The following is a 71,353-nucleotide window of genomic DNA, read 5'->3' as shown; positions in this document are numbered from 1 at the left end:
TGGGGATGCTGCATCCCACAGTTCCGACTGTACAGGTAATAAACTCCAGAAATACCTGTTTCCTCTTCTTTCCAGTTCTGTTTGGTTCTTCCCACCAAAAGCCTAGGTCCAGTCTGGCATGTTTTCAAATTAACGCCAATTATGCAAAAGAGTAGCTTATTCCATAGAATTATAAACAAAGCAAGACAGGCACCAAAGAATTTGATGTGGCTTTTAGTAATGGGTGGAGGAGACTCAACCACTTTAGGTAGGTTACAGTCTGCCCCGGGTTCTCCCAAGACCTCATAAGAAAATCACCTCTGATAAGAAAAATAAAAGGGGAAGGAAGAGCGGGAGTTGGAGAATAGAAGAATCATTTTTCTTTTTGCTTCGGGAGCTGAAAGGGCCCAAATTGTCGCATCCGACCTGCAACCGCAGGCCTTCCACACCCGGGGAGCCACTGGAAGGGAGGGGCCCTTTGGGACTGCTCCTAATGCCTTATCTTCAGTTCTGCCACCTGGGCCTTAAACTCTCCACTCAGACTCCTCACACTCTGTCAAAACAGTAACTGGAAGATTAGATCTCCCTTCTCTGGGAATTAAAGTGCTTCGAGAAAGGGGATGAACACAGCCTTGCCTGTCTCTGACCACAGCCCCCTCCCCACCTACTCTCACCTTCCTCTGCCACTTAAGTACCCCAGGTTGTTCCTGGCTGGATTCTAGCAATCCTAACTAGAATCACAGGACCTGAGAGCCACTATTCTTTATGTCCATCCAATTCTTGGGAAGAGAGCTGGCAGCCTGTGAAAGTTCCACCTAAAATGATTGGTGTTCTTCATTCCGAAACTCCATCAGTACTGGACACGTGCTATCCAGGGCTCCACTCACATTACAAGCGTGCAGGTGCTGTCCCTGAGAGCTGGTGTTGGCCCTAGTGGTGACCAGCTACTCGTGCAGTGACGGGCTCTTTCACCTCCTACTCATGGAAGTCAGTCCAGCTTCTCCCGTGCCCTGCACACGCCGTGCCGCCAGGTCTCATTTCTGTCTGGTCAAACCTGATCTCAATACAAACCCTGGGTGCATCGGGGACTTTTCTGAGTCCAAGGAATTCTTTAACCCACAAACAGATCTTTTCCTGCCTCTTGTAAAGAAAAGTCTAGAGCGGGGTTTCTCAGCAGCAGCGCTACTGCCGCTTGGGGCTGGAATCTGTGGTAGGGGCCGTGCTGTGCATTGCACGATGTTAGCGGCTTCCCTGGCTTCTACACACGAGATGCCAGTGGGAGGTACTCCCTCTCCCAGTGTGGCAACAATCAAAACTATCTCGACAGGGCCACATATCCCAAGGGAAAAACTGCCCCAGTTGAGAACCACTGGGCTAGGGAAAAGACAATGGGAAGTGGTGCCTGTGTGACTGTAAATCCAGACAGTGGTGTCTAGAGCTTAAGGATGTCGGATCTGGGCTCTTCTTGGCTGTCAGTCCTGATTCTGGCACCTCTGCAGACCACTGTGAGAGGTGAGAGGGTGAGGGGGCTGCCTGTGTAGAGGGACCAACGTGGAGCCGGGGAGTCCCAGAAAGGCAGCACCCAGTGCCGACAACCACAACAAATCCACCTCCTGATGTCACACCTGATTAAAAGTCCTCTCCAACCAAGGCCACCACACTGAAGAAAGAAAAAGAGGCCCTATCAGGACAGGAATGTGCTTTAAAATACACACTGGGCAAAGATATATGCTTATTGCAGCCTTAGGTGTAGTAGCACTCTGAAAACCACCTGCCTATAAAAAAGCACTGGTTCAAATAAATCACACACATGCAGCCACGTCCTACTGCCATTTTAAAATACAGCAGACCCGTTTATGCTGATATGAAACGGGCCCCAAGACCTACTTATTCAGAGAAGAGCAAGACACTGTAGTGTTTATGGTATGCCTGTTTCTATGAAATTAAAATGTGGATTAAAGTGCATGAATGTACAGAGAGTTTTTCTGATTTTTAGTCGTTATACTAATTTGAATCCTTCTGCACAAAGAAGTGTGCCTACAAAACAGGAAACCAACACAGACCTTCTTTAAAAAGAAAATGCTGCAAGGTGACCTAAGAAAAGGCAATTTTGCTAAAAGTAGTTGGCAACCAAGCTCAGTTGGCACAGCCCTGAGGTCTCAAGCCTTTAAATTTAATGCACTCTTTAAGTCCTTGGTGCATGCTAATTCTCGATAAACAAAGTTGAAACAGTTGGTAGGTTTTTATGTGACTATTATATTATCATGAATGCTTATTGAGGATTAATCCACAATGACACAATAAACCAGGAAATACCCTCAGACTGAAGGAGTGATTTCTACCAACATCACCCACACCATGAACTTGGTCTTTGCTGGAAGTGGGTCTAACAGACACAGGCAGGATGAGATGAGCAGACCACACAATCAATACACCAAAAGTTACAACTGTCAAGTATTTATTTGTTTTTAGTTCAGGGAGTAACATAATTTCATAACTAGCAGCAATGTTGTCTGATTCGATCTCAATTTCTTCCAAAGTATTGAAATGGAAATCTCTTTGTATATCAACAAAGTCCTAACTACTACCTAAACACTACCCCTCAAGCTGGTGGGACAGTGACAGATCAGGAGCCAGGAAGATACAAATGAATTAACAATGAATGAAATGAAAGGAAGGGCCGGGCGCAATGGCTCACACTTTGGGAGGCTGGGGTGGGCGGATCACTTGAGGTCAGGAGTTCGAGACCCACCTGGCCAACATGGCAAAACCCCATCTCTACTAAAAATTAGCCAAGCATGTTGGCATGCACCTGTAATCCCAGCTACTCGAGAGGCTGAGGCAGGAGAATCGCTTGAACCTGGGGGGCAGAGGTTGCAGGCAGCTGAAATCATGCTACTGCACTCCAGCCTGGGTAACAGAGCAAGACTCTCAAAAAAAAAAAAGAAAAGAAAAAAGAAAGGAAGAACATGTAAGTATACATCTAAAGTGATAAAACAATAGGATTTCTCACATTCTTGGGTAAGTTTTCAAATGTAGTTAAAATTAGAAAAAGTCACCAATTTTGTCAAAAGGATCAACTTTTTCAACATAAAGTGTGCTTAAAAGTTTTCATAACAGAAAATTATTTATTTTGAAAAAGAGGAGGATCCTGCTTTGGAGTTTCATGTTAATTTTGGTCTGTGTTCTTCAACCACTGAATCATATGCGACTCCGTTGTCTGCCTTTGATGCTATCTTCTTCAAGGAAGGCCAGGCTCTTCGCAGTGAAACAGATTGGCCGATTAGCAGAAAACGTGCCAGTAAAACTCCTGTGCGTGGTCACTTAATGTCATGACCTTTTTGCCACCACACAGTTTTAAAAGAGCTATCCTATGCACGCCTATAAGCTCAGAAATACCAGAAAGCAAGAATGTAATTGATCAAGCACCTGCTATAGGCTGGGCATATCAACAATTCTTTCGCCAATCTTTCAAATAGGGCACCATTATCATTGTTTTTCAGATGAGGAAACTGAAGCTCCAATGGTGTGCCCAGATCACACAAGGTGGTGAGGCAGGGTCTCCACAGGGACCCTGGAGGTGCAAATGCACTCTCCTAACCACATCCCACGAGAGCCACACCAAGTCTGGGCATCAGCGCTGCCACTGAGCATGACATGCTCCCACTGGAGAGACAGCTGGGGTGTCCCCTCTTGCTCCCTCCTGGCAGCTCTGGGGCTAAGGAACCCGGAGACCGCTTTCCTCCCAGAGCCCCATGTTCACCAACTTGCCAGTGAGTCTTACTCCTTCCTTGCTTGCCTTTCCTGGCAGTATTTGTTTTGCCAAGAACAGAAGAAAGCCAAGGCAGGTAGGAAAATCAAGCTTCGGATGTCCTTGGCCTGGCCTTCTGCCTTTCAGCAATGCCCGTGGCATAGGCAGGGTGGGCTGGCCTGGCCTGAGGCCTAGGGTGAGAAGACGCTCATCCTGACCGACTGCCCGTGGGCTGCCAGAGGACCCCACATTTTCTACCAACAGTTCAGCTTGCAGCATAAGCAGGGGTGGTCCTGACTGTCCCCTAGGCACTGCCACCACGGGGAGAACTGGACTCCAAATGCCGTGCAGAAGGGCCGCCAGTCATTTTCCTCCGGTTACACTGTGGCCTCTTTCCCCACGTCAGGAAAAATGAGGCCATTTTAAAAGCCAGTTGAATAAACTGATGAGCCCATTGGGCTGGAACCACAAAACAGATCGCAAGTTGCTGTAAGACAGCCCCAGAGGAAAAAGGAGGAGGAAGTATGTTGGGCAGGTACTATCTTGGTTTGGTCTGGGAAGAAAACTCTCCTACGAAAAGAGAACAAGGAACCTAGCTCAGGCCTCATTCTTTACATTTCCTGCTAGCTAGCACCCATCATGGCAGGCCCCATCAATTCAATTCTGGGATGTCTGGAACCCAGCCAAGAGCCGCTGGGCCTCCACACACTCAGCAGAGCACAAAGCAGTGACTGCAGCGCCTGGCAGGCACGGCGGGTAAATCATGGCCGCTCTCTCTGCAGCCCAATTTCTCCAGTTTATTACTTGATTTTGAAACATCTCCTCCCTGCAAGTGCTTCCCGATCTTGGTCTTCCAGGAGTCTCTGGGTCCCACTGCCCACCCTGAAGACCTGTTTTCCTTGGTTTGCTGTGCTCTCACCTGGCCAGAGTTGCAATTATCATATCTATCACCCTCAGGCTGTCAGAACAAGAAGTCAAACATGTTAGTCACCCTCCTTCCTGGGCCCGTGTTTCTCTCGACCCTCTCGGCCTCTCAGCCTCTCCTTCGCCCACAGTGGAGGAGACGCAGTGGCAGAGAGAAAGCAGTCGATTCTCCCAGGGCCATCACCCCTGGGTGGACATGATGTGGCCTGAAGTCCCCCCAACCCCTGCCATTCTGAGTCTTCCTCTCTCTTCACATGCACACATTCAAAAGTGTAAGCACACACATGCACACACACATGCATACACACGTGTACACACATGCAAGCACACACATGCATACACACGTGTACACACATGTCCACGCACACATTTTTTGGCTCCCTATTCTGAATCAGGCCTGGTAAGTGTGCACTCTGTGTGCAACCTGAAATTGATGCCCCTGGCTGGCGACCTTGTCCAGATGGACCCTGCAGAAGGGTCCCTCGGTTGTGAAAAGTCCAGTTTTTACGGCCCAGTGAACATCAAGCATGAATGGGCCTTTCTCCACTCCTTGAATTTTTTTCCCATGAAGTTTAAAACGTGTTGAATAAATGAATTGAACTAGTTACACACACTTTGACAAGTCAGTGAACCTCTCTGTACTTCATTTCTCCATCTGTAAATGAGCAGAGATACATCCAACTCATGGGGCTGTTGTGTGGCTCAGGGGACGGGGTTGGCAGGCACTCACACATACTTGTAGCTGCAGCTGAACTCGTGGGTATCCACTGAGGTCTCACTATTGATAAGATCTTTATTTACAAATGCTATGGGATACAAAAGAAACTAAGGCCCGGGGTCCAGGCACTGTCACCTAAGAAGTGAAATGTATGTCACCATGTGCAGCAAGCAGACATTTCCTCAGGAGCACAGAGACCTGCCTTCCTGCCATCCTCACTCTCCATTTGGAGGCTTTATGTGTGATTTTGATTTTGATTTTTTAGGGATGCTGACAAGCAGCAGAAAGAATCCGTGTAGCAGGTGGGGAGAAATAAGGGACAGAGGGTGGGCAGCTCCGACTGCGCCCATAAACTCTGGAAGAAGACCCCATCCCCTCCAGGCAGGGGCACTCTCAGCATGTGCACTCCCTTTCCAGGCCCCGGGGGGCGGTGCCACTCCTCTTCCTATGCGTGCTGCCCACACCCACGCTGGGGTGACTCCGTCTCTCCTTCAAGGCTGCAAGCCTAAGAGGATATGGAATTGAGAAAGCAAGAAAACACAGATCTAACACTAGAGATGCCACCTGGCCCAACCCCCAAAGACATTCTAAGCTGGGACACTTCCAAATTTGGTGGGGTTTCAATCTCACATACTTGCACAACCCTCTTTTAGAAAAAGGCCACAAAATAAATGCAAAATTCAGCACGGATATGAACAGTTATTTGGAAGAGGCTTTGGACTTCATGTTCCTTTCCTCTGAGACATCTTTAGCCGACTGGCCACTCAGGTTCACGCAGACACTGTGATTGTGAACTGGCTTTCCTCCTCACCTAGATCCCCCTACAGACACCAGCACCAGCCACGCGTGCAGGGGCACACACAGGTGCCTCTTCAGTGTCTTTGTGGTCAATCCACCTGTGCGTTCATTCGGGGCTAAAATGCATGCTGCTCTGCCTATGTTTTTACAGAATGATGACAACTATGTCAAGAGCTGAAATCCTTGGATGGTTTTGAGTGTCCAACGGCAGGCTTGAGGGGAGAAAATGAAGTTAAAACTCATCTGAGTCATTTTCATTAAGTGAACTAGATCATCTAAATAACCCCACAAGAGCCTTTCCAAATTCTGAAGGGCAAGGGAATTGCTGCATTCTAGTTTAATGGTTATTCCAGTCGGCATATTGGTTTTCAGTGGCCTGCTCCTGATGCAGTAGAGTGGACCCGTGGGCTAATCCCACTCCCAACCCCATTCTGCCTTTTGCGCAAGCTCTTTCACCCTCTGACACCTCCCTCTCTCCTCTGGGTCCCTAGTCCACGCTTCAAGGCCCACTCCCCTTTCCTCCACGTCTCCATCCGCCAGCACTCAGGATCTGTTTAGCTCCATTTGGTCGACAGGAAGCTTGCCCATGCTTGTCACTGCAGAGTGTTTCAGAAACTTCCACCATAGATCCCTGTTCCATTTCCCCAAGACTACAGGGCGGTAGGCGAAAATGCCCCCAGCCATCATCCCGGAAGCCCCACTGGCCACATTTCCCAGGACAGAGCCTCACCTCTGTCCCACCTCTACCAGGCAGTCTTATTCCCACACAGGTGGGTCTTTAAGGCCCACCTGTCTGTGCAGATCACCCAGCCACCTGAGCTGGGGGTGGGTGTCACTCCTTTTCTGAAGTTTTGTGGCAGTTACACTACTGCACAGTGATTTTTATCAGAGTCACATGTGTGCCTAACTTCAGTATCCTCACTAGACTGCAATCTTTCCAAAGGCAAGCTTCCCGGCATGTCTATCCCCCTACGCCCAGAACTTTGGAGAGTGAATGAATGATCCATGAACTAAACATGCTTTTTATACAAAAGACTTCAGGCTACTTTTTTATTGAAAACTACATTATTTTGAAAATTATTGATTAAAAATGTTAAGAACAACATTGGGCATAGAGAGGCGTCCGTGTGCCCTTGGGCAATTCATTTACCCTTTTGGTGCCTCCATTCCCTCCGCGGTAAACCGAGGACAACAATGGCCTCTCCAGCTCATCAGGAGTGTAGGTGGATTTGTGAGTTCAACTGCTACACAGTAAGCACGCAGAAAATATATGCTGGCCTAGATGACAGGGAAGAAATTCTACTTGCCCCTATAGCCACAGAGTTACAGCTACCTTTGGGAATAAGGCTGTCTGGAAGGTACAGTTCTTGGGTAGTTGGGCCGTGTCAGCACCATTGCTAGCAGCTTCTGCCTGGAGAGCAGCGTTATAGCTTCCTGGCTGCAGAGGGCCCATGTTCGCACACAGCCCCTATGACCTGCAAATGTCCCCGTGCAGATCTGTCTAAATGAGTCACCTTCATCTGTGTCTCCACGGCAGTCGAACCTGAGCCTCCAGGGAAGCGCCACCCACCCCAATGTGGTTCTCCACCCCCAGAGGTTCAGGCCTGCCCTCGGCTGGATGCTCCCAACACTCTTCTGAACAAATGAACTTGACTGTGTAATGACTACACCATATCTAGTCTGTCTGTATTTCTCTCCAGTTTGTTTCTGCAAACTGCAAAGTGACCACCCTGATGATTTGGTAAAACTGGGTGTATTTTTAAGGGTAAAATTAGAGAGAGTTGGCCTACAAGGCCCAGGACAATAACTCACTCATCTTAAAATGACACAGAAATATCCTGCAATAGCTTAGCACTCCCCTGCCATACGCACAGCGTGTGAACAGCACTCTGCATAATAATTGCCACTGTCAGACGTCATGTCCTTGTCGGACCCAGCTAACTAACCTCCCAACTGGTCTCCCTGTCCCCATCTCACAACCTCTCCTACCCACCCATGCTTTCCATAGTCAGCCACCCGTGACTTTTAAAAACTCTTAACTAAGGGTTTTTGGGGGAAAAATAATAAAAGAGAGCTGAACTTCAATACCAAAAGCCTTACAGCTGAGAATAACTACCACATCATTAACTACCAGTTCATGAGTTTAAGATCTGATTTTCTAAAATGATTTAAAACCCCAACTAGACAATTCTATTAAAAAAATACATTGATAAAATGGATGACAAATTTGGAGCAAGCAAAGGAAATCTTTGGTATTTGGCATTTTGATAATCATATGCCATCAGTGACCTCTACATGTATCCAATAATAATAACAATCATGCCAAGTGGCATGTGAAAATGAAAAAAGACCACAATGACCACACCTCATAGCTGAGAATAGTATTCAGCGTCTCTGTGCCTCTGTTGGTTTCAAAGTTTCTAGGTCATGTGTTTGAAACTGAAGTGCATTTATCAGTTTTAGGGATGTGACTGTTAGCTCTGGGAATATTTTGTTTTGTGTCTTCATTTTGAAAATCTTTTAAAAACAATGTATTGTCTCTGTGCTGTTTCAAAGCTTATGTTTATGTCTGTGCTTCTAAGCCCAATGATCATCTATATCTATTGCGCCTTTAATATGCTGCTATGCACTTCTGTCCGCCTTGAGAGCACCATGTCCTCAAGACAAAGCCCTACAATCATCCAGTATCTATTGTTATTCATTCATGTTGTTTTCTTTTGCTTTTTAAATGTTTTTTAAACAACGCTTGTTTTGAAATAATTCTCAACTGAGAAGTCTTTCCAAAAAGTTTGATTTCTCAAATTATTTTGTAGAGTTCATGGAATAATGTAAAATATTTCAGAGAGAAAGCATAGGATGGTGGTTAACAGTACAACTCTGGAGCTACAGTGGCTGGGTTCAAATCCTGGTGCTGTCACATATTTGTTGTAGAACCCTGGCTAAGTTAATTAACCTTTCTGTGCCTTAGTTTTCTTAACTGTAAAATGGGTATAGCCTACTTGGGGAAAACATTACTCTTCAGTAAAATTTCTAGTTCTCCTCTATTTTCAGGTACATGTCCCCCTTGAAGTTAGGTGTGGCCATATGAAATGCTTTGGCCAACAAAGTATCACTGGTAGTGATGTGAGTTACTCTCGGGGATAAATACTTAAAAGCTGGTAAACAATTCTCCAGGTTTCTTCCTGAAGAGAAATAATCTTGAAAGCTGAAGTTCATTTTGAGGTGACATAAGATGGAAACAGCCTAGAAAGCTAAGCCTCCACTTAGTCTTGGACAGTCTCTGAGACCCACGAATGACTTCACACACACAAGAAATAAACATTTGTTGAGTTAAGCCACTGAAATTTGGGTGTTGTTTCCACAACAAAAGCTAGCCTGTTCTGGCTGACACATTTCCTCACAGAGTGTTGTGAGGATTAAATGAATTCGTGTACATAAACACTCTAAAAATGCTAACACATAAAAACTATACAAATATTTGCGAAAATTCTCTATTGCATTCATTCTAACATGCATTTTTTTTTCACATTTTCACATCTTTAATTGAGAGTGTTTCATATTTTAACCGGCACCAGTGTCTCTTTCCTAATGGTCCACAAAATCACAAGGCATCTTACTTAGATCCAATGAGATAACATATTAGTATTCTTATTATTTTAGAGGCTAGTGAGTAAAGAAAAGAGGGCTTGAGAAAAAAGTACTGCATTCCCACCTATGGTACAAACAAAGGTTTTGCAATAGTTTGAGTAGAGGAACGTGAGGGAGAACAGTCATTGCTCGAAACACAGCAGTAACACATGCCAAACTCAGCATTAGTCCGTATTTATTTTGGGCGCAGATGTATTATTTGGATTCTCTCTTTGTACACACCAAGTGGTGACGGTTCATTAGTAGTGAATACAGCAGTCAATATTCAAGGAAGGACTTTTGGTAAGTGCTTTTAAAAAAACCATTCAGTATTATACCTTAGAGTGCACTAGTAAATTAATTCACATGTCAAAATAATAATTGGCAGTTACAAACAAATTCATTAGGTCTTTTTCTCAGCAAGACATCAGTCATCACAATCAATTAATACTAATCTGAATATTATTTGTTGTTATAATTTTCTCCACATTAAATTTGGAAATTTGTTTTAGTGATTTAGTTACATGTATAAGAACTAACTATAAAGTTTTTTTCCCAGTTTTCTATTTGTACACATTAATGTAACGGAATAATAAACATAATTAAATCAAAAAAGGATGTCCTTTAAAGGGGGTGCATACATTATTAAACTTTGAGAAACACCGGCTCAAACTACACAAACATGCAGTGGTCTTAGTCTTCCCGACGACACTCCTAAAATATTCTCTGTAAGACAGGAAATCTTCCCAAATGTGCAAACCAGGGAGAACCCGCTGTTGGACAGTCAGCCTGCAAGCTGAGGCTGGAGAGGCCTGTCTGAATCCTCCACTCTCAGTCTCCAGCCTCACCAAAGGCTAGGCTTCCCCTCTTCACAGCTGCTCCTGCGGCTTCCTTGCCAGAGCCAACCTTTCCAGCCAAGGAAGGTGGCTGGACTAGCGGGAACGAGAGAACAAGCTTGACAGGAGGTCCTGGGAAACCCAAGGAGGGAATGAGCCTTTTCACACATGCCTCCCCTGAGCGGTGGAGGCCCAGTGTGGGAACACAGCCTCCATCTGCTACTGTTGCTGCCCGGGAACCACAGTCATCGTGGGCTTGTGAACGAACAAGCTCCTGTCGGGGCTGCCTGTGCTGCCAGGGCCCGATCGTCGCAGCCACCGAACATCTGGGCCCCAGACCCACAGCATCTGTGTTGCTTTCTCACTGACACCAGCATCTCCCTTGACCAAACCACGCCACACACAAACCAGATTCCACTTACGAACGCTGTGCTTGGCTGCTTTTATAACTAAGAGCAAGAAAACACTTGTTCTTTCTGCATCTTGATTGGCATTTGGACCTCGACTGAATTATTTAATGAATTAATTAATGATTTGGAAACCCTGATTAGCAGCAGAGTCATGCTGGCTTCTTGGGGAAAATATATTATTCAAGGTGAAGAACTGAAAAATCATTCACATTTGATTATCTGGCTCCATGAACCAACACATAAGCTAAAAACAAACACACACAAACACCACCACCCCTAGACAAAGAGATTTTGGGAATTGTCTCATCTTTTCCAAAACTTACAAATATGTTGATGTTACGGTGCTGGACTTGACCTTAGAGTCTTCTGGTTCTATCCCCTAGTTTTACAGATGAAGGAACTGAAACCCAGGGTGAAAGAATAACTTTTCCAATGCAACATAGTTAACAAGCAGCAAAACTAGGCTAAAACCAGCTCTCCTGACTGCAGACCAGGGATCTTTCCTAACTTAAAGAAAATATAACAGACCATTTCTTCTAGTTCCCCTCTCACCATCCAGCGGCTCTCAAGCATGGCACCTGCATATGATAAATAAGCCACCACATGTAGCCCCAGATTTGGGTCATTCGACTCAACTGAGCAAACCCACTGTTTGGCAGCATCAGTCAGATGGAGCTGAACTGAGTAGCCAGGGGCCCAGGAAACAAGGGCACAACTCGAGGCACTGGTCAGGCCCCTCGACAAAGAACAATAGTGGGCTTGTTGCAACATGACTTGTGAAGATGCAGGGATGGGGTCAGTTGCCATGGTCTGAATTATGTCCCCTGAAAGTCATCTAGAAGACTCCACCCGTAGCACCCATGAATGTGACCTTACTTGAAAACAGGGTCTTTGCAGATACAACCCCATTAAGATGAGATGACTAGGGTGGGCCGTAATCTAATATGATTGGCGTCCTTCTACAAAGAGGAAGACAGACATGGGGACAGATGTACTCAGAGGGGAGACGTGAAGACACACAGGGAAAAGCCGGGTGAGGACAGGGGCAGAGACGGAATGATGCACCCACAAGCTGAGAAGCTCCAAGCTGGAAACCACCAGAAGCTGGAAGAGACAATGAAGGATCCTCCTGACAGGTTTCAGAGGGAGCACTGCCCCACCCACAACTTGAGCTTGGACTTCTGGCCTCCACAGCTTCTGTTGTTTTAAGCCACTCATTTTTTGGTACTTTGTTATGGCAACTCTAGGAAATGAATACAGGTGGTCAACAGTTTTACTAAAACAGTACAAGGCTCACTTGTTGAGTGGTGATTTTAGACTTTTAAACTCTTGAAGGGCACCACCAAAAATTTCTGGAATCTGAAAGTATCCTGCAAACATGAAATAAGAGAGAACAGCTACCCAGACGCTCTCATTTCCCCTGCACGCCTACATTCCTTCTAATCACTATTTACACCCTCTCCAGATCCCACCCCTGCTTCTCTGCCTCCACCGCAAAACAGAAGCCTCTCCCAGCCATCACCCACAGGAGGCAGGGCTGAAGGCAGGGGATGGTAATGCTGACTGTGACCTGGCCCCATGGCCTCTTCATGTTACAACCACACACAGGCCTCTCAGTCAGATATTCATTCAGCAAGTAAGTACTGAGCACCTACCACGTGGTGGACATGGCTCCAGCCTGGGGACACTGTGGGGGGCAACAGACCAGACGGCTGTCCCAGGGAGCGTCCATCAGAGATTAAACAGATAGATGACTGATTGACAGATGCGCAGATAGGTGACAGATGGTATAACAGACAGATGATAGGTGACAGAGAAAAATGACAGATGACATGTGACAGATGATTGACAGATAAATGATAGACATGTACAGAGATGATAAATAGATGATACATAGACAACAGATGATTGACAGATAAATGATAGGCAAAAAAAGAAGATTTCAGGTAGTAATCAATGTCAGACAGAAAGAATAGAGTGAGGTGATGGTGGCCAATCACGGGGTTATTTCGTGGTGTCTGGTCAGGGCAGTCACAGAGGAGGGGACCCTCTACCTGGCCTCCGGATGAAACACCAGTTCCTGCATCCTGACAGAGGGTGTGACCAGAACCAGGACCCTCAGGAGTGAGAGCATATCTGGTGACAGAGACACCCCCAGCAGGTCCCAGCCCGCCCACTTCCATCACAGGGTTGTCTGCACTGCCTCTTGGAAGCCAGACGTGGCCACGTGACTCACTCTAAGCAATGAACCCTAATGGTGCCCACTTCCCCTTCCGCCTTCTGCCAAGGGCCCAAGGCCCAGGTGCAGCCAAAGCCTGGGCAGCCCCAGCAGGGCCTGTCATGGGCACAGCCTCTGGACCGCCCACACTGCACCTGGAGTTAGGAGACCTGTGCTCTGGTCCCAGCAAAAATACATTTTTGTTTTAAACTGTGAAGGTTTGGAGGTTATTTGTCAGCACAGCACAGCCTGACCCTCCATCTCCAAAGGTAGGTTTGGGGCAGGAGGGTGGGGAGCCTGGACGGGGCTGCCCAGGGCTAGGGTGTGGGGGCAGGGGCTAAGGGAAGGGGCTTCTCTTAAGTCTATGTGAAGCCAGTGGGAGGTTTCCACAGGGAACTGGTCCACAATGGAGAGGAGGCAACAAGCAGGAGGGCAGGCCTCACACAGCAGGGGTCTAAGAGCAGGACCCCCAGGACCATGACCTCTAGGATGCACCATTCACCAGCTCTGTGACCTGGAGCAGGTCACTTCTGTGCCAGGTTTCATTCACCCTTTTTTTTTTTTTTTGAGACGGAGTCTCTCTGTGTCGCCCAGCCTGGAGTGCAATGGCGCAATCTCAGCTCACTGCAACCTCTACCTCCCGAGCTCAAGTGATCTTCCTGTCTCAGCCTCCCAAGTAGCTGGGATTACAGGTGTGCACCACCACACCCGGCTAATTTTTATATTTTTCTAGTAGAGACAGGTTTTTTAGTATTTTTTTTTAGTAGAGACAGTTTCACCATGTTGGCCAGGCTGGTCTCGGACTCCTGACCTTAAGTGATCCACCCACCTTGGCCTCCCACAATGCTGGGATTACAAGCGTGAGCCACTGCGCCTGGCCTCATTCACCTTTATAAACAAGGATAACAAAATGACCACTGGCACGGTGCTACGTGAGGATGAGAGGCGCCAGTTCACATGAAGGGCCTGGAAGAGCACCAAGCACCTGGTCAGCACTCAAGAGGAGCTGAGGAATCACTGCCATTCCTGCTGCTAGAGACCAGTGACCCATTCCCCAACAAATGCCAGAGCTGGCTCTTAGGGGCCCCTCGCTCATTCCTGCAGCCTAAGTCTGAGCTCCGCTTCAGCACCTTCCAGGGCAGCAGCAGAAAAGGGGACTCCACCTTTTCTAAAAGTCAGAAGTCAATTTAGGAGAGTCCTGGAAGCCACTGGAGCTGCTGACTAGGTGCCCAATTCTGAGCACATGTGGGTGACCATGCTTGAAGGGACAGGTGGGGGGTCGGGAGACAGAGGCACCACGTTAGTAAACAGCTGGAAGATCTTTGTGCTTTTTGGAGACACACACTCAGTGGCAGGAGCCTTGGTTTCCTTCTTCATTTATCAGTTTTGCCCTGAGGGAGAGACAAGGCAGAGACTAGGAGGTGAGAACAATGAATGACAAATGCAAATTTACAATGGATAAAATATAATTAGAGTTAATTCAATCTTTCACTAAAGAGATCAAAAACTGAAGGAATGGTGCCTGAAAGTGCTTCCGACGTCAAGCTATCCTGAAGCACCAAATTCTCAACTGTTGCCGTATCTTTCTGTCCCAGCAAAGACCTTAACTCCAAAAAAGGCTCAAGTCTACCAAGAAGGCACCCAAACCTTCTGCACTCGATAAATGCAGAAGGTTTGGGTGAGGGCAGCAAAAACAGTGATTGCCTAATAACAAAGTGACCAAGGGTCCCTCACGCCAATATTGTAGCACTCTTTTTTTTTTTCTGTAATTGTGAATCTTCTTGGTAAAGTAAACATATACTAAATTGAAGACCACTGTGCACTGGCTTTTAATCTGTTTTAACTTTCACAGCATCATTAGAAATCACTTTGACGCAGTTCAGGATGCCCATAAGATCACAGCCACCGCTGGGCCTGTCCACATGGCAAGCTTAGTAACCAAGGAAAAGTTTGCAAAGCAAAACCTATAAAGTGACAACAAACACCATGTTGACTTTCAGCAAACGCTAACTCCACACATAGATGCTCCCTATAAACGCATAGTTTTATGGACCTTAAATGTCTCTGATGGTTCTGTAAATGCTACGCTTAGCGAGTGACAGAATTCATGAAGGAAGAGGGGGCTGGCCTTGCTGGGTGTCCACCATGCCCTCTCCTGAGTCTCCTGGGGCCCCAGAGTCACTGCGGCCCAGGGGCATGTTCAGGTAAGTTAGAGAGAGGGGTGCCCTGGCAGGTGGGGAGGGAGAGGCTGTAATCCAGGGCTCCTGGCTTCATTGGTTTGGGCAGCTCTAACAGAACACCTTAGACCCGGCGGCTTATTCCTCACACTCTGGAGGCTGGGAAGTCCAAGATCAAGGTGCCAGGCGATCCTGTGTCTGGGGAGGGCTCCCTGATTCACAGCCTGTGCCTTCCGGTTATGTCCTCATGTGGTGGAAGGAGCGAGGGAGCTCTCCGGGCCTCCATTTCGAGGGCAGGAATCCCATTCACAAGGGCTTCACATTATGACGTCATCGCCTCCCAAGGGCCCCACCTCCTAAGACCATCCCCTTGGGACTTTTGAGTGACACAAACATTCGAACCATTTGGCCCCTGATGAAATTCCTAACCTCCCCTTGTTAGAGTCAGTCTCCTCCCGGCTCTCCACTGCCACTGTCTCTGGCTGCCACCTTGGTCCTAAAGCAGCCTGGCCCTACTGGCTCGCTGCTCTCATTCTCTGGAGCCAGACTTCTGATTCCCATGCATTTGACCTCTGGCCTCCTCAGCCCACACCACCTCAACTCTTGAGCATGGAGCCCAGGAGGAGGTCCCTCCGGGGACAAGGTCACCACCCCTCTGCGCCTCCCTCTAAGGTGCCCCCAACTGTCTCTGCCTCCATGGTCGCTGCTCCCTCCCACCCATCCACATCATCCTGAGAGGCTGTAATCAACCTCCCCTCCCCGCTGTCCCCCCGACATTCCCCTCTGCCCTCCCATCCCCACATCAGTGTCTTAATTCCTTTCCCCGTACTCCTCCATTATACCCTAAATATGGGCTTCTCTATCTGAGAAGTGGGGTCAGCCCGAGGCCAAGCTGAGAACCTGCCCCAGCCTCCCTGCAGGCCTGGCCTGGGACCCTCCTGTGGAGGAGCTGGGTGCCCAGGGAGACCCTCGCAGGCAGCCAGACAGCCTGAAGAGAACAGGGTGAGGGGCAGCGTGGAGGGAGAAGAAGGGAGGGAAGTGGGAGGTAAGGGGGACTAAGAGATGGGAAAGGAGGGGAAAGGAAAGGGGAGCAATGTGGAAAGACAGGGAGCACCTTCTTTAACATTCAGGTCACTCTGGGATAACCTAAGTCACTCTACAGCCTCACCAAAGAGATGGGGGTGAGTGGAGAATGAGGAGGAGAGGGTTGGGGGCGAGGAGAGGGTGGGTGAGGGAGAGGAGAAGGTGGGGGTAGGGAGGAGAGGGTGGGGGGCAGGAGAAGAGGGTGGGGTGGGGAGGAGAGGGTAGGGAATGGGAAGGAGTGGGGGGAGGGGAGGAGTTGGGGGGAGGAGGGGAGACGGTAGGGGGACTGAAAATGGACATGTCCACTTTCCAGGCACCCTCTCCTGCGTGGGAGGAGCCCACAGAAACCTGAGGCTGGAGGGATTCCCTGGTGGGAAAGGCACGCAGGGCTTCGGGGAGACTTGCTGAAGTCTCCAGGGGAAGCCCTGAGCCAGAGCTGGGGTCAGGACTCGCTGGAGCCAGCACCAGGTGACCATGGCCCTGGACAGTGTGTGGAGGGGAGGAACAGAGAGGTGGAGCTTGCGCTTGACTGTGCCTGGCTCCCTGCAGGCCCCCAGGTTCCCCTTTCCAACCCCAGCCATGCCACCGTGGCCAAGATGGAGCAGCCAGAGCCGGGCAGACCAGGAAAACACTGGCATTTTTATCTGTCCAAAATTCAGTTTTTAACACCAAATAGCTGTAGGCCCTGCAAGAAAGAGATGAGGAAGGGGGTCGGGGGGCCTATAAGCTGAAAAATACCGAACAAGCCTCTCCTGCTATTTGTCCTCCTGAATAAAAAAGCAAAAAAGTGGCTTTTCCTCTCCTGGTCCACACCCAGCATGCATTGCTCTGCCTGTGCCTCTCACGCTCACGCTGTCCCAGTTCTGCGTTTATCCTCATGCTGGTGGGTGTCCTCCACCAGAGGGTAGGCTCCTGCAGGCAAAGGGTCTGATTCATTGCTTCCTGCACAATATTTCAGCTCCGTGTACAGTAAGAGCTCAGAGAGCAACTGAATTTGGGTGGCTGGAAAACCGAGTGGTCAGGCCACTGCCAGCCTCATTTTCCCCCAGAAGCAGACCCCGGGAGGCTTTCACCCACAGCCACCCTCAGAGCAGCCAGCCCACTCCCGGAAGAGCTGGACGCTGGATCAGCACGCTCCCCTCCAACACTCCCTGGGGAACAGAGGCCAACACATGGGCTGGAGCACCGTGCTGTGATGCCACAATTCAAGGGCCTATCTTTGTACGCAGCTGAAAAGAGGAAATTCAGCGCCAGCGTAGCTTCTCAGCGGCAGCTCACCCCAAGCTGCCAAGGAGGATGTGGGCAGGCAGTGGGCAGCTGTGTTTCGGGAGGCCTGCAACGCTCCACTTCCCTAGCGCGCTCACATGGGATCCCTGGGTTTCCAGACTCATAATGTGCACGGAGGGACGGCTGGCTGAGAAGTTTTGAAATCCATCCCTCGTCGATGGGGTCTTATGCCAGTTCTACTTAATACTTTGTTTTTCTAATTCTAAGCATCAGTTCTCTGCCAGAAAATGAGTTGCGTTTGCTTCAAAAACACTACAAAACGCAGAACTGGCAAGTATAAATGGCTCTAAATTTAATAAATATTGATCACCCAACCAATGTGCAATATTTTTCTTCCCACCCTTTCAAACCCTTCCTTGAGCTTGAAGTCAAAGTTTAGCTGGAGGACCAGCCTCCCACGCCTGTTCTGGCCTTCGTTCCCAAGTTCAGCCTGGACAGTTAATTGACAACAGGTGCGCCACCCATGGTCCTGGCAGGGCTGACCCGGGCTAGAAGCCTCCAGTGCCCCCAGTGGCAGCCCTTCTGCAGGATTTGTGTCCCAACCCAGTTTATTTGGCAAACAACAGTCTTGATGTGGGTGGAGATGGGAAAAACATCTGCCTTCCTCATCTGGCTTTCAAAATACAGCGTTGCCTAAAAGACTGGAAGGGAGGACAGAGAGTTCTAACTGGCTGGAAACTCCTGCCCAAACAGATGACTTGGAAAGCTGATTTCATTCTGGGGGATGGGTGTGGAGTGTTCTAGACCCGCCCAGCAGGTTACAACCTTTTTCTTCATTCCTTCCTTTCCAGAATTGGTTATGGCTATTTTTTCTTTTTTACCCTGAGCATCCACACCGTATCAAACACCATCCAAGTACACATATTTTGTGTGCAGTAGGTTGATAGTTTCTAAAAGAACACACAAAAGCATCTGAGCCAGACTTAAGTATCGCCAAGAAGGAAAAGGCAAAAGGGACCCTATACTTCTGTGACCTGTCAGTGAAGACTTTAAGAACTGAAAAGGACCTTGTTTCCTCCATCACGTGCTGCCCCCTTGCAAACAAGACTGGTGGCATATTTTGTTCATCAGACCATTCTCGATTCTGGACCTCCCCACAGATGCTCCGTTGCTCTGCAGTATCACCCAGTATCCAACATCGGGTGGCCACAAGCACAGCAGAGAGCTGGTATCATGAAGGGCTCTGATCTCTATAAGTTTTCATTTTTAGAAACAGGCACTTACATTCTACAAGAAGTAATGAAATGTTGGCAAGTAGCAATTGTAGGCATGGATGCAGGGGTTAAATAAAACTTTCCCTTAACCGACTGCTGGAATGGATTAGAGAAATCCTTCAAGACATAAACTGTGTGAAAGAGAAGACAGATTGCCTTTCTTCGGCTGACTGAAACTTAAATATTAAAAATTAGGCTTCTATGAAAGCAGGAAATGGAATAGGAAGTCCAAAAAGTAACCAGGAGTGGAGAGATGAGGAAGTAAGTAAAAATCATGAAGCACCTCCTTGGCTACACCCAGGACCCCGGGGCTTCACTGCAATCTCCTCTCTTTCCAGAGGTTTCTAATCTCCAGTGCTCCTCCATATCGATGCAGAGCAGGACGCCTGTGAGTGACACGAGGTGCTTGTCAAACACACAAGCTCTTGGGCTGAGAGTCTGCAGCTACAGGCCTGAGTGCAGCCAAGGATTTTGCCTGTTGATTTCCAGATGACCCAGATCCACACTTGGGTTTAGACTAGTCTCCAAAACCTAGTCTTGCTGACTTTCTTCCCATATCTATGAGCACGAATGTTGGGCCGTTACATAAGCAGCATTGGAAAATCATTACAAAATTCAAGAAAAAAAATCTGAGCTATTTAAGTACAAGGTTTACTATGAGCATTATTTTGGCTTCATTTTACGTGCCATGCTAGTTTATGAACATTCTATAAGATTTTAGGAAGACATTTTATATTCATAATCAAATATTGAAAGGAGAGGGCCCTTATAGCTAATCTGGCTCAAAATCAGCTTTCTGAGAGGATAAGGATGCTCAGGAACCACTGATTTAGGCTGGTCTACAAAATGCTGCTAAGTGTCAACAGCCTGTTGAAAGTGGCATCGCCCTTCCCTAACCTCTAGTGTCTGTTTGTGGGTGTGCTGAGGAGCTAGGAAGTGCCCATAGCCTTCAGGGAGTATCTAGTGTGGTGGCGAATGGGCAGCCCTTTAAAGCCTGTGCTTCGTGCCCAGCAAAGAGCATTCCCATCAACTCTGTTATTTCAACAGGACTGGGTCCTGGGACCTGGCAAGGAGAACCAGTGGCCCTGGACTCTAGGTTCTGCCCTGGGCTGCCCAGATCCAGCCAGGAAGAGCCCAGGGTTGGCAGGGGATGAGACGTGGGGGCTCCATTGACTGAGCTGCCTAAGTACACGCTGCTGCCTTCCATCCTGCACCCCTTCCCTGCTTGGCCACAGTCAGAGCCAAACTGGAATGAACTGCACTGAAGAGAGAAGTGGCTGCCTCCCCTCCCTCCCTGGGCCACAGCCCTGGCTTCCTCTCCTACAGGAAGGGAGGTAAAGCCGCTCCTTATGAAGGATGTGGACTCAGGAGGGGCCACACACAAAGGGGAGCCTGTCACATGGGGGGAGCAAGTCAGGATGTTACTAACAATCAAAAGCTTCCTTCAAAGGTTCCTGTTTAATTAAAAATTTCAAAGCGTAGGACTTCCAACCTGCTGGTCTCCCCAGGACACCCTGAGGGTCTCAGGGGAGGGTGCACTCAGACAGATGGTGCCTCCCCACCCTATCAGCCACCCCGGCCTCTCTCCTCAGTATCTCCAATATAGGGTTACCTCTTAGGTGGTCCTAGAGAACATTTTATTCTAGTGGTCACCTGGCTGAATGCACAGACGTCCCCTGGGACATCTTGCTGGCGCAGAGAGGGGGGCCTGAGGATACCATCACGGGCAGGCACCGTTCCCAGGACAGGGAGAGAGGAAGCAGATTCGTGCCCTTTCTTCATGGTGGGCTCATCACTGAACAGAAAGGAAATCACTGTCAGTCACTCCAGCTGCCAACCTGGGTCTCCCTTCTGCTGCTGCTGGGTAGCAGGCAGTTTTGGTGACCCCAGGTCATGCACCCAGGGGGATTTATTGCCAAGGTTCCTGGAGGACATCTGCCCCCACTGTTCCCTTTGGAGCGTCTCAGTAAGAGAACCCGTAATGTCTAAAAATAGTGCATGTCAAACTTCATAAGGTTCTAGAAAGAGGCCTAAGTATAGTTATCCACTAATAAATTAAGCCGATTTTGAGAAAGATTAGCTATAGGGGGCCTTCTCAAGATTTGATTACGAAGATAAAGTGCTGTATTAAAATATTACAGACTATTTGTAAAGCAGTATGGCACATAAAATGAATCTCAAAATAATAGTAAACATTTAAATAGCATGGATCTTTTTGCCTTGTATTTTATAATCATTTTTCAATCCTTATTATACTAAAAGCCCAGGATTCTCATTTTGTGGATATGGGGAAAAAAAAAAAAAAGCAAGTCTAAGCAAATAACAAGAAATCTGGTTTCACAACTCCTAGCCCAGTTAAGTTCTCGGGACAGAATGAGGTCCAACGTGGTCAACAAACATGACATCATGCCACCCACGAGCTGGACACGCGACACCTGGGGCTCCAGCTGGCCATGCAAAAGGGTGAGGTCTCCATCCCTCCTTCCGTGACAAAAGTAAGCTCTCCTTTCTGAAGAGCCCTCAAGCCAGAGACTGAACCCCCAAATAAAAATACAACAGAGGTCAGCTCTGAGAAACCAAAATGACTCATCACCTCACCTCCTGTCCTAAGTCCCTGGCTTCTCACACTCTCCCCTCTTGACTGTGTTTCGAGGCAAGGAAAATACCTATCATTGCCAATTATGGAACCTGTTACCAATGAAGGCCACCTTGGCTGCAAACTTATCTTTGATATGGGACATTCTCCATTGCTTGTGGTGGAGAGAACAGACCCTTTTCCCTTCTATGGTAATATGCCCCAATGGAGGTTTTCCACCACGTGAATAATCTAGACGACAGGTTTTCTGTGTAGCATCTTATGCCAATCTACGTCCCTCGTGCACAGCTTTGGAGAAGGGTCCATAGCTCTGTCTAGAGGCCCGTCCACCCTGAGCCCAGAACATCTCCATCCCTCAGGCGGCCGCCTGCAGCAGTGCAGCTGGAGGAAGTAAGTATTTTAGAGCATGTTTTCATACCTTGCTACTAGAGAAGTGGCAAAGCACTCTTGTTTTTGAGAAGTGATAACCTCTTAGAGATGAAAAAGGAAAAAGCTAAGGGGAAGCACTGAGCTGGGGAAACTCTTACAAATCAAGAATCTTATAGCAGAAGAGTTTTGCTTCTTTTGGAAACTGAATCAGTGTCACTAGTGGAATTACACCCCCGTGGGGGATGGGGGGGCACTGTTGTCTGGCAAACAGTGCAAGTCATTTGTCACACCTAAACACGACTAGGTTACCCTCAGCTACACCGTGTCTCCCACCGTGTGACCTGTGATTTCTTCCTGCTCTCCTTTCCATCTGTGTCCATAAAGACTTGGAGTGAGATCCGGTTTGCTTTTCTGCCTCCTCTGTCCTATTTGCCAGAGAAAACATTCTGGAATTCCTCCCAGGAACCTTCCCCCAGTGGTTTCTGTCCAGCCATCCGCATTCTGTCCTTTGGGGAAATATTTCTCCTACCATTCTGCACCAGCAGGTGTGCTAACGTAAGCCTGTGCACGAGCACCACTTTGCCTGAAGATCACATCTGTCACAGGAGTGTCTGTTCTGTGGACAACACTGAGGAACGCCTCTCTTTCCTCATGCCAAGCCACTAGCCCTCCACAGACACTTTCTAAAAACTGCCACCCACATCACAAATGGCTGCTTTTACTTCTCTCTCTACTCTCCCAGCTCGTTTTAAATGCTCCAGCTTAAATTTATCACATGTCCTCACTGGAGTTTACGGATAGCTTCTAATGTACCCTAATTCTAGAGTTATGGGAGAGAGGAGCAAATAAAGTACAGGATGTGGCTAAACCAATTTGTAAAAGGAAAGGAAAAAAATGCAACCCAGGCAGAAAACAACGGCATTCTTTTCCTATTAAATGTAAAGCAAATATTAAACTCCTGCAAGGATTTTAGAATTTATATCCATACCCATGCATTTATATCCTAATTGCTCATCACTATGGGAACCAGGTATTTTTGACTGATACTTTAAATATAATAAAGACACAAAAGAAAAAAATAGATCCAGCTTTCTGGGTGTAGACATTTTTCTAGGTGGTGCTTAATGAATTTAAGCTTCTGAGAGATGGTTTGTATTCATTGGATCCCCTATCCTGATACCAGACCCTAGTTCCTTGGTCTTAAACTGCAAGGATCAGACTCGCCTGGAGGCTTGTGAACATCCAGACTGGTGTGGGGCACCGCCAGAGTGTCTGACTCACTGGGTCTGGGAGGGGCCCAAGAGCCTGCAGTTCTAACAGGTGCTATAGATGCTGCTAGCTTAGGGCCCACTTTGAGAACTGGCTGCTTAGCTCAGTGTTTTGAGAATTAATAAGAGAAGGACACGTGGGAGATGAGACTCTGACATTAAGGATCACACCAAAATACCTCTACGCCCTTCGCCGAAGTCCTCACTTGGTGTCTTCATGTGCATATTCAAAACTCTGGAATTCAAGTTAATAATAAGAGCATGGAGGCCTATGCTCTATGAAATGTCCTGACAACATCCCTAACTTATCTCAAAGAGACTTACTACACATTGAATTTAGGTTTCACAGGGAAGTTTTTGCATGTTAATTAAATGCCAATTGATTACTAAAGGCAAATCCACTGAGGATTAACTAATGTCACTGACATGGACTTCTGACATAACTGCAAAATCCAGTGCTTAACAGATAGTAACAAGCTGTCTCATTAGAAATCAAATGACTATGGAAGAAATCATGTTTAAATGTGGGTATTTTTCATCGTGAGATTTGCTGACACATGGCAGCAAACAGACTTGATTTGGGATAACATTTTCTAACTATTGTCCTTAGCCTGCCGTGTTTCTGAAGCTGCTCCTGCCACAGCAGAATGCCTCTAATGGATGACCCCCCACTTAGGACAGCACTGACTCACCCACGCAAATCCAAAGTGTGGTGCATGCAAATTTTAGCCTCGAGTTCTAGTCTCAGAGCACAAAATAGTAACAACTACAACAAAAATAACAGCACCACGCACTGAGTCTACTGTGCTTCATGTACTACATGAAAGAGGAACCGCAACACCAATATTCCAGTCAACGGAAACGGGGCTCAAAGGGACTAAAGAGTGGACTGACCAAGGTGACACGTGCAAGTCAGTGGTGGAGCTAAGATCAAAGCTCTTCGCTTAATCACTACAGATATATTAAATATTAAACATTTACAGTCTACACAGTCTCTATTTTGTTGAAGATTTTTATGTGGTACATAATAGAATCATTTTACATGATACATAATGGAATATTTATTACGTTTTACAAATAAAACTGAGGCCGAGTGAGATTGGGAGAGTTACACAAATTCACAGAGGAAGTCCATAAAATGCCATGATTCTAACTAGACTACAAAGCCCCCTCTAAGCTCTGTCATTGCTCTTGGAGAATCCATTCGTGTGCTTCACTTGGTAAGTTCAGAGGTACTTACAAAATGCCTTCTATGTGCTAAACACTGGCAAAATGAACTTGCTGATAATTTTTATGACTGATCAACTTGAATGATGAGCTCCTATAGATTAAAGATGGCCACGTGTTCTTTGATGCGCTTCCCTATTAAGGGGAAACTATTTCCCCTCCCACAGGAATTCTGGGCTAGTCTGAGGCCCAGTAATTATATCCCAATTACTCATCACTATGTTTACCAGGTACTTTTGACTGGTACTTTAAATATTATAAAGACACGAGAGAAAGAAAAAATTGCTGGCCAGGTGCGGTGGCTCACGCCTGTCATCCCCACACTTGGGGAGGCTGAGGCAGGTGGATCACTTGAGGCCAGGAGTTCGAGACCAACCTAGCCAATATGGTGAAACCCCGCCTCTACTAAAAATACAGAAATTATCCAGGCATGGTTCTCAGCTACTCGGGAAGCTGAGGCATGAGAATCACTCCAGGAGGCAGAGGTTGCAGTGAGTCGAGAGTGCACCACCGCACTCCAGCCTGGGCGACAGAGTGAGAATCTGTCTCAAAAAAAAAAAGAAAGAAAGAAAAAATTGACAAGATACAGACTGCTGGGTGTAGGCATTTTTCTAGGTAGTGATATAGTAAGTTTAAGCTTTTGAGGGACAAAAGAGAAGGAGACTAATCTCTTTAGTCTTCTATATAACTCATCATTCAAGTTGACCAATCATAAAAATTATCAGCAAATATATATTTTGTCAGTGTTTAACACATAGCAGGCATTTTGTAAATTGCTCTTAACTCACTGAGTGAAGCACAGAGGTTGATTATCCTAGAGAAATGACAGCTGAGAGGGGGCTTTGTAGTCTAGTTAGAGTGCATTTTATGGACTTCCTCTGTGACTATTCAGCTTTGACTAACAGGGTATGGTGAAGTGACTGCAGGCCAGTCCACAGGCTTCAAAAGGACAGGCAGCTTCCACCTTGGTCTCCTGGAGCCCTGTGCTGCCAGGTAAGAGATCTGACAGTCCCGCCTTAGAGGCTATGGGGAGGCCCTGAGATGACATGGGGAAGCTGAGGTATCAGCTGAGCCCAGGCTTCCTATCCCTACCAGAGTGCTGGGCCTCTGACAGAAGCCTTCTTGAACCCCCAGGCCAGCCCAGCTACTAGCAGAAAAATTTCAGGTGTCTGAGCCCATTCATGCTGCTAAAACAGAAGACCACAGACAGGTTGGCTTAACCAACAAACATTTATTTCTCACAGTTCTGGGAGCTGGGAAGTCCAAGATCCAAGCACCAGCAGATTTGGTGTCTGGTAAGGACTCACTTCCTGGTTTGCAGATGGGTACCTTCTCATTGTATCGTCGCAGGGGCAGAAAGCAGAAAGGGAGAGCTAGCACTTGTGTCTCTCCTTATAAGGAAGTAATCCTATTCATGAGGGCTCCATCCCCATGACCTAATCACCTCCCAAATACCCCACCTCCTAACACCATCACATTGGCAGTGAGGATTTCAAAGGTATGAATTTTGAGGGGACACAAATGTTCAGTCCCCAGCACTAGGTGACCTCAGTTAATACAACATGAACTCTTGTTCAAATTCCTCACTTCCCAAATGACAAAACATAGTCAAATTGCATGTGCTTTCAGTCACTGACTTTTGGGGTAGTTATGCAGCAATAGGTTACCAGAAAAAAAAACACTTGTTACCTGGAAGAGGGGTGCTTCTGAGACAAAAATGGCAGCATGTGGCTCAGGACTGGAGACCTGGTGGTGGAGGTGGAGCAAGGTCTGGAAGGCCTCAAGACATCTGTTAATGGGGAAGGAGGGACAGTGAGAAATTGTTATTAGAGACTGGAGTAGAGATAGCCCATGTTATGTGATGGCAAACAGTTCAATGAACCCATCCCTTGACGAACATGGAAAACAGAAGGTACAGCTATGAATTCATGAATTAGGCCTAGGAGCTTCCCAGGTGGCATACAGAACTCATCTCCTGGTTGTCAATGATAAAATTCAAAACAAAGATGAACCAAAAAAGGAACTGTTAGTTTTTATAAACAGAATGTAGAAGAAATATAAAGGAGCCAGGACTTGCTAGGTTTGAAAATAAAACTTTCTTATCCTTAGTCTCTCCCAGCAAAAGATTCTCAAAGGAAAAACTGGTTCCACGGCAAAGATCAAACCCAAGATGTTACTGCAAGATTCTTTGTTAGGTCTTCAGAAGGTCTAAGGTGGTGTCTCACAGGTCATTTCAGACAGACGAAAGTCCTGCAAGGGACGTTCAAGGCATGCCTCAAAGAGCTTCTCTACTAAAAAGATGGCTTCCATGGCTCCAGACAGCCTCCCAAAGAGCTAAAGTTAAAGAAAGTTCTGTGTGGCTCCAGGGAATTGGTGTGTACTGAGAAGGGGAGGGGCCCACACGAGCTCAGCCTCCCAGGAGACTCTTCCACAGCTGCAAGGGCATGCGTAAAGCCATCTTGAACCCTCTGGACCAGCCCACTTGCCAATGACCACAAAGTGATCCCTGTCAAACTCTATGTGAAGCAGAATAATCGTGGGCCAGTGCCTGCCCAAATTCCTGATCCACAAAATTGTGAGACATAAAAAGATGATACTTTAAGACACTAATTACAGAAGTCACTTCTCACACATCAAATAACAATTATGACATGAAATTTCACAGCAAATGAGATGAGATGAGCACTCCAAAGGTCAAGTGGAAATTGTTATCACCTTCTTTGTGTTCATATCTGCATATGGTTCCACCAAGGTATGACCTGCTACTAACCACCTAACAACTAACAACCAGATGCAAATTTCTTACCCTTTCTGCAGCAATAGACACAGTTCACTTACCTCCCCCCACCCCACCCCTCTGCCCTTCTTGAAACTCCTCTCGGCTTCCACTGCACACTGAACTTATCATTTTCTCAACTCCGCTTTCGAAAATGGCTACCATTTGTCCCTTTCTATTTTCACTTCTACCACCTACTTTAAGCCATTCTCTCTCTTACCTGGGCTGTTGTAGTTGCTTTGTAAGTAGTATCTCTACCTCCAGGATGTTCTAAACCTCATGTCATACTAATTTCCCAAAGTGCAGCTCTGATCATATCCAGCCCTACCTCCTACCAAATGTAAACTATTCAGCAGCCAACATACATTACTCACTATTCTCCAAATATATGCCCCAGATCTTTACACATGCCATTTCTTCTCCATAGAATAACTTCTTTTTCTCACTCAACATCCCTCTCAGCCTTTAAAAGTCAGCACTATTGCCACCACTGCACTGCTGTTTTCCTCTCTGAGGAGGTATGGACCTAACCCCCCCAGCCTAAAGTCAGTCTCCTTCCTCCCAAATTCCCATGGTGGATGGCTCACAATTGCCTAACAGTTTTACCATATTCGGTCAAGTGATAAATTCATAGGTTCACCCTCTACCAGATTATATGCTCCTCAAGGTTGGGAAGTAGATCCCAGCTGTGGAAACACAAGAAGTCCACACACTGGGGAAGACAGACCTTGCTCTCAAAAAATGTTATATTCAACAAAAGACAAGACTAACACAATGAACACTTAGAGAATGAAATAAGACGGGATATAATGAATTTCTAAATTACACGGTACAGATTATAAGTGCTTTAGGAGATTGGAGAAGTAGAGGAGCTATCGTGGAGTGCTGGAATCATCAAGTGCAACTTTGTGGGTGAGGCAGAATGTGCACTTGTAATGTCAGGCTGGGAGGAGACAAGTGGAGAGGAAGGAAGCCACTTCAGACAAAGAAATCAACATGAGCTCACAGACAGGAGCGGATAAACACTATGTATTCACAGAAGAGTGAGGAGATGGGCTTCAGCTAATTAATTCTCCAGGAGTAGGGAGACTCTCCAAGGCAGCCTCTTCTCCTAAGAAATCCCTATTCTTACCATAAGCTCACCTTACCTTTGGCTATAGAAATCATTAAGATATTTCCCAGACTAAAATCTGGGACGTGTAAGGGAAAAATATTTGAGTCCAGTACGGGTCAGGAGAATCAAGGAAATACGAGCACCCTGCAGTGAGGGTTTGGGGCAATTATTCCCCCCACCTGTAAGAAGCACACACAGGAGAGTGGACCACTCCCACGGCTGTATCCACTGCAGAGGGCACTGAGCCACAGGCCCTCAGCAGCCCAATCTCTGCTCAGTTTGCAGAACCACTGTCAGTTTTTCAGCCTGTCCTGCTTAACCTAGTGAGCCTTTAGTCATATATGTTTCCTAAACAAGGTTCTCTCACCTTTGTTTTAAAGACTGTGGATCTGTGGCCCCAGGGAGGTTTGAGGAAATGGCCGAAGACCCCACTGCCCATGATACAGCAAACCCAGAAAAGGAAAGCAGCTGTCTGGCTCTGCACCCCAGGGGTTCTCCCTCTCTGTTGTACTTTCTCCCAAGAAGATGAAGTCTTGCACAGGTCACTGATATTATCTAGAGCAATAAGCTGCCCCATGGAAACTATCTCATGACGTGTACTCACTAAGTGTTTGCAAGGAGAGCACCCTCTCCTACCTCCCTGCCAGCCCAGGAGATCAGAATGTCCACCAACACTGTCGCCCTCTCAGGAGGGTGGAGGAAGAAGCAGCAGCCTTTTCTCATCTCTTGTCGGCTTTTCCTGAGGACAGTAAAGAAGATTCGCACGAGATGGGACAATACGCATCCCACAACCATGGTCTCATTCCTCTGGGAGTTGGGGAAGCGGCTCTCCTAGGCTTTCTCTCGAGCTGCCTGTCCCCTCGGGCCACATCACCCTGAAGAGCAGGCCCTGCCCATCTGCTGGGCCCACAGGCTCAGCCGGGAAGTTCAACTCAGGAGAAAGGGAGTAGGGCGCTCATTTGGGCTTCACAAACAAGCCGTTGGATCCAGTTTTTCCAGCCAAGAGCAAATTTGACACCTCTCTGAATTCTCTGTATCTTTTTCCACAAGTTCAGAATTCAGAAGGCTTGAGAAAACTGACTCCCTCAGAACCCTCCAACGCCACCATCCTGAAAGAAAAATCAACAGAAATCGTGCTTCATGGGAAACCTCAGGGGGCTCAGAGCACAGAAATGATCCATGCCAATGGTTACTCATGTGAAATTCCTCCACTCCCTCTCAAAAGGACTCTGAATTCACGACCCCTCCCCAAAATAAACAAAGCTCTGGGCCTGACATTAGTCAACTCATTTCACGGTGTTGTGGGGCCTCAGCCTTGTCCTCTCCATCTTTTTCCCCAATTCTTCTCTGTGTGCAGGGAAGTGCCTCCCACAGGAACCGGGGGTGCCTATTGTTAGCAGAGCTGACCCCAGCCCTGGAGGTGGTACTGACTGCTTCATCGTGGCCTCTGGAGCAAGCCAGCAACCTACAATGCCTTTGAAGAGCCAGATGGCAGGAATATGTTTTCATAGCTACCTTCAAAAATAAGAGAACAATGAAACAGACCTAGACCATGGAGAAGCAAAAAAGGGCAGCTCCTTTATGACTGCAGCCCGTCCGGCTCCATCTGCTCCTGGGTCTGTGGCTGCATGGCACTCAGGCTGACGTCTCCATCCAGGGCTGTGGGTCCTCCTCCTTCTGCATGAACTCCAACCTTGAGTGGGATCCCACAATATCCTTCCTCTGCCAGACCCGGCTCCACCTACTGTCGTTCTCCTAACTCAAACCGTGATTCTTTCTCTGTCAACTGGATGCTTGCCCCAGCCTATAAACTTGCCCCAGTTGCTCCCATCCAGAAGGAAAAAAAGAAAAACCTCTACCTGTCTCTCTAGCACGCCACCTCCACTCTCCTCTCCCCTGGCCAGGTGCTTCAAAGAGCTGTCCATGTGCTCCATCTCTTACCCCTCTCATCAATGCTACCTACATCTGCCCACACCACTCATGGAGACCACTCTCTCCGTAACCATCTCCAAAGACGGCCTGTACTGGGCTAAAGAGTGTCTCCCAAACATTAACATCCACCCCAAGCCTGTGAACTTGAGGTTATCTGGAATTAGGGTCTTTGCAGATGTCATCAAGTTAATATGAGGTCATCAGGGCGGCCCTAATCTAATCTGACTGGTGTTTTTATAAAAAAAGAAGAGACTGCAAAACACACAGGGAGACCACCATGGACAATGGAGGCAGTGACTGGAGTGACGCATCTACAAGCCAAGGAACACCAAGGTCTGATGTCACCACCAGAAGCTAGGGAGGCAAGGACAAATTCTTCCTAAGAGCCTTCAGAGGGAACAAGGCCCTGCCAACACTTTGATTGCAGACTTCTAGCCTCCATATCGATGAGAAAACAAATTATTGTTGCTCTAAGCCACCCATTTTGTGGTACTTTTTACAGCAGCCCTGGGAAGCTAACACATGACCTCTTTCCAGTTCTTCTAGCCACTTGTTTGCAGAATTTGGCACCACAACTCCATCCTTTCTGAAATTCTCTTCATCAGTGATTTCAGCAAGATAACTTTCTGGTTCTCCTCTTAATTCTCTGCTTCTCCCTTGCCTTTTTCAATGTCAGATTCCCCCACAGTTCTGTCCTTACTCCCTTTCTCCTCATTCTACTCTTCTTTCCAAGGAGAGCTCATTTGACTTCTGTCCACGATGACCCCCATATTCACACCTTGCCTCTCCATTGAGCTCCAGACCCGTGTCCCCAAACACTTAACAGAATTCCCATCACATACACCTCATAATACCACCCATCCAGAAGTAAACTCATTATGTGCTATATTAATTTTTTTTTAATTTTTATTGAAGATTGACCCTGGCTATCAGATGGAACACCAGACCTAGTCTTTTCTATGGCTACTTCGGCTTCCTCCCAGCTCAGTGGCTGGTTCTGAAAGTGAGAAACTTAAGGAACACTCAGAAAAAGGTATAGAGCCTTTCACTGCCGAATCACGTAAGCCCCACAGCATCTCTTCCACTCTAGTCATAAATCTGCCCAATTCAAGGGGAGGGAGAATAGATGTCACCTTTCAATTGGAGAAGTGACAAAGTTACAATGGAAGAAGAATGGACGGGATGGGAGATAGTGGGTGCTGGAAAATGCAACCTGCCATGGCTTCCTAACTAGCCTCCCTACCTTAGGGTCTCATCCCTCAACCAAAGTGACCTCTGCATCTGTGCCAAGCTCATGGCTCACCCTTGCTTAAAACAGCTGATAAATCCCATTTCCTACAAAATAGGTTTCTCAAGCTTTCCTATCACCAGGAGCCTGGTTACTTTGCTATTGGCTCTCAGCTCCAAATGCACCCTTGTAAACCCTTCTGTGACACTGGGCTGTGGCTCTGTATACCACACTTCCCAGGCCCCCTTGCCAGCTGCCTCCATTAGGTTCTGCCAAGTAACTAGAAGACACTAGAAGGAAACTCTAAATCAAGTGGGTGGAGAAAGAGGTTCCTCCCTTCTCTTTGCTTCCTGTCAGCATCACCCCTGCATGGGCACTTTACTCCAGCAGTGACCGAAGGTTCCAGCTTCCACTTTCTTTCTATGCTCGCAGAAACAGCCTAGCTGAGTTCCTAAGAGTCCTAGAAGCAGCTGGGTCAGACCCCTTTTTGGAAGCCTGAGTCCCGCCTCTATAAAGCCCTCTCTCCAAGTTCCAGGAGCTGAAAACCCCATCTCTCCCCTTGTTCTCCCAGCCCTCAAGGTGGCACCTGCAGCTGTCAGGGTTACCTTGGTGTTCTCTTCTGGCCCTTTCATGGCAATGCCTATGAGATCAACCCCCCATATAAAAGTCCCTCTTTGAAACACCTAGTGTGGGTCCTCGCTCCCTAACCAGGCTCTGGCTGATAGGGCGTGTTAAGACTTTTCATTATCTGGCTGCAATCTGCCCTTCAAAACCGACATTCCAAGATTCTCTCCATAAAGCCCTCTGCATTCTACCCACACCTACTATTTCGCCCTAATTTTTTTCATCCTCTTACGACTATGTATATACTGAATCGCTAATTTCATGAGGGAAGAAACTGCATCTTAAATATTTTACTTTTTCTATTTTATTTAATTGATGCATAATTGTATATATTTAAAGAGCACATAGTGATGTCCTGATACATACAATCTATAGTGATCAGATCTGGGTAATCAGCATATCATCTCAAACATTTATCACTTCCTTGTGTTGAGAACATTCAATATCCTCCTTCTAGCTATTTGAAACTGTGTATTCTTAACTACAATTATCCTACAGTGGTATAAAAAGCTAGAACTCACTTCTCCTATGTAGTTTTTGTTTTCTTACATAGAAGCTGTACTTTTTAAAATTTTTTTCCTTTTTTTTTTTCGAGATGGGTCTCACTAAGTTGCCCAGGCTAGACTCAAACTCCTGGGCTCAAGCAATCTTCCTGCCTCAGCTCCCCAAGTAGCGGGGACTACAAGCACACACCACAGCCCTTAGGCCATTTTTCTCTCTCCCTTCTCTATCTCCCCACTTTCTTTACCAGTACCTTGTGCAGGAAAAGACGTATAATGTTAGTTTAATGAATGCAATTATTAATTCATTCACTATATGCCTAGAGAAATGATATACTGAATGGATTTCTGACATTGACGGTAGACATGTAAGATAGACATTAAAGGATGGGTCTTACCTAAGCCTCACACACCACATCACCAAGCTGCCTCTCACTTGTCCTATAGATTAAGGAAGGCATGATTATGACCTTACGTATTACATACAGTAGTCCCGTTATCTGTGGTTTCATTTTCTGCAGTTTCAGTTACCCACAGTCAACTGTTGTCTGAAAATATTAAATGGAAAATTTCTGAAATAATTCATAAGTGTTCAATTTTACACCATGCTGAGTAGCATCATGAAACACAGTCCCAGTGACAATTAATACTGAGTGTCAACTTGATTGGACTGAAGGATGCAAAGTATTGTTTCTGGGTATGTGTGTGAGGGTGTTGCCAAAGGAGATTAACATTTGAGTCAGTGGACTGGGACAGACAGACTCACCCTCAATCTGAGTGGGCACCATCTAATCAGCTGCCAGCACAGCTAGAATAAAGCAGGCAGAAGAAACCAGAAAGACTGGACTTGCTGAGTCTTCTGGCCTTCATCTTTCTCCCATGCTGGATGCTTCATGCCCTTGAACATCAGACTCCGAGTTCTTCAGCTTTTGGAGTCTTGGACTTACACCAGTGGTTTGCCAGGAGCCACGGGGCCTCTGGCCACAGACTGAAGGCTGCACTGTCAGCTTCCCTACTTTTGAGGTTTTGGACTCAGACTAGTCAACCACTGGCTTCCTTGCTCCTCAGCTTGCAGACGGCCTATTGTGGGACTTCAGCTTGTGATTGTGTAAGTCAATTCCCTTTAATAAACTCCCTTTCATATATGCATCTATCCTATTAGTTCTGTCCCTCTAAAGAACCCTAATACAGTCCCGCTCCAGCCTGCTTGCAATGTGAGTCACCCCTTTGTCCACCTTATCCAAGGTGTAGAAGCTACCTGCCCATTAACTTTCAACATCGTCCACTTCTGACATCCAACCATCAACGTCATCATTACCCAGGCTCCAGGATCCAGGGTCACCTGAAGCAGATGATCCTCCTTCTGAGGTTTCATCAGAAAGTCAAAAGCGACATCACAATGTCCACGTCATTCACTCACTTCCTCTCATCCTGTAAGCATTTTATCGTCTAATATCATCAGAAGAAACATGAGTATTTTTTGAGAGAGACCACATTCACATAATTTTTATTACAGTACATTGTTATAATTAGGTATAATATGTGTGTACAAGAAAAAAACTGGGTGTACAGGGCTCAGTACTATGCCCAGTTTCAGGCATCTAGAGGTCTTGGAATACATCCCCTGCAGATAAGTGGGGCTCTTGTAATAACCAGGGAAGCCCCAAAGGGATAGGCATAAATCTGAGCCACAAGCACTGGAGAATGCTGGTCACAGCTCTGACATCTGATTATGTATGACACTTGCCCAACCGCAGCTCCATTTCAAGTATAAAAGGGGGAAATTGCTATGAACAGTGTAATGGGCTATTTAAATTACCGCATCACGATAGCACTGAGAACTGATCTTGTCCTTTTTACGAAAGCACCCAGGTGTCCCACTAGATTAGTGTAATAACCCTGTAAGAATCTCTGGCCAATAGTTCTCAGACATAACGTCCAGGACAGTGAGCTTAGGGGAGTTTCTCAGCCCCGCAGAGCCTGAATGAGGCCCCAGGAATGCCTAAGACTTATGGAGAGTTGAAAACTAGGACGTTTTTAAACACTTTGAATTAGAAATGAGTCATCTTTCAAAACCAACTTTGCCTTTCGTTTAGGTTTCTAGTGAAAAACAAACATGCAAACAAAACCCCAAACTAATTCCAAATACCTCAGAAGTTAATTTGCTTTTCATTTATTCTCCAAACAGATACAGAGGTTTTCTTTCCTTTAGCATATTTTAGTTTAGGCTCATTTGTTTGCTAGGAACAAACATTCCCTCTAGGTGGAACAGATAAGGAGCTGTTTATGTAAGGGGTGATGAGAGACCCCCCTCATGGAGCCCTAGAATAAGGCTGTGACAAGAAGCTGCCCTCCGGTTGGAGAATGGGGTGCGGGGTGGGATCCAAAGCAGATTCCCGGACTCCCACAGCGGAAGCAGGTGGATCTTCACGTGAGCGCTCCACCATCAGCAGCCACAGAAACTCCTGTGTCTCTTTTTTCTCTTACTAAGTAACAACAGTTTCTTTGCTTCCTTCCAGTTTAAGTTCTTAAGAGGGAATCTGATCAGACTGGCCCATAGACGCCACAGATCTGTGGTCAGCCTGGGGATACAGACCTGCTTTCCTGGGTGTTGAGTGTTTACAGATATGAGTGCTATATGTGTGTGTGTCGGGGTGCGGGACATTGGTTCACTTAAAAAGCATCACGTATATTATGAGAAAAAAGGTTTGCAACTGGAATATCCATTTTATGATTCTTGATCAACTTGCTAATATGTTATGGTATTTCACACCTGTGTGAGTCTGGGAAAGGGGTGGGCAATTCTTAGCTAGCCTGAGTGGTTTTATGCTTTCGTGGGGACCTCACAGTATTCTTCAGGTTCCCATTTCTGGGTCTGATCTCCTGCACTCTGCTGACCCACGTGTATGCAGCTTGATTCGGGGCAGTATCTTCAGATCCCTCCCGAGCTCCCAGAAACGGAGCATCCCTTTCAGCTCCTTGCTGCTGGGGTCCCTCCATCCTTCTAGGTGGCCCTGTTGGGCAAGACCCAGGACAGTCCCACACCAGCTCTTTCACATGGCCAGTATTTGGATCGGAAGACAATGATACATCCCTTGCTCCAAAAACTTCTGGGAGTGCAGGGCAATCCCAGGCATCTCTATGCTCTTACTAGAGCCCACTTCATCCTTCTCAGGCAGCAGTACTCTGCATCTCCCAAGTGTAAGAACACACTTCAAGAGCCCTGCAACAGCTGATGGAAATCCTCTCACTAGGCTACAGATGAAGGGTGTGGCTCCCCCAGCCACCTCCTCCCTGTGAGGGAATGAGGATTCACAACACAGCCACATCATTTTCCACACGCACCTCTCCACAAGCGTTCACACATCTTCCCTCTACTCCCTTTTAGACTTTCTATGTGGTTTAGAAGTCCAAGGCTCATGGAATCCATCTGCAAAGTTTCTCCTATAAATTCTGCATATAAATACTCGTCTCCCACTCACTTTGCCATCTCTCCTCTATCCTAGTGGTGCTTCAGTCTAAACCTCCATTTTTAAATCCAATCACACATTAACAAGTTTTGACAAAATCTGAAGTTATTACTTTAATACCATATTATATATTTAAAAACATATTACCTATTTTATAATTTTTGATGTCTAATTTATGAACGTGACATGATGAAGCCAGAAATTAATCCACGTAATAGCAGAAATTGGTTAGCCAGCATGCATTCAGTGACTCTCATGTGCCACCCTTGTGTGCTGGGTGCCTGCAAAGACTACAGCAGACCCATGACCCAGGAAACACAAGCACACTTCAAGACCAATGGGACCACAGAGTTGACCACAGTGCTATGCCTCAAATGCCAACATGGAGGATTACAGTAAACAGCATAATGCTAATAAATTGAGTAGGGGTTTGCAGATAAAGCAATGCAGTCCTAGAGATCTGTGGTTAAATTTTTTCATAAGAAATGGACATCAGCCGGGCGCAGCAGCTCACGCCTGTAATCCCAGCACTTTGGGAGGCTGAGGCGGGCAGATCATGAGATCAGGAGATCGAGACCATCCTGGCTAACACAGTGAAACCCTGTCTTTGCTAAAAAATACAAATAAATTAGCCAGGCGTGGTGGCGGGCACCTGTAGTCCCAGCTACTCGGAAGGCTGAGGCAGGAGAATGGCGTGAACCCGGGAGGCGGAGCTGGCAGTGAGCCAAGATCGCGCCACTGCACTCCAGCCTGGGAGACAGAGCGAGACTCGGTCTCAAAAAAATAAATAAATAAATAAGAAATGGATATCACAGTTTATTGTTACAAACATATTTATCTAGAAGATGTTATTTACAGGATTGTTTGTTTACAGTGGTATAACATATTAAGAGCTCATGGATAAATTATGAATGTAATACCAAATACCAATATTTAAGTTTCTCATAAAAAGTATCAAAAATAAAAAATAAACACTGCTTTTGAACTTATTTTATTCTAGTCAAATACTGTTAAGCATACAAGAGTAGCATCTGCTTTTATAATTCCAAGTGAACGTAAAGAATATGCAGAATTTAGTGATAATTTTACTGTGTTTGGTGACTCTACACATGCAGTTAGTTTAATCCAGTTGGCCCATGTTTATAAACATGCTATTCAGGAAGTAGAGATGCTAAAAGTATGCTTGTATACTTTTTTTTAAAGTTTTAATGCTATACAATGAAAAATGTAGACCAAGTTCACAATGCACAAGCCCTAAACAAAACCACGCGTCTCTGGCTGGTGCAGTATTTCCACGACACCAGGCATCAGCCTAGCTTGTGCTAATGTTGTATCTTGGGAGAATGACAAAGATGAGTCTTGGTTTTTAACAACTGGCAATTGCTGAAAAAAAGGATTCAACAATGAAAATGCTCAAAAAATTATCCTCAGAAAACATGTGATAAGCATAAACCTTTCACTGCTATGATTGCTGGGGATAATCTTGCCTCTATATTTCACAAAAAGTTACCAAACTGATATACACCAGATTTCTCAACCCCGACACTACTGGTATTTCTGGTGCGACATTTTTTTATTGTGGGGGCTGTCCTGTCCCCAGGATGTTTAGCGGTATCCCTGGCCTCTAATCACCAGATGCCAGCAGCACCTCCTCCCCAACTTGCAACAGCCAAAAATGTCTCTAGACATCGCCAAATGTCCCCTAGGGGCAAAATGGCCTCAGTTGAGAACCAGTGACACCCACTAATCATCTGGGGCACGGAAGTAAAACACTCTGTAGTTTAATTCAATGCAACTACATTTGTTATTATCTATATATACGGTGATAGGCATGGAGCTTTCAGTCCAGCAGGAGAGCTTAAGTAAAAGAGGGCTTGAGACCATGTGTTCAGGAGTCATATGGCTGGGTCAGACTGTCCCCTTTGCTAGCTGCCTCTCATCTTGAAAAATTCACTTAATCTCCTTAAGTCTTGGCTTACTCAACTGGGAAATGGGAGTAAGAATAGCACCTGCTTTGTATGCTGTTGTGAGAATTAGATGAGAGAATAAATAGGCATTCATTCCAAATAAAACGGCATTTAACAAAGTACTGGTATACAGTAAGTGTCCAATAAATGTTGGAAGATGCATGGGTGCTGTAATAGCACACAAGAGGACAACAACAGTTGCATCACCCTTCTCCAAACTCAGCTGGAAACAGTGGAAAGGAAGGATTTGCCAGCCTGCTCCCTGTTACCAAGAGAAGGGGTTCATCTGAGATATGTGTGCGTCCACACATAAACAAACATGCATATGGTTGCGTGGTTTTAAAAGATCCAATCTATAACATCCGTGTTGAATTAAGGTGTCAAGTACATTCTGAGGGTTTTATCTTTAATAAATTAGATGACAAGTTAAATTTGTTTTCATTCTGCCTAGAAATATTAATACTGAATTTTGAAGCAGACATTACTGATGCTTTCAGAGCCTATTTTTAGCAGATTTTCTTTTCTAAAGATTATTCCATAAAGACAGGTGAAAAGAGAAAAAGTAAATTGTGATGTGAAAACTGTCGCTCCATAAAAGGCAAATGATATATTCATTACATCCCAGCAGCAGAAGGATGTGAAGTGGTCCCCTGACTTAGTTTGGCACAAGTCCTTCCACAAACCCCAGGACTGTGGCCTGATGTGAACACCGCTGCTGCTGAATGGTCAGGTGGGCCTAACTCCAAGCCAACCTGGAGTCACGGGGTTGCCACACACAGACCTTCCACTTGGGAGCTGTTGAGAGAAGACCCAACAGGACTCTGCTCTCCTGAGGGTCCCTCACCAAGAACTGCCTGGGCCTGGCCCCGTTCTCCAGCTGGGCACAGCCGTGGGCAAGGCACATGGCTTGATGAGTTCGAGGAGGGCTGTCTCAGCCCCGCCAGCCTATGCAATCAGCCTGTGCCCCTACACGGGGAGCCATGACCCACCCTGAGCTTGATCTTCCAGGGTCTCTTGGTCCATGGTTTCGTCTTCACTTAAGAGGTGCCACTATGACCAGAAAAAAAGAACTCCGCTCCATCCTTAACCCTGGCTCTCAGCACAGGGCACTAACTTACCTATTGAGCCTCAGGAGAAGAACCTGATGCTCTGGTCATCACATCTGTAAGGAGGGCCAATATGTAAGGCCAGCCAAAATCAGTGCCATCCCCTCTTGAATTTATGAAAAGTATTCCTCCTCTGAACACCCCTGCCTTCCCCACCTCTCCCTGGCAAATCCATATGTATCTTTCAAACCTCAGCTCAAAAGTAGTCTGAACATTGAAGCCTCTCCCAGCTCCCTCCTCCACCACCAAACTCTGAGGTCACTTGCTCCAACTAATCATGCACTACATTGTTTGTTTGTTGAGTCTATCTCCCCCACTCAACTGTGAGTGCTTCATGACACACTTAATAGGTAGAATAAATGATATGATTGATATTTTATGGAATTGAATGTAGCTTTTCATTTTAAGGGACCGATTAACACTACACTAGGTTCAACTATTATTTTTCTTCCAGTGAAATCCTTCAAGCCTTCTGAGCAATTTAATGTTTTCCCTGCAGAATCATCTAAATATGAAAACAGCCACTGTGCATCAGAACAGAGCAATCACCTATTAGTGACTAGGTGTGCCACTTTCATGGAGATGGCTTCCACATCTCCTAACAGAGGACAACCATGCTTATTTAAATGCCTGCTACGTGGCATACTACGGAGGATCATCAAAAGCAGGGCCAGATCTGCTGGGCAAGTGGGAGCTGCAGAGCTGGTGAGTGATGGGCCTGGGCTTTCACCTGTGGCCTGGCCAACCGAAGCCAGTGCTCTTCCCACCACTTGCTGATTAAACACGACTTCCTTATTGCTTTTCCCAGGTGAGACTAAAAATCCTGAGAAATCATCTCTGGCTACAGCTGAAATCTTCCCATTTGAAATCCAATATCTGGATGGACACCAGACTAACCTTGTTTATGAATTAAAAGCATCTCAATTATTTCAGCCTGCTCCATTCCGAGCTTCAGTCACGTTCTACGCTGCACTCCCTCCCCAATGCCTTTCATCTGGAGCTTCCTAAGGGCTTCCTGAATTGCTGTGAACTTTCTTTCCTAAAAGCCCTGTCTGGGAACAATCATGTCCTAATCTCTAGCAATACAGTAAAAAAAGAGTTTTAAGCTCTTCAGGCCTCAGTTTCCTCACTGGTAACATTGGGAAGTACTCTCCTGCAAAGACAGAGAAGCACACTGGGTTTTGCTCCAACTTTTGTCAGTCTTCCCACTCTGTGCCACAAATTTCAAGAAGGAAGATAATAAGCTCTTTCTTTCTCAAAGTGTTCATGGCTTCAGAGAGCCCAAGCCTGATTATCTCTAAAACACTGGTAGCCCTCAGAGCAGACTGGGGTATTTTTGTATACAACAGCTTGAACAGAAAATTTTAAAGTGAGCTCAAGAGTGGAGAGCGCATGTTTATAAATGCCTTTATGCCTTTATTTGACCTCTCCTCTGTTTTTAGAACATCATTAAGGAAGATCATTTCTTTCACTAATGATTTTGAAAGAAGTCGTGGGTTATCCTTAGGAAACATGAAAATGAATTAGGCCTTGAAAATGACAAGAATTGAAGTCAAAATCAAGATATCACATCTTTGGCTATTACACTTGCACACACGTGCACACACAAATGTTCAGAGCAGGCAGAAGAATCAAAAGTATTTGATTTCTTCTACTTTTATGAGAAAACCACTGAAGTGAACTTCACCAACACCATTTTCTCCCTCAAATTCCAAACTAGTTTGTGCTTAATCCCATTCAAGCACATTCATAAGAGACTTTTATCCCTGGAAGGACCATGTGAGTCATCCACATGTGGAAATGCACAGTTCATGTCCCATATAAATCAGATGCTGCCTGGGGATGAATTTTCTTCAAATAGGCACAGCTGACATATGCATTTGCAGCAAGACTGTGTGGTACCCACATCTGTCTTACCCTGAAGCAGAGGCTTCACTTGATCATGTTTATTTACAGTAAAGTTCCCTGATAAAATCATCACATGCTGGAGGGAATGGCAATGAGTACACACACAGAGACCAGCACAGTCCCCCACAGTGGGCACGCCTTCCATATCCTGAGCCCAGGACACAAAACCAAGTGAGGGAACAGCAATGAGTACACACACACAGACGAGCACAGTCCCACCCAGTGGGCACACCTTCCGTATCCTGAGCCCAGGACACAAAACCAAGCCACTCTGCCCTGGAACATGATCAAAGAAATACCATTCTCAACATCGTGCCTCGGTCTGATCGAGCTCACTGCTTTTTGATGAATACTCTCATGCTACCACCTCTATTTCAGAAAACACAATTACTAAACTGGAGGAGGTCATGTTTGTTTGTTTCACAAAAGGAGAAAAGGACAGAACAGAGAGAGAAAATTAAAACATTACTCTGATGATATTTCAATTAATCTGGGACCTCGATATTCTGGAGAAAGGCCTCTTTGATCCAGTTATTTCCGTAAATGCACAATAACCTCTGATTACTGTGAATGGACATTTATTCATGCAAGTTTAGGTCACCAACGAATGATTGTGCCCAGGCAAAACATACACATACTCACAGTCACTCATTCCTTATGAAACCTAGGGAAATGCAGTAAATTTTAACTTGGGAGAATAAAGGTTAAGCATGGCAGTTAAAGGGGTAAAATTTGAAAGTCAATCATTAGAATAAATATCCCTAGTGAATTACCACAATCCTAATGTTTCTAGCTCTGCTGTCTCCCAGATTTAAAGCACTTATTAGCACCCAGTAAGAAAAGCAATTCCTGCCCATAAAAGCCAGAAGTTCACCTTTTTCAACTTGGCCCAAGATATTCAATCCTTCCCATCTGCAAACATGGAGCACTTGGCATGAGCCAGCGTTACTCTTGGCTTTGATGGCAGATACAAGAGATGGACAGGCCACCACCCTCAAGCTGTTCCCAGTCCACTGTGGGGAAGGATAGAATTATCTACAATGGAAAGAATAGTTTTCTAAGTTTTCTGAACCCACCAGACAGAATGGAGGGAGGGAAGATCTTCATGAGAGGCACGAGGGACGCCGGAGAGCCCCTAAAGGGAACAGTGTGCTCCCGGGTGAGGGCTATGACAGCTCCAGGCAAACTCTGGAGTACTAGGTGGGTGTCAAAGTGTGTCCTGGTCAGGGTCCAAGCAAGGCAGCAGAGCCAGTACAAGACACACATGGAAGGATCGAGGACCAGGAAGCATCCATGGGACTGTGGGGGCTGAGTACACTGAAATCCACAGGACAGGAGGTCAGGACACGAAGACCATGGGGAGGACAGGGCTGCTGGATCGGCAGGTGGAATGTCCTCTCTCTGGGAAAGCCTCAGCCCTGCTTTCAAGGGCCCACTAAGTCAGGCTCACCCAGATTACCCAGGATAACCTCCGTAAAGTCAACTAAGTATGGACTTCAATTACACCTGCAAAATCCCTTCAGGGCAACACCTAGACTAGCGGCCGACTGCGTCGTTAGACCGTAGCCTCGCCAAGTAAACGCATCAAAAGCTGCCACGGGAGGTTATTGTTGTTACTGGAGTCAGCTAATTGAGCCGCCAGGCTGCCTAGGTCTGAACTCTGGGACTGTCACTACTAGTTCTATGTTCTTGAGCAAGTTACTCAACTATTCAGTGCCTCAATTTCCCCATCTATAAAATGATGATGACAAACAGTACCTACTTTATAGCTGTTTTGTAAGGATTAAATTTGCTGACAAATGTGAAATGCTTAGAATACTGAAATGTAAGAAGAATTCAGTAATTGTTACCTGTTTTGGACTATGATTACTTAAGGCATGTGTGAGTAACAGTGTGTGTAGCTAATACATCAAAAATTACTTTAGCAAGCTGGTGGCAGAGCCAGGACTGGAAATGAGGGTCCCAGAATCAAATCCTTTGGTAGCTGTTTATTCAGCATCTGTTATGCTTGCAAGTGTAGAAATTTAATGAAGTGTAAATAGAAGTCTTATCCTTGTGAAGTCACATTATAGCTGATAATATGAGACAGACTGTACCCAACAATGCATTCCACATGCCAAATGAAGAGTAGGGAAAATGGTGCTGTAAGAGTCCATGTGGGGAGAAGGACTTGCCTTTGTCTGGGCAGATGCCTTGCGAAGGGGTGTAGTCTCTTCTGGGGCGGGAGAGGTGAGAAAAGAACAGAGGGGAGGGGTGGTAGGCAAGGGCCGCAGGGGCAAAAAGGCACAGAAGCCGGAAAGGCAATGAGGGCGCTGGGCCAGCAAGAAAACCCCCAAAATGTGAAGTGTTCACTTCTAAGGACTAGTTGGTATTGCTTCACTTAGGAAAGAATTCACTTGCCAGCTTGAGCCTCTGTCTTTGTATAGAAATCCCAAAGCACAGTCCCACAAGCTTAACAGCAAGCCAGAGATTAAAAATGCCTCTGTTCATGATTTTTTTTTCATGGAGTTGGGTTTCCCCTGGTTTTTCTCCAGTGGTAGGCTTTAATTGAAGCAATAGATACAGCAGCTGATACCTCATATTAAAATAGTTTCACCAGCCTGGCACAGCCGAAGGATTTTATTTTACAAAATCTATAACCAGAAAACATTGGCTTTGCCTTTTGTACTAGAGATGTGATGGAATTAAAGGATTCAAGATTGCAAAGCCTTCGTGAATAATTTAGAATCATCTAGTCCCAGCAAATATTCCCTTCACTTTCTATGTGCCAATATTGGACTCTGACATCTGAGGAGGGTTTAATGCTGCTGAGTACTCTCTAATTCAGAATCATCTTCAAACATACACATACACACACGTGCGCACACACACCCACACATACACACGCATGCACGTGCGCACACACTCCTTTCAACTGTTCTATGTGACTTTATGTCTGAAATCTCAGAATTCTCAGTATGATGTGTAAAATATCACAATTCTCAGCTTTGTGATTTATATAATTTATTTTAACAAACACTTACTTGACACTTACTAACCATATCCCAAACAGTGGCTCATGTTGGTCCTCATAAGAAATCTATTAGGTAAGAACAATAATCATGCTCTTTTTGTAGATGAGGTAATCAAAACACGAAGAGGTTAAGTCACATATCTAAGCCACACATCTAGTAAGTGACAGAACTGGGATTCAGATGCAGGCTCTCGGATCCCTGAGTTTATACATTTAACCGTTAATCTGCCCCTCAGACTGGACACCAAAAGACCGATATCGATATCCAAGGACTGCTATATCCTTTCTGCTACATACTCAGGAAGGGTCAAGACACTGAGTGGGTCTCTACCCAATTTGGAGAATCCATCCTCAGCCTGAATCCCAACAAGCAGTTATTGTGTCCATTAACCTTTGAACAAGAGAAAACATTCTCCATTACCACAGCATGTCAATGACTGGATACAGAGACTTGGCAGAAACTGCCAAGGCATCCAATTTGATCTATAAGCCAAAGCAGGGCAAAATGGCATTTCCAGAGGAAAAGAAACTGGTAGGGCAATTTATAGCCCATACTGGAGCAGAAGCCTCAAGAACACCTTGGGGAAGCATTTTATACTCTGCATAAATATTAAATATTTATCAGTGTAGACTGAATTTTCCCTAAAAGGTCATAAAGGTCCTCATACACCAAAGTGACCCTCCAAGTGCAGGTGTGCACGGATCACAGCAAAAAGGATCATCTAAATCTGGACCACACAAGAAAAAAGAGGCATCCAGACCAGCATGGTATGTACTCTTGCCCTGCCTAAGAGCTTCAATCATATAAAGGACTTGGGAGTCTATACCAGACTTATGCTACAGATCATTTGCCATACAGGAGGCTTAATTATCATTAAGTTAGTACAGAAAGAAAAGCTGCCTCAAGTGAATCCGCTTAAAATAGAAACCAACATATCACAGTTGAATGATCAAACTGTTCAACTGAGGTTTTATCTTGAACTAGAAATCAAAACAAATTTGTTTTGTTTCTATTTAACATCTTTTTAGGTTCTTATTAAACAAACAATGCATCAAGTATGGATGGTGGCAGTGTTTGAGCATGACAGCTTACATTTATACCCAACTTCCTCAGCCCAATCAAAAAGAGGGTCAGTTTTGCAAAAATATCACAGCACATTTCATCAATGCTTCCAAGCATCCCTCTTGATCTGTTGAAACTTATCACATCACTGTCCTTATCAGTTTTCTACTCTTCACATGTTAGCTAGTATAGCCTTCCCAGGAACTCACTTTTCAAGGGCTTTGCACAAGATTTGAACAGTTCTCCAACATCACTTTCAGTAATTTCATAAATCCTGCTTCTATTGTAAGGCTCAAAATTTCACTTTGCAAATGTTTTGCAGGCATTTGCATGGCAATGTCTGATGTAATAAAGACTATGATAAAGAAGGAAGGAGGTTTCCATGAGACCAGTCATTCTTCTATTGATTGGTGTCTATTTTTTGTTATGATGACTTTTATTTTCTCCAGGCAGACTTACACCTGAAGATACCACAGAAATAACAACAGAACAACAACCTCTTCTTGTGACTCCGTTTAAGTGACTGAAACCTTGGAATTCTCCAGCTTGAGTTAAATTCCTACATGTATCTTTTTTATTTTCATCATGAAGTCCTGCATTATAGATGCTCTAGGGAAGTTACAGCCTAATTACCTGCATCAGATGAACCTAACCTCCAGTAGGACTCTGGTACTTTCCATTTTCATTAAGATAAACAATGACATATGCTTAAAAGCTTCCAAATACAAATCTATTAAAACTAATATATAAAATATTCATTTTTAAATATTTTTATAACTAGCCTGGCAAAAATTTAAAGAACATTCTCACATACCAAAAACAATGACAAATCCTGAATAGAAAGAGGTAAGCAAGGGCGATCTGCTAATGTCTGAGGGCTGAGTGGGGAAAACAGAAGAGCAAGTATATGTAAGCCATTAAATCAGATCAGAGACCACCACACAATGAACACCAGGACCCTCGGTAAACAACACCCACAAGAAGAAGGCAGCATGAAAAGACTGCTTCAGCACGGGCTCTGAATGGAGGGAGGAAAATTCCCTGAGAACGTCTAACCACATTCTGGTACTCACTGTGTTTGGGGCCAGAATTCACCCTACTTATGTAGCTCTGTGATCCATGGTATTTCTCTCGATAGACACAGGACAAAAACCTTAAACCCAGACCTCAAAGAATTCCTATACACTAATTTCCAAGTAATATGTTTCACAATTCAAAGTCGAGCAATGCATACAAGGATAAAAGCTACTATAAACAAGCAAACCCACAAAGAAGTAGAATTGAGAATTATCAAAATATATATATATAAAATACACATATCTAGTATGTTTGAAGAAATTAAAGAAGATACGAAACTCATGATGCAAAATTAATAATCATGAAAAAACCATATCTTCTAAAATTGGAAAAGGTGGAAAATAAAATAAACACACAAAATAAATTTAATATAATAAAGTTAGGAATGCAAAGGTTGGGTTAAAACAGAAAATTAGACATCTCTGAAGAGAGAATTAGTGAAGTGAAAAATAAATTTGAAGGAATATTCCAGAATGTATCGCAGAGATGTAAAGAGGAAAAATATTAACAAGGAATTGAGAAACACAGTAATAGAGTGAGATGGCCTACCATATATCTAATTGAAGTTTCTAAAGGAGATAATACAATGAGACAGAATATTTGAAGAGATAATGGTTGAGAATTTTTCCAAATTAATGACAGACATAAATCTTCAGATTCAAGAAACTCAACAAATCTCAAGTAGGGAAAATAAATACTAAAACACTGGAGAACAATAGTATATTAATTGGGACAATCATGATTGAAATTAAGACATTCTAAGTTTTTTTTATTCTTTAGGAAGAAAGTAAAGATATTAACTGAATTTAGACTTTAGCTTAAATATATTTTAGTGATTTTTGGAAAATCACTACAAGATAATACATTACTTCAAATCAGTATAGAAAAAATTACAATAAAGAAGGAAAAGGAAGAAAAGGCCAGTCAATCCAAACATAAACAAAAAAGAAAAGCACTAATAAAAAGCAGAGCAAATATAAAGCACAAAAATGAAATGGCCAAGATAAATAAGATATATCTATAATCACAATAAATGTGAACAAAAAAACTCATGAGTTAAAAGACATTGATTGTCAGAGAAATTACATATATATTGAGAAATTGTATCTATATTGTCCACAATATGTATAGCTAGAAAGAAAAATACACACACATACACACACACACACACACACACACACCCATACATACAAACACATGCAGTATACTGGAAACATATCTAAGACAGAAAGACTTAGAAAAGTTGAAAATAAAAAAAACATAGAAAATACTAATAAAATAATTGGTATTAATAGGAGAAATAGTCTTTAAAGTAATAAGTATTACTAGACATAAATGGGGCCATTAGGCTATAATAAAATGATGAATTTTATTATCATTTTTATTATGAAAATTTCTAAAATCTTAACCTTGTAGGCTCACCTATTAATATAACTGCAAAATATACTTTTAAATGGCAGAACTTCAAGATAATCTGACAAATCTACCAATATAGAGGGAAACAGTAACATTCCTCTCTAAATAATTGGTAGACCAAGCAATAAAAAATATGAAAAATATAGAATATTTTAATAATATAAATAACTATGCTGATTTGCTTCCTAAAGCTACAGAAGTATTTTCAAGAACACACGAACATTTATAAAAATATTTCTGGCCATAAACAAAACTTCAACACATTTCTAAAAATCACTATAGTACAAACCACATTCTCTGACCCAGTGCAAGTTAAAAATCAAAAAGAAAAAGAATTTTTACACCCCCACCAACGTATAAAGTTAAAAACACCCTGTTAAATAGCTCTTGGTTCAAAGAATAAACCGTAACTGGTATTTTAAAATGCTCTGGACTAAACAATAATAAATATACCACAAACCAAAACTCCCATGTTGTATCTATACCATCCTCAAAGAGAAATGTATAGGCTTGAGTGCTTATTTTAGAAAAAAAGTTTTTAAATGGCTTAAAGTTAATGAACCAAGTATAAAACTTAAATAGTTATATAACAACAAAATAAAACTTTAAAAAATTTAGAAGTATGAACACAAAATGATGAAACAGAAATAATGAAACAGTTTATACTGAAAGTATAACAGAAAATGATGAAATAGAAAACAAAGACACACAAAAAAAAGAAATTAACAAAACCAAAGACTGGATTTTTACAAGACTTAAAACATGGATAATCCTTTTGCAAGATTGATCAATAAAAGAGGATACATAAATAAAAAATATTCAGTGCATACGCTAAACTACACATACGCATCAAGATTCAGGATTCAGGGCAAGCTACTCAAGGTGTTTTAAACTGTAAAGCACTGAATACATGGAATGAGGGGCCTAAAACTTGCTGGAGGTTCTGCAAGAACCTTTCCAGGTTGGACTTACAAATATGACTCTGGTAACAACTTAGAACTACCCTCAAGGGGAAGTTCCTTCTTCTGAAGCCACCACTAGAGCTGCAAGCTCAAGAAGACATTCCAGGAGCTGCCATCAAAGGACTAGGAAGCTGATACCAGAGCCAAAATCACAACACCCTCTTGTAACCCAGAAGCCTGAGCACAAATGCAGAACACTCTATACAAAAAAATCCAAACAGCCAAAAGAGGGCAAGAAGATTGTCTCTGCTTCACTAATGCCTTCCAAATTTCACATCAGTGTATCTAATTGGTGCAAACTACCCAACTTGTCTCTCTCAATGGAGGAGGGGCAGGTCCAGAGAGCCAATCTACACACAAATCCCTCTCCTGAAGCATCCGTCACCACTTATTTCCATTGAGTTGTGATTGCCTCCTACAAGCAAACACACTAAAAATATCTAAAACTAGAAGAGAGCTCTTCTCAGACTTCATAAGAATCAGGATAGAAAAATGTGTTTAAACTCCATTTTCTGTCAAATAAGACTAGTTGCCCATTAGTGCAAGTCATATTCTGCCTTAATCCACTATCTTCTTTTTTCTTTTACTTGTTTTTTCCTACCTCTCAAACAAAAGCTCACTTTTGATTACATAGATAATGTTAAGGACTAAATAACTCAAATAACTTCCCTAGTTCCTTTCACATTGCCTATGATGATCTAGAAGAAGCCACGAGAGCCATGTCCATAATAATCTCAGGTCCAAACTAGAAAATACAACAAACTGAAAAGTATCAAGCTGAAGACAAATGTTGCATTAAAAGTTGATATAACCAGCTGGGCACAGTGGCTCTCACCTGTAGTCCCAGTTACTCAGAAGGCTAGGGCGAGAGGACTGCTTGAAACCAGGTGTTGAAAGCTGAAGTGAGCTACGACTGCACTCCAGCCTTGGAAACAGAGCAAGAGTTAATCTTTTATTTATAAATAAATAAATAGGAAGGAAGGAAGGAAGGAAGGAAGGAAGGAAGGAAAGGGAGGGAGGGAGGAAGGAAGGTTGGTTGGTTGGTTGGCATAACCCATGATGCTGAAGAGTGCTCCTTTAAGCTAACCATCATTATTATCAGCCAGAACAATACTGAAAGTGCAGCTAATACATACAAAGAACTGTCAACATTTTATCACAAGTGACATTTTGTAAAAAGCTGACAGAACTTTTATGGAACTGTCTTAAGACTGCTGCATGTGCCAGTTGATCCACTGATGTCTGACGTGATCAATGAAGTTGCCTGGTGACCCACAACATCCAAAAAAGGGAAAGCAAAACCTCTTCCCAAAATCTTCATTTGGTTCAAGATGCCACATACAGGATGATACTTTAACATGAATGGAAACACAGGTTGCAGGGCATAACTAGCATTCGCTGCTATCTATGTCTCACACACTAAATACACAGCACTTTGATAAAACAGAGACAAGGCATGCCATAAATATCTGCAGATGCCCTGTGTATTCGTTTTCCATCTCCATGTAACAAAGTATCTCAAATTGAGTGGCTGAAAACAACACACACTTCTTATCTCGTGGTTTCTATGGGCAGGTTTCCAGGCATGACTTAGTGAGTTCTCTGCTCAGGATCTCACAAGGCTGGAATCAAGAGTGTTAGCCAGGGCTGGGGGCTCCTCTGAGGCTGGGTTCTTGGGCATGTTCACAGGGTTGTTGGCTGAATCCATTACATCGCAGCTGTATAACTCAGGTCAGCTCATTTCTTCGAGGCTAGCTGATTTCTTCAGCTTTCTGACCCCTAGAGTTTCTTTCAGAATGCTCACCTGGTTCGGTCAGACCTATAATGCATTCTTATAATTTTGTGTTGCCTCAGCATCCATTCTGAATGCAAGTTTAACTTTCTCCTGCAGAAGCAGGGCTCAGTGACCCCTGGCAGTTTCCAGTCTGACACCACACCTACATGGCTCAAGCTGGTGGCCAGAGATGAGAACTTAGAGGCATCTCTCCTGCCTATTAGACTGGGTCCCCCTTTCCTGCCACTTCCTTTAAGGGGACCATTGATTCCGGCATTTGCCCCCGAACTTGGAGGGCCCACAGCCTATTCCCTTATATATACTGCTAGTTGCCACACACACCCTCTCTCTGCCCAACTCTTCATTCCTGCCTTGCCTGACTTTAGGATAGAGGACTGCCCACCCACATCATCACACCCTCCTTGCCCAAGATCTGTAAGTAAAAATCTTTTAGCTTGTTTCCTATTGTGGTGGTGGATTGAGGTAATCATAAACTGGACACAGCTCACACAGAGCCACAAGGGTGTCTGCCAATACAAACAAGTTTCCCATGTAAGGAACCCCCTGGTCATGGGTCAGACAACTAGGCATTAGGCCATCCACCAGGTTTCAGAAGTGTCCCATGAAAGGCACACCGAAAACACCCACATCCAGCTCCCTTTGTTCCCTGCTAGGACAGGGCTGCTAGTTGCTCTGGTACTGGAACCCAAAGGGCTCTCAAATTAAGGTCCACACAGGATAATCTTCCTTTCAATTATTATAAAGTCAACTGATTAAGGACCTTAACTACTCTACAAAATCCCTTTACCTTTACCATATTTTATTAGTTAGAAGCAAGTTAAAGGTCCCACCCAAACCCAAGAGGAGGGGATTATACAAGTGCATAGGTCATTGGGGGGTCATCGTAGAATTCTGCCCACTACCATCTTTATGTGGCAAAATAGCAAGGAACCCCTGCATACTTTTCCATATTAGGTGTATGGCTAATACTGTATTGTAATATTTAAATGAGCAGTCAGTCTCTCAGAGAATGCTGCTGCTACTGCTATACCTCTGTTTTTTTTTGAGTTATTCACTCAACAAACATCTTTCTACTAACAACAACATATCAACTACTGTTCAAAGTGTTGTGTATATGAAAATGAATGAGCGACAGTTCTTGACTATGACGAAATGACAATCACAATCACCTTATCCCATTAGCCAGGCAACAATAGTCAGGTTGGTCTTTTGTTACTGATTTGTCACTATTTTGCTACATTACTTGTTTTTCTGCAAAACCCTTTCTCTAGCATGACTGCAGAGGTGGTTATTTAGCCTGATTTTATTATGACCATGAATGTAGGAGCCTGAGGCCAATGCTGCAAACCAGATGTTTCAGGAAACCATTCTTACCTGTCTGTGCTTAATGAAAAGAATAATGACCTGTTTCAAACGAACTACCCAAGCAAAGATTCACAGGCTTTCTCTTCTGAAAATCATCAAGGATAAGAGGAAACCTGGTTCAACAGCAAACCGTTCTTCAGCATGTCAGAACAAACTATGGGTTTTCTTGCCCTGCATTAAACCAAAGCTACCATGCAAAGCTGATAAACCAGCAATCTGGATTAGTCATTCATAGCCAAGCATCCACTAAGCACCTGAATATGTTATCCATCTGGAATTCAGAAGCCTAAGTGGAGAATTTGTCCAATAATTCCCAATCTATTTAATGGAATCCGAATCTCCATTCACCACACATATAATCTTATGGAGCTGTGTGTGTAACCCCTAAGATCAAAACCAGATGAATATCCCAGAGCCTGGTTTCCTCATGAGATGGAACATGGAGTAATTATGGGACAGCGGGCTGTGTTCACAGTGTTTTCCAAAAATTATCAATCGCTTTGTTGCCACTCAACTTTGTAGGTTTTACAAGTAAATAAAATAAACTTCTTGATAGTAACTATTACTTCCAAAGAAAGTGGTCTAAGTGTTCCATTACCCTGGTGTATTAGTGAGGGTTCTCTAGAGGGAAAGAACTAATAGGATTCACATATGTATGAAAGGGAGTTTATTAGGGAGTGTTAACTCACAGGATCACAAGGTGAAGTCCCACAGTAGACCGTCTGCAAGCTGCAGAGTAAGGAAGCCAGTCCGAGTCCCAAAACCTCAAAAGTAGGGAAGCCAACAGGGCAGCCTTCAGTCTATGGCCCATGGCCCGAGGCCCAAGAGCCCCTGGCAAACCACTGGCGTAAGTCCAAGAGTCCAAAAGCTGAAAAAGTTGGAGTCTGATGTTCGAGGGCAGGAAGCATCCAGCACAGGATAAAGATGAAGGCCAGAAGACTCAGCAAGTCAGCTCCTTCCACCTTCCTTCTGCCTGCTTATATTCTAGCCACACTGGCAGCTGAATAGATGATGCCCACTCAGCTTGGGGGTGGGTCTGCCTCTCCCAGTCCACTGATTCAAATGCTAATCTCCTTTGGCAACACCCTCACAGACACGCCCAGGAACAATACTTTGCATCCTTCAATCCAATCAGGTTGACACTCAATATTAATCATCACAAGTCCACCCCTTGTCAACTTGAACCCATACACATCTCCTGAAACCATACATAATCTTCAAAGAAAGACAATAATAAGATCATAATTACACCTAATAATACAGATACACTTCATACAACCAGAAGCATACTAATCCTTAACCTAAATGCTATTACATAAAGTTAACAACACTTAAATGCTGATATGAAGTCAATAAATCTTATGTCACATGATAAAGGAAATAAAAGATTTTCTTAGTACAAGTCTATACATGCACAAACATGTTCTAAACAAAATAAGGAGGAAATACTCATGACAATTACAATCCTCGTTTCTGCAACTGGTCACATGATTGTAGCTGGTATTGATGACTACCTTCTTCTACTACCCATTCTGTATTCCCTATGCCTTCAGCAAGCACCTCAGCAGGTCGTGGTTTTTTTTACCTGTTAGAGTGACCCAAACCTTCATTCCTGAAGGCTCTGGGCCATCTGTAGTCCTCCTCCCTGGATTGGGTTGTTGTGGTTTCCCATGACCTTAATTACAGGGCATGGTAATACTAAGAGATGCCCTAAGGGATCTCCTGTATTCCACACATACTCTTCCTTACCTCCACTGTGGAGTATTAGTCTGATTTCATTTTGATAGTCTAGGTCAATCACCCCAACCAACACTATAACTCCCTTCCATACTGTTGATTTAGAAGTAGGAGGAGCCCCAAGTGGCCAGGTCGCAATCTTAACTTCCAATTTAATGGAATCATTGTTGTGTTTCCTGGTGACAGCATTCCTCCCTCTTGAACTAAGACCTCTAGGCCAGCAGAACATAATGTCATGGGAACAGGAAGCAATAATTGTGCTAGTGGATCATTCCTGGGGAGGTGGCTGACAGGTGGATGAATGGCCTGCAGCTGGTGTCACCTGTTATGCCCAGCCTTATGATTATATATGTATATATTAATTATGTATTATGTATGAATATGTAACATAACATGTATACATATAATATGTATACATAATATGTCATACACAAAATATGAATTTATATATATAAATATTATATATGATTATACATTATGTATATTATAACACATGATTTAGTTCAAATGTTTCCTTCACTTGACCAGACCTGACCTCTAAAGTTATGACTCTGATGCAGTGTCCAAGAATACCTTTTGGTCAATTACACTAACAATCAATTGTAGCAACTATAAGAAAACAGCAATTTTGAAAAAAGAAAGAAAAGAAATCTTACTGACCTACTTAAAATTATGCTACCAGGCCACAATGCTAAACTCATTCAAAGCCATCTCCTATTATTAAATATCATTTTGCCTTTTCTCATTTCCTTCTTTTGAATATCACTTCTATTTTGGATGACATTAACATAATGCCATTCTTCAAAGAGTACAAAGTGCTTTGTTAGCTCCTCATCATGTTCCCATCCATTCAACAATACATGGGCACCTCAATATGAGTCACTGTTGCCAATAACAATGGTCATACTCTTAACACCATGTTCAATTTGAGCACCTCAGCTTAAGGAAGAAATGGAGAACTTGGAGACAGTTCCTCTAAAGAATCCCAATTCTTTCTCTTTTTCCCTTTGCTCCCTCTCCACCACTGCCCTTACTTCTCCTTCCTCCCGTAGCAGTCACACTCATACTCACTCACACATGCACACCACTTGCTTTTCCATTTTCCAGTAAAGCTCAGTGACTGGTACAGTGTGCCTGCTGTGCACACCTGTAAGACCCAGTAACTACAGGTTCAGCAAGAGACCATGCGTAAGAATCATTGCATTCAAGTGATAATATGGGATTTTGCAAGTCTACAGATACAATATTAATTATTTACCAAAAAATGAGTTGCACCTGCATTCAAAATATAACTATACCAAATTTATAATATGTAGATGATTTCAACTCTTTTATCACGTATTTGTTTTTTTAAAAAATAATTATGTTAAAAGAGGCTCCCTCAGGAAACAAATCCTTATGTTTAACTTAACTCCCATTTTCCATCCCAGGCTTCTCTGTAATAAAACCAAAACTCATCTGACACGTTTGTAGAGCACTTTACCCAAAGAGTCCCAAAGGCTTTACAGATTTCATTCTATCAGAGGGAAGGGGAGTAAATTATTCACTTTACTGAGAGCTATGAATAACGTTTCCTGGCTACCTCAGTCAACTACCTCTAATAGTGATAAACTAAATCAGGCTCTCTCAGCCATATATAGGCCCACATCTATCTGTGAGCTTGCCAGGACCCAGAGAGACTAGATCTACTTTCCCCATGCCATCTTTCCATCCATCTTTCCCATCTCCAATCACATCCCATCTTCCCCCTCTTCACTCTGATCTTTACTCACCAGATCAAAATGTGGAAACAGAAAATGAGAACAATTCAAAAACTGAAGGATCAATGCACTAAATAGTTCCCTGACACCCTGAAAGGTTAATGTCATTTCAAAGAACAAGCCTCCATTCCATCTTACCAGTCTCCTTGTGCCATCCGTCCCCAAAATTAAATTCAGTATTCTAACTACATACTATCATTGGTCACCAATAGAAGCAAAATGGAAAGAAGGACCAGGAATGAGTCAAAATAAACTAATGTCTAAAGACAGACAATATTCATATATATATATATTATAGCAGTCATTAGAAAACACTAGTAAAACACTAAAGAAGACCACGAAAAAGAACTGCAGGAAATCTTTAGCAAGGACCCAGTGAGAAAGCCTACAAATGCTCTTTTATAGTAGGATGCTCATTCTCAAAGAGGCAACAGGAATCATTTCATTTTTGCTCAAGGAAAATAAAGGTGAAGAAAATTCACCACTTGACTGTACTAGTTCTGGAAGACTCAACAATAACCTCCCTAGAGTCATTCAATCAACTAACATTAGTCATGATCCTACACTGTCACAGCACTGTGCAAGGCATGGAAAAGGTATAAACATGCAAGGTATCAACATCCCTGCCTAGGAGATCTTCTAGTCATCACTTGGTTTTCTACTATTGGCCTACATTAAGCTGGGAACCATCTGGAAAGGGCTAATGGTGTGATCTAGTTTGGATCTGTGTCCCTGCCCAAATCTCCTGGTGAAATGTAATCCCCAAAGTTGGAGGTGGCGTGTGATGGGAGGTGAATGGATCGTGGGGGACGATTTCTCATGAATGGTTTAGCACCATCCTCTAGGTGTTGTCCTTGCAATAGGGAGTGAATTTTCATGAGATTTGGTGGTTTAAAAGTGTATGGCACCTCCCCAACCCTCGCTCTTCCTCCTGCTCTGGCCATGTGATACACCTGCTCCCCCTTCGCCTTCCGCCATGATAAAAGTTTCCTGAGGCCTCCCCAGAAGCAGAGCAGGTGCCAGCATCGTGCTTCCTGTACAGCCTGCAGGACTGTGAGTCAATTAAACCTCTTTCCTTTATAAATTAACCAGTCTCAAGTATTCTTTATAGCAATACGAGAATGGACTAACACACAATGGAACTTCTAATTTATTATTAGAAGCATACACACCCCAAATACTCTTTTTAATGTTAACATTACTTACACTATAGTAATAAATATATGCCGAACTGCAAATAAACATCTTTACAGATTAAGAATCAATGCACTAAATGTTTCAGCTTCACTCTACTATCTAATCAATTCCACAGCAGTTTATTGCTGTGTATATGCCAAATCGATAAAAAATGCACCTTAAAAATACCTATAAAATAGAATGCTATAGAACAGATACTATAGGACTACAAGAAGCAATTACACTGTGCAATTATATAGCACAATACCAACAGCAAGCAGTTATTGTAACTACCCATGAAAAATTATGGGATGTTTCAAGCTAACTTGCTTTTCCATTACATCCTTCTCAAACAAAATCCAGTATCAAGGAGTGTATTATAGTCCTTTATTCGCATATTCTGGCACTGCCACCAAAATTGAAATGTTCAGGGCTAAACAGGACGAATAGAATGATTCAAAAATTGTATTCAAAGCATGGGCTCCCTTTGGTCCCCAGTGGAATACTACTAAGGCTGCAGAAAGACCACAACCCCATGCTCAAAAAAGGCGTGAAGAAAATAACTCAGAGGACGAGGGTCACTGCCTTCAAACATTCAAACAGGTACCACATAAAGAGGGATGAGACATTCTACAAGGACCCACAGACCAACGAGTCAGAGCTGCTAGGAGAAACTGTGTTTTAATGTGAAGGCAGATTTCCTAAAACTTGGCTCCTCCCCAAAGGAAGAGGCTTGTCTCAGGCCCCAGGGAACTCTTATCTTTGAACTGTCAAGACCATATATTAGATGGTTACAAGAGAATCTTGCCTTTTGGAGGAGAGACCTTGATGACTTGTACAGCGCCCCTCCTGCTCACCTGCTGCTTAACAGAGAATGGTATCATGTGTGGAGCCATTAAAGGCAACAGGGTATCTGAGAAAGTATTCCCGCTGCTCTATAAGGGAGAACTTTCCAGAACTGAACATCAACTAGCTGCTTCAGAAACCATCACTAATCAGACCTCGGGAAATCCAACGAATTGTGCCCCTATTAAATGTAGTGAGTACAAAGTGATGTCCACCAAACATAACAGCACACAACTTAGACTGCCGAGAACATAGGAGAATATTCTAGGAAGGAAATAGCCAAGCCCAGCTCCCAAAGTATAATTAAGGGAGTTTTTCTTTTATTGGTGTTTGTTTGTTTGTTTGTTTGTTTGTTTTTGAGACAGTCTCACACTGTCTTCCAGGCTGGTGTGCAATGGCGCTATCTCGGCTCACTGCAACCTCCGCCTCCCGGATTCAAGTGATTCTCCTGCGTCAGCCTCCCGAGTAGCTGGGATTACAGGCACCTGCTACCACACCCGACTAATTTTTTTGTATTTTTAGCAGAGAAGGGGTTTCACCGTGTTAGCCAGGATGGTCTCAATCTCCTGACCTCGTGATCCGCTCGCCTCGGGCTCCCAAAGTGCTGGGATTACAGGCGTGAGCCACCGCGCCCGGCCAGTGTTTCTTTTTTATAAAGAAATCGTGTATGCACATTTTCTTTTTCGCGTGGATTTTGTGTTCTGTGCTTTATTATTGCTCCATAAACGATTACCGTGTATGTGTAGCTAAGTTAGATGTTTTGCCACAATGGGGTCACCGTTCCCTGTGAACGCAGACGCGGCCCTGCGCAGGCTCGGGTTCCACGCCAGGCCTGGCGCCTTTGCGCTGCAGCACTGCCCGGAACAGCGAATCCAGCGAGAGTCAGAGGGCCTGAAGGTAGACGTCCCAGGCCCCACACTGCCCACCCAGCACTGCCTTGGGACTGGCGCGGTGCTCCCATCTCACCCTGGCATCTGCAGAGTTCAAGGGGGCGCAGTGCGCTGCGTAATGCTCCGTCCTCATCCCCGCGGGGCCTCACTGACAAACAGGCATCACTCCTGGGAACCCACCAGCTCTGGGGAGGGCTGCTTAGACTGGGCGGAGGCACCTTACTCTACCCATGCACTGCAGGTCGCCCACGACTTGGCCCCAGTAGCCATTACCTCGAGTATCGCCAGTCCCAGAGGCAAACGGAAGAGGCCTAGGCATCCAGAAGTGCGTCCCCAAAGCTCCCGCGCAGGAGGAATAACCGTCACTTCCGCTTGCCTCTCATTGGTCAGAGTGAGTCACATGGTGGCATGACGTCAATGGGGGCAGGGCCAGCATCCTCCCGGGTGCCCGCCCTAAGCCTCAGCGGAGCCGCTGGGAGGTGGAGGCGACTTACCGTGGCAAGCCTGGGTGGGTGGGCAGGTGGGTGCCCCTTACTGCTGAGATAAGGCTGTTCAGGGAAGCAGCCTCCTGACAGTGCGTGATGAGCAGGCGTGTAAATCCCAGTGCTAGCCAGGATCCAGGAAAAGGCCAGGCTTTCCCACCTGGCAGGTGAGTGGGGTCCCCTGGACCACCTGGAGGCCACGCAGGAGCAGCGGTGCTACAGCCCCGTGCAGTGAACCCACTCAGATCTCAGGCGTGGTTTCTGGGAGCCACTCAGCCCCTGGCTTCCTAAGACCTTTCCCACCCCACCCCGCCCCTAGTCTTCCCTTCTAAGACTCTTTAGAAAGGAGCCTGTGGTCAAACTTTGCCCACGCATCTAACCTCCAGCCTGAGTCCCTGGGAACTTTATTACGTCACTGCCTCCTGCATAGCTACTGTCCACGTTTAAATATTATTTGAACCATCGTAGCTTCGAGAGGTTAAAACTTTAAGTGAAGAGGAAAATGAACCTTACAGTTCAGCCTCGACTGCCCAATGCCTGTGACTTCTCAGGCATCGCAGCACAAAGATCTACAAGGAACTCATCCAAATGAGACATCTTCCTCATTAGCGTTTATCATTAACTGAGAAAAGAAAGAAGCATTTAAAGTATCTTTTTTTTTTTTCCTGAAGGTATGGAACTCCAATTTTCTCCAAGTAAATATGGACCCATTCGGTTGTTTTTTAAATGAACGCTTTGTCTTTACAATTTGTGCTACAGCAAGCTCTCCTCTTCATTTCTAACTCTTTTTACTGGAGGACCCCTAGAGAAAGTAGTTTGGGGACTTCCATGCTTATTAGATGCACATCAAGCAGATCCTGTTTACTCCGTCTCAGCTTTTCTTTCATGGCATCAGGGGCAGGATATTATTTGCAAGCAGCCAAGGTAATTACCATCCAGCAGGGTCCAATTGTTTTCAATTAAAAGCTTTACTGCAGTCTTTAGTTTTAATACCATTGTGGCCATCTGCTTTCACTGAAGATCTACCAGCCAAAAGCCCAGACCACATCTTAATGCCATTAACTCCTGAGAGCCATTTTCCTCCAGAATGAACTCAATAGTCCAGGGGAAATATGGGGATAGCCTCATGTTATCTTTGGTGGCCTGGGGAAAGCTATAGGACTCAGGAAGGTTATTTTCAGAAAGACAAGCACTACCTCTTCTTGCCTGAAGTACTAGGTAATTGTCTTAATTCTCTGCTTCACTTCAGCAGAGGATGCCGAACTGTAACTGCTCCATTGCACATTTTCCATCCAGCCTCAATATTCTGTAGCTCTATTATAAAATGTCTCTGAACTGTAATTTCATCAGATGGATCACTTTGGTATAGACATTTTCCATTTTGATATTCAATTTCTATCCAACTCTGCTTAGCTCACCATGACCCAAAATCTAGGTGTGGGTAAACGGTAAGGAGTGACCCAGGTTACCGAATGGATGCTCACACTGCAATGTGAGGTCATTTAACTGTTTTCATGGCTTAAAACCTGCAGGCCATTCCAGTCACAAATTTATTAGGGATTAACTAGAGAGTTTTATTGAACTATCAGGGACAATAGCCCAAAGCCTAGACTTGGAGTTTACAGCACATGTTTTGCCTACTCCTGAGGGTTCACACTGTGCATTGGTTCCACCAAAGCCATTTACATTTCTCCCTTCTCCTTCCCTTCCTCTGCAAGGGAGGCTTCTTTGCAACCCAGGTGGCCATGGCCCATAACCCTGGCCAATAAGATGGAGGGTGCAAGTCCAAGAGGAAAGATTACCTTCTCCCAAAACCATACAGAGGCTCTATGCTCTTTGATTTCCTTTGCCCTTGTGCAAAAATCACTAGCTATGTCAGATCTACCAGTAGGATTTATTGTTTTGATTTGTTTGTTTGTTTAAAAAAATCCTAACTGCTGAAGTAATCAAAACTAAGAAAATGGTCACAAAAGTGTCCAAGAAAACCAGAGGTATTGCCTTCCTGGTTCCAGAAAGCATTTCCATTTTGAGGCAGCAAAATTAATATCTTAATTCTCAAAATTATAAGACAAAAAATTCTGGAAGGAATTACTCAAACTAAAAGAATCTAGAATGCAAAATCAATAATCCCTGTGGCATAGCTATCACTTTCCTACAAATATTTCTGGCTTTCCTTCTGGGAATAAGATGGGCTTGTGCTTCCTTGCCCCTCCAACATGAGATATCACGGTCGTTTGTTACAGCAAAATAACCAGTCTGACTGCTACCCAATGCTAACAAACAAACTCTGGAAAATGCAGGGACATTGAGTTGGAGAAAATGATCTTTGAAAAGCCCTGAAAAGCGGGGCACGGTGGCTCATGCTTGTAACCTCAGCACTTTGGGAGGCCGAGGCGGGCGGATCACGAGGTCAGGAGATCGAGACCACAGTGAAACCCCATCTCTACTAAAAATACTAAAAATTAGCCAGGCATGGTGGTGGGTGCCTGTAGTCCCAGCTACTCGGAGAGGCTGAGGCAGGAGAATGGCGTGAACCCGGGAGGCGGGGCTTGCAGTGAGCCAAGATCACACCACTGCACTCCAGCCTGGGCGACAGAGCGAGACTCTGTCTCAAAAAAAAAAAAAAAAAAAAAAAAAGAAAAGAAAGGCACTGGAATGTTATCAAGATCACCCAGTGACTCCGATGTGCAAGAAAGCTTAGAAACCATCCAATCAAAGTCTTTTTTTCTTAATTCAAAAAAAAAACACTCTTTTTATGGGCATAAAAGTATTTATTTCAAAGAGGTCAGAAAGCAATGGCTGGCCATGCCAGAAAAGGAAGCTAAGACGGCTAGGATCTAACTAGGAGGGTAAGTTGCAACCTGTTCATACTGCCCAGATGGAAAGGGGACTCCTATAATATCAGCTTCATACATCCACTGTCTGTAACTTCCGTTACCTAATACCATCTCCGTCAGCCTTTCAGCCAAGTATGGTAGCATCTTTCTCGAATATTTATAAATTGCCTACAAGCACTGAAATTGCTGTTAGAAACTATACATCTTCAAACATGCACACTCCATTCTGTTCTCTCCAGACTCTGTTCTCCCCAGAATCCTGCTAATTTCTCTACAGTTTCAAGTCTCAGTCAGGGCTTCAGAAGGTTGAGGAACAGGCTACCCTCTGCAGTCAAGTTTGTCCTGGCTACGAAGTCCTGCCCCACCTGCAATCTGCCTCTGCCCTCGTGCAGTTGTGACAGACTGGAAAGCGCATTGTATTGAATTACCCTTTCTAGAAAAGAGCCAAGTAAGAAATTAGTTATTCATAAGTTCTTTGTGCATGATTTGCCACAGAAATAACATGAACTATTTTTGTAGGGCTTTGACAAACCTGACTAGGCTTAGCCCAACCTGGAATAGTCCCTGGGGAGCCTGCGAAAAACAAGCCACATGAGCTGTCCTGATGCTAGCTTCTGAGGGCCCTGACCCCCAGATCTCTATCCTCCCCCTCACCCTGCTTCTCATCCCCACCCCCTGCAGTCCTTCCTCTCAGGCTTTTGCAGTTACTCAAGATACTGTGCACGTAGCAGAGCAATCAGATGCTTTCTCTCAGATGGCTTGGCTAATGGCCACTTCCTGTGGTTGTCAAATGAAAAAAGAAGAACTAGCACATCCCCAATGACTTATTGTATCACTTCCCGTATCTGACTATCTGGCAGCCAGCATAATTTAACATCACTCGTAAATTAAGAGCCTCTTGCGAGGGTGCCACAGCTGAGCCCACCACCCCGTTTTGCTGATTAGAAAGAAACCGTGCCAGGACTTCCATTATGAATAGTCATTTCCTAAAATGTAACTCCAACAACACTGACATCTAATCATATATTAAATGAATGAATAGGGGTTCCATATCCACCCTGTGGACCTCTGAGCTCATTCTGAAGATTAAAGTGACTTCCTTTAACGTTCTCCCCACTAGCACCGTGCCCGTAAGGCCAGATTTCACCGCGACCGCCCCTTGCACCCCCCAACCAGCCCTCCAGCCCCCAGGTTATCCCCCACACTTTTCCCTGTCTCTTGGCTTTGCTCCGTTTCCCTTCCCTTCATGGCCTGGCCTGTGAGAAGAGTCAAGGTGAGCTCAAGCGAGGACCCTCATTCTGCCCCAACACCTCAGGCCCCTTTCTTGTTGAGAGTGGACAGCTCCATCAGGCACTTGGTGCCAAATGGAAGCAATGGAACTCGGTGCTGGCTCTCCATGTCCAGCCAGCGCTGGCTGCAAGCAGCAGAGACAAGCAGGGGCAGAAATCATAAGCAGACCCCTAGGGCTGCGTGTCCTCCCCTGGGCAGGCACACAGTGGGGCGTGCTAAGCAGCTTCGTAGGTAGTGGCTGCGCCGCATCTTGTTGACCTTAGCAGAGAATCCCATTCTCTGCTAGGCTTTCCAGCCAGGCTGGAAAAGCCTAGCTCATACTTGAGGAAAAAGACCTCCTTGATGCCATATAGGTGGTTTTGCATGTGCGTTCGTTCTGTTCTCTTGCTTTTTTCAGTGTGGGATTGTGAATGAGCACTGGAGCTGGGTCCAATGGCCCAATTTGCACACTGGCTTTGTTTGGTGCAGAGCGTGGCCACGGCCTCAGCAGCCCTATTGGAAGTGAGCTGTGTTTGGGTAAATCATGACCTCTCTGAGCCTTGGGTTTCCCTCTGTAAAATCGCAACCACACTCTACTGAGCCTTGATCTATGTTCAGGACTGTGAAAAATCAATGAGACAACACATATGAAAATACTCTGGGAAATGGAAATTTATAGCTGTCATTTTGCTAAAACTTATAAGAATAGATTAGCCCAGTTCTAGTAATAACTTCATCATTTATGAGTTGTGTGTCTTTAAACATGATATTTAAACTTCCTCAACCACAGGAACTTCATACAACTCATGGCTCCTTCCTAAGTTTGCTGTGAAAACTAAAATGAGTTGATATAAAATACATACCACAGTACTTGGCAGAGAACGTGAGCTCGGTAAATGACAACTGCTTTTATTTGTTATTGTTAGTATTTTTATTATCTGAAGAGGACAAAGAAGATAAAAAGCTTGTCCAAAAAAAAAATGAGATGCCATTTTTATATTTTATGAGTCTCGAAAAGATCAGGGACGTGGTTTCTAAAATGACTTTGATTCAAAAATAAAGACCAGTGTTTGATAGCTTCAGAATATTGTCTAACGGATTTGGGAACTCTGAAAAAAAAATATGAGAACAGCTGACACACTGCAGCTTAAATATAATCAGTCACTGAAATTGCTCTGCAATTTGTTTCAGTGTTTTCCTGTGGATTTCTTTTTTTAACCCTACATGTGTCCTAAATATATAATTATATGGCAGAGTATAATAGCTCATTTGGAATTATTGAGGTCCATTATATAATCCAGTAGGACCATGGGGCGGGGCCTGGAGGGGGTGGTTTTTCACTTGATGAGCACCACACATGCACTGGAGTAGAAGCTAATAGATGGTCTTAGCCCCAATTATCTTCTTCCCCAGGCCAGTCTCCCAAAAGACAGGGAGCACACTTTTCTGCCCTACAACCAAATTGTTTTAAATTGCTGTTGTGCATTTGCTTGAGAGGTCAAAATTTTTACAGAGATGTAAAATTCCTGAAGGGCAGAGAATAAGTGTGTACGTGTGTATATGTATGTCTCTGTATGTCTGTGTGTCTGTATGTGACTCTGTGTATAACAGTGTGTGTGTGTGTATATGAGTGTTTCTGGGTGTGTGTGTGTGTGTGAGTGACTGTGTATTAGTGTATGTCTATGAGTGTGTATGTGTCTCTGGGTGTGTGTCTGTATTTAACTGTGCCTGTCTGTGTGTCTGAGTGTGACTGTATATGACTCTGTGTGTGTGTGTGTGTGTGTGTGTATGTATGAGTGTTTCTGGGTGTATGTCTATATGTGACTGTGTCTGTGTGTCTGTGTATCTGTGTGAGTGTGACTCTGTGTGTGTGACTCTGTGTGTGTGTGTGTGTGTATGAGTGTTTCTGGGTGTATGTCTGTATGTGACTGTGTCTGTGTGTGTATCAGTGTGAGTGTCACTCTGTGTGTGTGACTGTGTGTGTGTGTATGAGTGTTTCTGGGTGTGTCTGTGTGAGTGTGACTCTGTATGTATTAGCCTATGTCTGTGTGTATGAGTGTCTCTGGGTGTGTGTCTGTGTGTGTCTCTGGGTGTAAAGTGTGTGTCCCAAAATGCTAAAAATGGTGGCTTGGACACAGCAAACACTCAATTTTTCAAGAAATGAATAAATGACACAAACTGCCTCTCCCCAGATACCTTTTCTTTGCATCAATCTATGAAATCTGTGTATGTATATAACTGTTAGGCCAGACTTGAAAATATACATTTTCTACCACCCTTACTTGGATTTAAAATAGAATTGGCCAGAGCTGTGGTCTTCTAGTAGAGTTAATCACCTTGCCGATATATCCCTGTTGATTAACTGATGGAGTCAATGCAGGCTTTTTGTCAATTTCCCTTCCTATTGGATAATTTCTCTCCTTCAAGAGAAATTAGGGCACTAGAGACCATATACTCAAAATCCATTACATAATTTACTTTTAATCCCAAGAGAAACCAAGACTGATGAAGGCTTTGCTGTGCCCTGAAAGATTGACTCATAAGGGTTGGGGGCAGAGACGCTCACCTGGTCCAGCCCTGCTGCATCCTCATGCTTGCAGGTTCTGAGCCGGGTATCCAGTCTGCTTCTTTAAGCCAATTCTATCTGAACTGGTCAGTCTTTAACTTCTTGCATTTAAAGTTTGTGAAGAACTGTGTTTCACCCAAAATTCGTTCATTTGCTAGGACACCGTCCCTCTGCCGCATAGGACTCTGTCAGCCCGTGGAAATGGGTGCCACTTTGCAAGCGGGCAAGATGCTTCTCAGCCCACTCCAGAATGCCTGTATCTGCTGACCCTGGAAGTGCTGTCTCCATCAGGCCCAAATCCAGAAGTCCAATCTGCCCCAAGAAGGCCCTCGCTTCTCTCTGGAGTTCAAGAGAACCTTCTGGGTATTCCAGATACCTCTGACCAACCAAGGGTGAGAGCAACCCCCACAGAGTGGTGTCACATTAAATATGGCACTTAGAGAAATCTCAGCCAAAAATTAGATTCTGCAATTATGTCCCTTAGTTTCAAGGCTGCAATCCAGGAATAGTCCTGACCACTTGTACCCCCTCTTTCCCAGGAAGCTGCTAAATGCCATATAGACCATATTCACAGGGATTCAGCTTTCTTCCTATCATTGAAAAGGAGCCATCAGTGATCCCAAGAGGGGATGAGGCCTAAGGCTGGTGGAGGAGCCCAGGAGCAATGGGGGATACGCTCATTGTGGGAAGGCTGTAACTGTGGGTGAGAGTGTTCATCTTGGTTGCAGAAGGAGGACTGCTCAGGTAGAAGGAAGAGGGAGCTGTCTCAAACCAGCAATGGGGGGTCTCCAGACACAGCGACATTAAGGTGGGCACATAGGAGGGCTCAGCAAAGGGCATGACCTGAAAGCCTTCAGGCAGGATGCAAGGACTGTGTCCTGGCGAGAAAAACCATTGAGCCTTCAGAGTCTTTATAATGACCCCAAAATATCCCAATGTTGACTCAGATCTGACTGGCATTTGGCAGTCACGGTGTCCCCATGATGACATTTGATAATACCTTCCTTCCCTGCCTTCAGCCATTGCTTGCTTCGAGCTTGCTTTTGATGTCCCTCACTTTTGTCCAAAATAAACTCTCTGCCGCAGCCAGCCCTGGCGGCTTCTCTCCGGCACATGAACTTGGCTCCCATGCCCACATGCCAGTGGAGTTTCCATAAGAAGCTATGGCATCCTTTCGTGATTCATTCTCAGGATTCATCCAGACCAGCTCCTCACCCAGAAAGGTGACCATCAGGAGTGGGCGACCCAACAGCACTGAGTCCCCAACTCCAAGCAAGCGGCCCCTCCACCTCCCCTGCCTCCAGGCCTTGTTCTCGCAGTTCTCCCTCCCAGAGCCCCCTCCCTTGTCTTCCTCACCTAACAAAACCCTAACCATCTCCCAAGGCCCAGTTTAGATCCTTCTTCCTCCATGGAGCCTCCTCTGCTCGGCCCAACCAGAGGAGAGGGCTCATTCCCATGAACTTATAGAAGCCATATAGGTCAAGGAAGGAGGCTCTTCAGTTTAGCCTTTATCGGAACAGCTTCTGTGAGCTAGGCACTCTGCTTAGGGCTTTCTGGGAAGGACTAATCGAATCCTCGTTGTAGGTACTATTATTAGCTACCATTCTCAGTTGGGGAAACTGAGGCACTAAGACGACAATGGACATACCCAAGGTCACCACTGATAAGCAGCCATTCGGGTGCTGAAACCCCAGTGCACTGGCCCTAGCGCTGGGCTCTGCACCACCTCCCGGGCCACCCTCCTGTTCCTTTTCCATTGGACACTCAGCCCCACGTGGCCTTGAGTCAGCTTTGGAGTTTGTCATTCTATATGCCCATGTCACCCCTGCAACCAGAGGGCAGGGACCATGGCTCAGTGTCTAGGAATGAAGCCGGCGGGGGTCCAGAAGGGCCTGAGGACTCTGGGTCCTGCCGTGAAGCACGGGGAGGAATCTGGGCAAGCCCTTTCTCTGTTTTGCTTCAAATCCACAGACTAACCAATATTTCTGTTTAGAGGTCCCTTGAATATGTTACTCCCGAGCCCAGGAGTAAAGAGGGAAATGGCTCAGTGGCCTGGGCTCTGTCACTGAATCTACATCTCTGTGTCAGGGGACCGCACACACTGCGGCTGGACGCTGGGTTTCTGTCCTTGTCACACGCGTTCCCTCCCAGGGCCATAGGCTTTCCACGGGAGCAGAGGAGGGAGTTGCTAGGGCTGGGAGACACTGGTCTTAGAGGAAAACCAGTCTACACAAGAATAAAAGACAGCCAGGCTCGTTCTAAAGCCCACCGCTCAGGACTGAAGTTGGAAGTCAACAAATAAAACTGCCGTGTCCCCGGTCCCCAGAGGCTGCAGTGGAGGACGGCTGGGTTATTTTGTGCTAAGAACTGATCCCCTAGCAGAACTGAACAAGGCTGCACGGTGATGGAAGGGAATCCCAGTTAATGCTGGGGATTTCAAACACATCAGGAACAGGAGGCGGAAGGACAGCCGGGAAGTCCACAAAGACCAGATGCGCGTCCTTCCTCAGCGGGAGAGGTTACAGGAGTTTCCTTCTCCAACTGATTCTACAAATTCCATCAGGCAGCAGCCTCCACTTACCAAATTGATCCCATCAGAAATGTAGGAGGAAATACTGATTGTGAATCAAAAATCATCCCCCTGTCAGGCCTAACTTCTACTTTTACCTCTACTTGACATTTGCTTCATGATTTAATTTACCTTTTCCTATTCACCCTTCCTTCTCTTGTTTACCTGGCTCCCAATTGAATTGAGCAGCTGAATTTTCATTATGCAAGTCAGAGGTCTGAGGAAAGTGTCTGAGCTTTGAATTCCTGCCAGTAATCCCATATCTGTTCTAGTTCATTCACCATAAAATCATGAATCCTCCTGACCCGCACTGACCTGCTCCAGTTAAAACAGGCATTAACAATGGGGGAGCAATTCATAGATAGGGAAGGGGACTAATTTTTCTGCTAAGCTTCACTCACCCTCAAGGACAAAAACAGTTCTGCAACAGCTTCTCTCTGCCTGTGTCCATTTGGAAACAAAGCAGATCCCAGGCAAAACCATGAGGTTGGCCCTAATCACCTGCCTAAGATCCAGCTTCCTCTTAATCATCTTAGGTGCCCCCCTTGCTCTAGCCCAGAGAGAAAGCACAGGCTGGCCCAGGGGGAGCTGAACCCCCATAATCCACAGCAACTCCTCCAGAACTCCCTGCAGTGACTACTGCACACCATGCCACTCTGAGACACAGTCACAAGACAAGTGCCCTAGTGTCTTCCTACCCATAACCCCTCCTACACAGAAGTTCAGGAGCTGCCAGTGGGATGATGCAGCCTCCCCTTCAGGGGCCCACTGCCCTGCCTTCCAAGCCCTTCCCATCACTGGGGCAATGAACCTGGCCTCACCACACTGTGTCCTGCTGAGATGTGTTGTCTGCTCATTGCTCCTTTCAGAAAAGCCTGCGAGAGAGAGGAAATGAAACAGAGATGGAAGGAAATGCAACCCTGGTAAGTGAGCTTTCTCCTCTGCAGCCTGCAGTCTCTGCTGGCTAAGAGTCTGGGCATTGGCAGCTTTGCAGGGTTGAAAAATGCCAAATGGTTCTGTGACCCAAGATGAAGCAGTGATAGCAGGGTGGCTCTAAAGAGGGAGAGCCTCAGCAAAGAAAAGCCTGACCCCAATCCTGTCTCAGTTACCTCTCCTGAAGAGTTCTTGGGTAGATCAGGGAAGCCAGCCCAGCAGGCAAAAATCAGAATACAAGTGTTGCCTTCCACCCAAGCCCATTTTTTCAGACACCCTCAAGGGGCCACTATTATATTGAGAGAAAGAGAAGATGGGAAGAACACAGAAGCCTGGGGCAAAAAATACACGAGAGATCAAGCTCAAAAACTGTCCAGATAAGACTCCTGGCTGTTTCCTACACATGGAACTGGCTAGAGAAAATAGACTGAAAGATGTGTATGTTTTGGAGTAGATTGCATTGCCAAAGAAATACAAATTGATCTGTAAAAGCCTGTGACTCTCTAACCAGTTAGAAACTCTTGATTCTCCAAACCTGCAGGAAATGGACTACAAAAGCCATTAGTCCCAAAGAAGGGCATGGTCTCCAGGGCACATGCTCCATATGGCCATAGAGGATCATGGGCAAGGAAGCATCTCTTAGAGTGCAGAGTCTCATTGCAAAGAGCCCAGCCCACTGCACCTCCATAGAGCAGGTGTAGCCAGGAGGGCTCACCAACACGTATTCTCCAGTAGGATTTGAGCATCACAATGGACAGTAATTCCTGTGGGTTTCTCCATTCTCCTTTTCAGTGGGAGTTTTGCTGAGGTTATCTGCTCATGTATCCTGGTTCCACAGGGCATTGAGTGAAGGTGGGCCGGCAGGCAGGAACCTTATTAAGTGGGATGCAGTCCGTGAATTTGATTTTCAAGTTCTCTTTCTTAGGAAGGTGTGAATGTGTTTGAGAGTGGGGGAAGAAAGTACATGGATATTTGGGTTACCAAAAGTGAGAATTGTGACAGAGACACTCAGTGATCACTTGATATCTATTCTCCCCCTTCTTCTACAGTAATAGAACCCACGATTTTTAGATGGGAACATGAGATTCAAGAATAAAGACCACACATCCCAGCTCCCCCGTAGTTAGAAGCGGTGAGGTGACTAAGCTCTGACCAAGAGCATGTAAACAAAAATAATGTGTGCAGCATCTAAGTTGTGTCCTCCCATTAACCAAGAGCAAGAATATGGACATGGTAGTGGAACACCCTGAACTTCACCAAAGAGACCAGCACCTTAGGGACGGGAGAGCTACAGGGTAGAGGCACTTGGGTCCCTGATACCTCAAAGCCATGACATCAGCCCTGACCACTCATGCCTGGCCTGTTATGTAGAGAGAAGGAACTTGTGCGTGCCACTATGTCTCAACTTTAGCAGCCAAACCTATCCTATCTAATAGAACATTGAAATCTAAACACTGAGTAAATCTCCTAAAAGGTAGAGGAGGGAAGGAAGGAAGGAAGAGAGAAAGAGATAGGAAGATTAAAATAAATAAAGTAGAGGACAGGTTACAAGATCCAATGTCCAAATAATAATAGTTCCAGAAGACAGAGCAGAGAAAATGGAGAAGAAATCATCCAAAAAAAATTCAATAGAGGTTTTTCAAAAAATGAAGAACACATGTTTACAAATTGGAAAGAACCATTGAATGTCCAGCACTATGGTGAAAATAGATTCAGGAAGAAAATAAACAAAAAAATAGATATGGTACAAAGCATCAAAAGATCAAAATGCCATCCAACTTCTCACCAGCAATATTGTAAACTGGAGCAAATCCCTCACAGTGTTAATGGGAAATTATTTCCAACCTAGAATACAGTAACAGCCAAAGCATTAATCAAGTATGAGGATAGAATAAAGATATTTTCAGACAAGTAAGTTCTCCAAAGATGTACCTCCTACTACATCTTTTCATAAAGTTATAGGAGGATGTGTTCCATAAAATAAGGATTAAAGTACAAAAAAAGGGGAGAGGGAAGACATAAACTAGGGTCTGGGAAACCAGAGAGCTGAAACAAGAACGAGCCAAGGGTAGTTCCCAAAAGGCAACAAATGGTTCAAAAATGGTAGCTTTGTGGCTGGACGGGTGGGCATCAGTGCAGTTAGCAGCAGGTCAGAGTGCTCCACAGATGGGCTCAAGATGAAGCTGATAAACTTTCTCATGTGTCTGAGGATTGCTTCAATTTTTGTAGGTACATAGTAGATGTGTTTGTTTATGGGGTGCATGAGATGTTTGGTTACAGGCATACAATGTGAAATAAGCACATCATGAAGAATGAGGTATCCATCCCTTCAAGCACTTATCCACGGAGTTGCAAACGTGTTTAAGGATAATGAGAGAAGATTTCTATGGCCGGGGGGGAGTTGTAGCATAATTGGTGATAAGTACCTAGAAAGCTGAGCAAATGTTTTAAAAAAGAGCCTAAAGGTGTGCTTACGTGTAGTAGGACAGG

General features: G+C 44.9%; 1 protein-coding gene and 2 long non-coding RNA genes across 3 annotated transcripts, besides 4 other annotated features; all 3 read left to right on the top strand.

Moving 5' to 3' along the window:
• Positions 1-13,234: 13,234 nt before the first annotated feature.
• On the top strand, positions 13,235-15,071 carry LOC105378104 (uncharacterized). The gene is made up of 2 exons (XR_943216.3): positions 13,235-13,530; positions 14,759-15,071. It is a non-coding gene; the product is annotated as an uncharacterized LOC105378104 (long non-coding RNA).
• A 728-nt stretch (positions 15,072-15,799) lies between these two features.
• On the top strand, positions 15,800-18,122 carry LOC124901498 (uncharacterized). The gene is made up of 5 exons (XM_047419664.1): positions 15,800-16,110; positions 16,310-16,440; positions 16,569-16,619; positions 16,835-16,989; positions 17,480-18,122. Exons 1-5 carry the CDS (start codon positions 16,048-16,050, stop codon positions 17,752-17,754), a joined length of 675 nt encoding a protein of 224 aa, XP_047275620.1. The 5' UTR covers positions 15,800-16,047; the 3' UTR covers positions 17,755-18,122.
• Positions 21,724-21,843: an enhancer, noted in NCBI's record as "active region_25423". NCBI's record gives its function as "activates an Ori minimal core promoter by ATAC-STARR-seq in GM12878 lymphoblastoid cells {active_cell/tissue: GM12878}" and the evidence as "EXISTENCE:reporter gene assay evidence [ECO:0000049][PMID:35858748]".
• Positions 23,326-23,395: an enhancer, noted in NCBI's record as "active region_25422". NCBI's record gives its function as "activates an Ori minimal core promoter by ATAC-STARR-seq in GM12878 lymphoblastoid cells {active_cell/tissue: GM12878}" and the evidence as "EXISTENCE:reporter gene assay evidence [ECO:0000049][PMID:35858748]".
• Positions 25,340-25,639: an enhancer, noted in NCBI's record as "active region_25421". NCBI's record gives its function as "activates an Ori minimal core promoter by ATAC-STARR-seq in GM12878 lymphoblastoid cells {active_cell/tissue: GM12878}" and the evidence as "EXISTENCE:reporter gene assay evidence [ECO:0000049][PMID:35858748]".
• On the top strand, positions 58,693-65,811 carry LOC102724152 (uncharacterized). Its single transcript, NR_134620.1, has 2 exons — positions 58,693-58,856; positions 65,520-65,811. It is a non-coding gene; the product is annotated as an uncharacterized LOC102724152 (long non-coding RNA).
• Positions 68,593-68,732: an enhancer, noted in NCBI's record as "active region_25420". NCBI's record gives its function as "activates an Ori minimal core promoter by ATAC-STARR-seq in GM12878 lymphoblastoid cells {active_cell/tissue: GM12878}" and the evidence as "EXISTENCE:reporter gene assay evidence [ECO:0000049][PMID:35858748]".

Source organism: Homo sapiens, chromosome 6 (assembly GCF_000001405.40).
Source record: "Homo sapiens chromosome 6, GRCh38.p14 Primary Assembly".
NCBI classification, from domain to species: Eukaryota; Metazoa; Chordata; class Mammalia; order Primates; family Hominidae; genus Homo; species Homo sapiens.
This window is presented reverse-complemented; position numbering and strand designations above follow the sequence as displayed.

Excerpts from the sequence above, each read along its gene's own strand:
- LOC124901498 (XM_047419664.1), top strand. The coding sequence starts at position 16,048 with ATGGAGCCCAGGAGGAGGTCCCTCCGGGGACAAGGTCACCACCCCTCT. Across the intron at positions 16,111-16,309 it reads CCTCTGCGCCTCCCTCTAAG|TGGGGTCAGCCCGAGGCCAA; the intron begins GTGCCCCCAACT and ends CTATCTGAGAAG. Across the intron at positions 16,441-16,568 it reads GACAGCCTGAAGAGAACAGG|GTCACTCTGGGATAACCTAA; the intron begins GTGAGGGGCAGC and ends TTTAACATTCAG.